A 68806-nucleotide genomic window follows, 5' to 3' on the forward strand; every position below is an offset into this window, starting at 1 on the left:
CCTGATTCTATTGCACAAGAGACGGGTCAGGGCGCTTTTAGAAAACCCAACCCACCGGGATCTGGTTGAAGAATGGATTAGTAACGGTGTCTTATATGCAACTCCACTAGGCTCCAATGATGACTGGTATGAAATTTAGCTTCTCTTACGTTACATACCATTAGTTTGAAAAAACAAACAATATTTGGTTACCACACTCATCTTTTGCTGTTTTTTTTTTACCTTTCCAGGTATTGGCTGTATGCTGCTGCTAAGCTCAAGTGTTTGCTTGTTACAAATGATGAGATGAGAGACCACATTTTTGAACTGTTAGGGGGCAGTTTTTTCCAAAAGTGGAAAGAAAGGCATCAGGTACAGTTCTTAACTTATACTATGTAAATATGAAACTTTTATAGTAAAAGTATCATAATGAGAAATCTACAATTAGCTTTTGGTTTTATGGTTTTGGTACAGGTCCGGTATACTTTTGTGAAAGGTAATCTGAATCTTGAAATGCCGTCGCCTTTTTCCGTTGTGATGCAGGTTTGTTTACCATCTCAGTCCCTTTTGTTTCCTTGGTTTTACGAAATGGATAGTTTCTAACTTATTTCCTCCACAAAATCAGGAATCAGAGAAAGGGTCATGGCATGTCCCGGTTTCATGCGAAAACAATGAAGAGTCTTCAAGAACTTGGATGTGTATCAGCAGACAGAGTGTTTTAGATTCACCTAAGATTAATGGAAAGCTAGCAACTTCTTGAAATGGGAAGATTCTTAGTAGCTGCAACATCTTATCGAGTTATCCTGTTGCAGCTAATGATGATAATGGAGATTTTGGGATCCGACAATGGAGCGGACCGGACCGTCCAAAACAGGATCTATTGTTGTTGTTGTGAGTTTTATGTTTAGTCCTTTAAAGATTAACACAAAAACATCATCATTGGTTCTATACTTCTATGATAAAGGACTACTGAAATTTTGCTAGTTAGAAAGAATGAAAAAACGGTTGAATCAATCTGATTCATCAAACCCGGACCGGACCGAACCGAACCGGACCGGGTTGGTTGAATCTAATTGACACACGAGGGTTTTCCTATTCCCATCACGGCTTCTCACACTCTACTTTATTTTTGTCCACGTCAGTATCATTTCACGACTGCATCATCCACCGTACGATGCTTAAACCCAAAACGATCAGGACCGTTGATGAACGTCTCTTATCTCCTTTTCTCCCGTCGTAGTCGCAGGGGCTCGCAGCCGGTAAAGCGCATGAAGGATCTTCACACTTTTTCACCTTCTCTCTCCATTTCTATCTCTCTCTAACGAACCCTCTCTGGTAAGCTCTTCGCCATTTCTAACTCTCCTTCTTCTTCGTTTCTCTTCTGTTTACTTTTTGGTTATTCTTTGTGTGTTTTGGAGATCCCTATCAGTATATATATACTTGTGTTTAAGCCGATTTGGTTCAGTACAATTGAATTTTAGTTTCTGGGATTGGTAACGGATACGTGGATTTGTTGTGGTGATTAGCTCTGATCTAGGGGTTTTTTTAGCTGTGTGTTCAATTTTGTTTTTGTTTTTGTATTTTGGGGGTTGTTGGATTATGAGTAAGAGCTTATTTTGATTTGGTTTAGTTGCAATGATTTTGTGATTTGTGATTTATGAATTAATGGGATCTTTTTTGTTTGTTTTAGTTGTAGCGGTGGTGATCTAGAAAATGGGAGATGGGACTGAGTTTGTGGTTAGGTCAGATAAGGAAGAGAATATAATAAAGATTGGTGAGGATGAGCAAGTAGTGAAGAATGACTTGGTGGGATCTGATAAAACTAGGGATGATAACGAAGATGAGGTTTTTATGGAAGCTATTGGTTCAGAAGATGATGATGAGCAGGAGGAGGGTACAAAACGTGAATCGTTTGAAGCCGATCAATTGCAAAAGGATTCACCTTTGAAGGATGAGAATGAAGTGGAGGATTTTGAAGAGGCAGTGGGTGATGATCTGGATGAAACAAGTAGCACCGAAGGGGGAGTGAAAGATTTGAAGGTTGTTGGAGAGAGGCATGAAGAAGCTGAATTTGATTCTTTGATTCCTGAAATGAATGGTGATAACGGGGAAGCAGGTGCAGAAAATAGTTATGGTCAAATTGAATCAAGCTTGGATGTTGTTGAGAACACTGAGATTGTTCATTCCAATGGTTCCAGTTTAACGTCTGAGGGTGTGACTATTGAAAACGGAAAGACTCGTTCTTTTTCGGAAAATGGAGTAAACTCTCCTAAGAATAAAGATCTAGCGGCTGAAGTTATCTCAGAAGCTGTTGGGCCTGAGGAACCATGGGATGATGGCATTGAAGTCGAAAGTTGGGAGGAAAGAGTTGATGGCATACGTACAGAAGAAGAGGTTAAGGGAAATGAAGGAGCAAATACGAATAGTGTTGAGAAGGGTTCAGTATGTATTGACAATGAGTCTGAGGCAAAAACAATTGGTGAGACCGGTGTCGACTACACTAGTAAAATTGTTGAAAATGCTTCAGGTGATAAATCTGAGAACAATAGTATTGGAGTGGCAAGTACTGAGACTTCATCTCCATTGGATAATTCTAGTTCCAGGGATAAGGGAGGGGACAATACTTGTTTGAAACCAGAGCAACAGTTGCCTTCTTCACCGAACTCAAATCTTGAGTCTATTGAACTTCACAGCAATAGTAGCTCCCCTGGGGTAACTTGTAGAGAAAACGGGGCAGTTCAAAATCCTAATGGAGGACATGATGTTCAGCAGAGTCCTCAACCTAAAACGGAAGTTGAGAAGCAGCAAAGCAGCAGAGTAAATTTAGATCCAGAGATTAAGGAAAACTCACATGTGGGTAGAGAATCTGAGGTAGTAAGTTCTGTTTCACCAGCAGAGTCGAGAAGCAATCCTGCAGCATTACCACCTGCTCGTCCAGCAGGTCTTGGTCGTGCTTCTCCTCTTTTGGAACCTGCACCACGTGCTCCTCAACAGTCTCGTGTCAATGGAAATGTGTCTCACAATCAGTCTCAGCAAACTGAGGACTCTACCAATGCGGAGACTGATGAGCATGATGAGACCCGTGAGAAGCTTCAGTTGATCAGGGTAAAATTTTTGAGGCTTGCACATAGACTAGGGCAAACCCCGCATAATGTTGTAGTTGCTCAGGTTTTATACAGGCTTGGATTGGCTGAGCAGTTGAGGGGGAGAAATGGAAGCCGTGTTGGTGCTTTTAGTTTTGATCGTGCCAGTGCCATGGCAGAACAGCTCGAGGCAGCTGGACAGGATCCACTTGATTTTTCTTGTACGATTATGGTGCTCGGTAAAAGTGGGGTTGGTAAAAGTGCAACAATCAATTCTATATTCGATGAAGTGAAATTTTGTACCGATGCATTCCAGATGGGGACAAAGAGGGTTCAAGATGTTGAGGGTTTTGTTCAGGGAATTAAGGTACGGGTGATTGACACTCCTGGTCTCTTACCTTCCTGGTCTGATCAAGCCAAGAATGAGAAGATCCTGAATTCTGTTAAGGCTTTCATCAAGAAGAGTCCACCTGACATTGTACTATATCTTGATAGGTTGGATATGCAAAGCAGAGATTCTGGTGACATGCCTCTCCTGCGCACCATCAGTGATGTTTTTGGTCCATCGATATGGTTTAATGCCATTGTGGGTTTGACTAATGCCGCTTCTGTTCCACCAGATGGCCCAAATGGCACTGCTTCTAGCTATGACATGTTTGTAACACAACGTTCTCATGTCATCCAGCAGGCCATTCGCCAAGCAGCTGGAGATATGAGGCTCATGAACCCTGTTTCTTTAGTTGAGAATCACTCTGCTTGCAGGACTAATCGGGCAGGCCAGAGAGTATTACCGAATGGCCAAGTGTGGAAGCCTCATTTGCTGTTACTCTCATTTGCATCCAAGATTCTAGCAGAAGCAAATGCTCTTCTGAAATTACAAGACAATATTCCCGGGAGACCATTTGTAGCTCGGTCCAAGGCTCCGCCATTACCATTTCTCCTTTCATCACTTCTGCAATCAAGACCACAGCCGAAGCTTCCTGAACAACAGTATGGTGATGAAGAAGATGAAGATGATTTAGACGGATCATCAGATTCGGATGAAGAATCAGAGTATGACCAGCTTCCTCCCTTTAAGAGCCTGACTAAAGCTCAAATGGCTACGCTTAGTAGATCTCAGAAGAAGCAGTATCTAGATGAAATGGAGTACCGGGAGAAACTATTAATGAAGAAGCAAATGAAAGAGGAAAGAAAGAGACGTAAGATGTTTAAGAAATTTGCTGCAGAGATTAAAGATTTGCCTGATGGGTATAATGAAAATGTGGAAGAGGAGAGTGGTGGACCTGCATCAGTTCCAGTTCCCATGCCAGATTTATCTCTACCTGCGTCTTTTGACTCTGATAACCCGACTCACCGCTACCGCTACCTTGATTCCTCCAATCAGTGGCTTGTTAGGCCAGTCCTGGAAACTCATGGGTGGGATCATGATATTGGTTATGAAGGTGTGAATGCAGAACGCCTCTTCGTTGTAAAAGAAAAAATACCAATATCTGTCTCAGGCCAAGTCACAAAAGACAAAAAGGATGCAAATGTGCAGTTGGAAATGGCAAGCTCAGTTAAGCATGGAGAGGGTAAATCAACTTCCCTAGGTTTTGACATGCAAACTGTTGGAAAGGAATTGGCTTACACTCTTCGAAGTGAAACAAGATTCAACAATTTCAGGAGAAACAAAGCTGCAGCTGGTCTCTCTGTAACTCTCTTGGGTGATTCGGTTTCGGCGGGGCTGAAAGTCGAAGATAAGTTAATTGCTAGTAAATGGTTCAGAATGGTTATGTCTGGTGGAGCAATGACTAGTCGGGGAGATGTGGCTTATGGTGGTAGTTTAGAAGCTCAGTTGAGGGATAAAGATTATCCGCTTGGTCGGTTTTTGACTACTCTTGGACTTTCTGTTATGGATTGGCACGGTGATCTTGCTATAGGAGGGAACATACAGTCTCAGGTTCCCATTGGACGTTCCTCTAATTTAATTGCTCGTGCTAATCTGAATAATAGAGGAGCAGGGCAAGTGAGTGTCCGTGTAAACAGCTCAGAGCAGCTCCAACTTGCTATGGTTGCAATTGTTCCTCTCTTCAAAAAGCTACTTAGTTATTATTCCCCACAAACGCAATATGGACAATGATGAAGAATATATAGGCTGATTTCACTTCCGTCCCTTTGTAATGGAGCATTAGGAAATGATTAGTCACAAGAACACGTTAGAGTGAGTTGAAAAGGTACAAAACCTGATATCTATGGATCTATATCTTGCTTTGTTTGCTGATTTTGGTCTTTTTGGTTTTTCTTAATGGAGTTTGCATTTTTGCTGATGTTGGTGTGGTTTGGTTTTGAGCAGGAGTTGTTTGCTAGCAAAGAGACCAATCGTTGGAGGAAATCTTGTGTCTTGAAATAGCCAGAACATAACACGTTCCCTGCCTGATATATACTAGCTCAGTGGTTGTTGTTTTCCTTCTATTTCTAAAACTTTGTGATCTCTATTATGAATGAAGTATATCTATTTTTGTTCATGTTTCTCTCTGGTTTAGTCCTTTCTTCAGTCAATGGCGCATCAGATAATCATATTCATATTTGTGCCGGATGTTAAATTTGACTTTAAATACACCATACACTTTAACACCTTTTTAAGGCTTTGCTGTAATAAATACTAATTTTATGCTTAAGATGTAAACAAGTACAAATAGGGGACTATAATAATAATAGTCCATAAATTCTCCAATGAATCAAGTATAGACTTTTATAGTATTACAAAAGGTGCCCATGAACAATGGAAAAAAGAAGATAGTGTAGAGTATGTAAGCAAAAAAAACACACCCAATCAATTGCAGACTGTGAATCTGCAGGTCCCGGAATTAGCCTTGATGAAACGAATAGCAGTCATGAGAACATCGTGCTGCGAATTCCCGAGGAGAGCCAAATTGGTATGTGTGATCACAGAGATGGAATTGTAAGGAAAGCCAAGAGAGTTGTATGAATTGAGTAATGCAGTTGTTGCCTCTCTTAGGAGTGTCTTATAGGCTTCTCCTCGACCGTCAAGCGCTTCCCTTATCGTCATATCAGTACCGTATCTCCTCCCAGCCACTAGCCCGAATGCAACAGCGACCTTTGTGTCGGGGCCTATAGCTCTCCAGTAGCATCTGTACTCAGGTTTCATCCACAACCTATGTATATATCACAAAGCCAAAATGTTATGAAATTATATGAAACAGAGGTCCAGGCATGATGTGAATGGATTAGAGAGAAAGCTCACTGGTGAGAACAAGCTGATGCCTCTACAAATGGCATTGGAGGGAGTGGAGGCAAAGGTGGAAGCTTAAACTGAGGAGGTGATGTAACTGGAGGAGGACTTATGACCGGGACCTGAGGAGGAGGCAATGTAGCTGGAGGAGGACTTATGGCCGGGACCTGAGGAGGAGGCAATGTAGCTGGAGGAGGACTTATGACCGGGGCCTGAGGAGGTGGCTTGACCTGTGGCACCTGCGGAGGAGGCTTGACCGGCACCTGAGGAGGTGGCATGACCGGGACTTGAGGAGGAGGCATGACCGGAGCTGTTGGTGGTTTAGGACAAAAAGACCTGGGCTGAAGTGGCTGAGCAAGAAGCGCATCGGTAGCAAACGTTTCAACCCCAAAAAAGCTGAACATTAGTTTAAGTTTCTGAGCAGGACCTGAAGCAATGCTGCAACTATTTGGGTCTTGTTGAGCTCCATTGTCTGAAACCTGAGCATAACAGTTACTCAGATCCGGTGTCCCATCAAATCTCATCACATAACCTCCAAGCCAATTAGTAGTCTCTTCTCTCGACATATAGACCTGTCCATTTCCATCAGAACATGTGACACTAACCTTGACCCCTGCAGCATATTAACAAACACATCTTAAGGAACACAAGCAGAGCTAGACAACAATGTAAAAATGTTATTAACTATTATTACCGGAGACAGGAAAATCGAACAAAGATCTTTCTCCATCCTTGCATTGGTCACAAAACACTGAGCCTGTGACCGTGGCGTATCCGGCTACTTCATTAGCGGCTAAACAAAGAATGAGAAAGGATACAAAGAGGAAATTATTATGATATGGATCCATTGATGCTCAGAAGCTATTAGCAATAAAGAATAAGAAGAGAGATGTGTAGTTATGGTGTAGTCTTTAAAAGGCAGACGATAAAAAAGAGTAAATAAAAAGCTCTTCTCCAACCATCAACTGCTAAATATTAATTGAGGTTGTTGACAAAGACATTTTTTTTATAAAAAAAACAGTGTTTATGTGTATGAACATGAGAGCATCCGTACGAGTCAAGAATATTAATATATGTTCCAGCCTCCAAATTTCGTAATGGACTCTTAATGATCTCCCTAACCTTATGTGCTGAGCAATAAATTTTGCTGTTCTTTATATAGTATATATATTTTAGTGGTTTTGGAAGGTGTTGTGTTGGCTCTAACGCAATCAATACAATCAAGACTTTGTATGAATATGGTGGTTGTGTCAAAGCCTTTTACGAGATAATGGTTGTGTCAAGCTGTTAACTACTGTGTGAACACAGTTCCACACAGAACATGTGAAGTGTGAATAAAAAAGAGAAGAAATAAATTTTACACGACCCTACCCGCACGTATTTTTACAAGTTTTTTAACATATTGTAGTAGTTGTACACTGTTCTTGCAATTTTTCTTGGAGATATTTGGCTGTTTTCTTGATATAAGAAGAAAGATCATATAGTGTAGGAATGTCATGCAATTTGTATCTGTTATGCTAAATCAAAAGATGTTTATTTTGTTGTTAAATTATTTCACATCAAGTCTTATGTTCTTCCATGATGGTAAACAAGTTTATTGGTTTCATAAGTTAATCAGGTTGAGAAAATACGAATATACAACACTACTAGTCTGCTATATATGGTGTAAAGCTACGACATCTCATTGCAAATAAGAGTGCTATTTTTTTTTTAGATTTTTGGTTTTTCCGATTTATCGATGATACTTATTATGTTTCACAATGAATGTTATTTTGACATGCTTCACAATTCACACAAATTAAAAGATTTTTAGTCTTAAAAACTGTTAAACAAAATTAAAACCTCAAAACGATATTTTTCTAGAAAACGTAGGATTTTTTCCTGTGTGAAATGAAGAGAATAGTATCTAACGTAAAAACTTATGTATACATATTTTTATATCATTCCAATTTTGGTTTGGGTTTGTATTTTTCTAAAGTATATCCTTAAATCTTTAGAAAAAAATACTCAGTATAGATTGATTTTTTTTTCTTTCCCACGGTTTCAAATTTGTTTATTTTTCTGGATATAGAAAAGATGAATCACTTTAAACCAATATTATGATATGGTTTTTTGGAACGATCAGCTCAATTCGGTTTTGATCAATTTATCCCTGCCATTGAACATCCTAGCATTATATGGTAACGCAAAGAAATGTAATTGGGCCTCAAAAATTTAGTGTACAATATTGTATAAAACTATAAATGGGCCGTCCTTGCTAACTCATATTTTGGGTTCTGGTTTCACTTTCTTCCTCGTGTGCAAAACATGACCACATAGCAAAAAGACTTAAACGAAAAATATCAATAAAGTTGCACCCTTTTCCATGCCCTGACACCTATAAACCAGACCAATCACATCCATTTCATATAAAAACAATATACTTTCTTTTGTCACATAGTCCAAAATTTCAGTACTTTACCATATCCAATAAGAACTAAGTCTACTTCACATAAACATTATTGTATACGAAACTTGACTATTCTAAGATGCATCTAAGCTTTTAGTGCTTTACCATATCCAATTACAACTTAAGTCTACTGCTTATATGAAGCTTCGATTCTTAAGACGATGATGCTTAATAATAGTAGAAGAAGTAATAATAATAAACCTAAGACGAATTATTCTCATTTTTATTCAATGGTAGCCAAACTCATAACGATCACAAGAGCAAAAAGAAAAAAAAACATCGAAATCCAAAAGAACACAAACCAGAAAAAAACATCAAAAGAAACAACACAAAGCTACCATTGTAATACTCATCATCACCACTCTCTCTCTCTCTCTCTCAGAGACAAGACAGATCTAAGAAATCTGACCACAGTCAGCAATGACAACAGGCTTGGAGGTCCTTCCAGCATCAGATCCAACCTTCTCAATATCTCTAACAACATTCAAACCCTCAACAACTTGACCAAACACAACATGTTTCCCATCGAGCCACGAAGTCTTCTCAGTACAGATAAAAAACTGAGATCCGTTCGTGTTCGGACCAGCGTTGGCCATAGACAGTATACCTGGTCCGGTATGTTTCTTGATAAAGTTCTCGTCTTTAAACTTCATGCCGTAGATAGACTCGCCTCCGGTTCCGTTCCCGGCTGTGAAGTCACCTCCTTGGCACATGAATTTGGGGATCACACGGTGAAAGCTCGATCCTTTGTAGTGCAACGGCTTACCGGATTTGCCCACTCCTCTCTCTCCGGTACAGAGTGCTCTGAAATTCTCGGCGGTCTCTGGTGTTGTGTCTGCGTAAAGCTCCATCACGATCCGACCAGCTGGTTGCCCACCGACGGTCATGTCGAAGAAAACTTTAGGGTTGCCCATGATCTGATCGGAGAAGACGACGAAGAAGAAAGGTTTGTGTTTTGTGTTTTGTTGTGAATGTGAATGTGAGAGATTAGGGTTTTGTACTGTTTTATATAGAGGAAGGCTAGTGAAAAGGAAAGAATTTTATGACCGTTGATTTGTACACGTGTAAGGAGATTAAGAGGGTTTGTGTTAACTGTGGTTAGTGTTGAATCTAACTCGGGTTAAAAGTTGCGTGGATCCAAGGCAGAGAATATATTGTGTGTTTGGTTAGATATTTCATATTTGACTGAAGTAACGCTGTCGTTTCACTCGTTTAGTTATGGGCCAAGAATAGTGAAGTCTAATGTGTTAATAGAAAGCCCATTGGTTTTGGAGCTAAGCTTTTGTGAACGCTTTTGTAATTTTTTCTTACAATTTTTGTAATCAGGCCTTCAAAATCTTTTACATGTATATCTCAAATTTGTAATATATATATATATATATGTACATAAATTTGTCACGGAAAGTTTTTTGTACTTTAAATAAGTAGATATGCATTGATAGATCCAATTAATAAATTTTGGGTTAAATTCTTCACTAATCTTTTGCTATTGTTTATACTAGGGTTTCAATTGCTCCTCAGAATCTAACACAGGGACATGTCATATGCTACGTGTTCATGTTTATGAATTTATGGCCATTCTCATGATCAAAGTAAATAGAAATGTTGAAAAATAAAAGAAAAACATATGAAAACATCTAAAACGAAGCAATGTATTCGATCCAGCCACAAAATTAACGAGTAACAAAAATAAAACCAAAAAGCCAAAAAAAAAAAAAAAAAAACTCTCAATAACACTAAAGTAATCAATGCTCCAAATGCTTAGTGATGAGGTCTGAAAATGCGTAACCACCATCTGTTGAGGTGGTAAATAGGTGACGACTTCATCTTCTTCTTGGGAACACTCGGCAAAGTAACATCTTCGGTTGATGGTTGCACCGTTACACTTAGTTTAATCCCAGCTTGACAGAGACCGGTCTTTAAGCTTACAAAATAATGCACTCCTTGTTTTGTGAGCTTAACGAGATCGTGCCCTTTCTTGTACACGGCTACAGTTGAAGTTGGTTTACAGGATTCGAACTCAAGTTCATCGCTGATTTCTCTAACGTCGTTGATGTGCTTGTTGTATTCGAAAAAGAGAGTATCTCCAACACGAAATTGTTTATCGTCACTCCACTTGGTATAGTAGAAACTGTTATATACGCTCCATCCGCTTGAGTCACCGACCTCGTAAATCCTTCCAGCAGAAGGAAGTATCTTGCTCGGTGGTGGTGGAGGAATCGGACGTGATGGGCCATTGATCTTCCTCGGCGGTGATGGTGGTGGAGGACTCGGACGTGACGGGTCATCGACGACAAGAACATCGAGTTTCATTCCCCAGACGCATTGAATATGGTTTGAGGTGATGAAATAGTGATGTCCTGGTTCCGTGAAGGTTACGACATCGTGTCCTGTGTTGTAAACAACTTTAGGAGAAGAATTATCACATGACTCATACTCTAAAGCGTTAGAAACTTGAGTGACGTCGTTGACGTTCTGATCAGATTCGAAGACTAGTGAATCTCCAACATGGAATTCCATATGTTCAGCCCAAGAATCGTCCTTTACCGTCCAGCCATAATTGGAACCTCCAACTTTGTAGATTTAAGCGGAGCTGGAACCCAAGAAAAACATGATCATAAGCACGAAGCCAAAGATATTCTTTCTGGCCATGATTCGAATCGTATGGATAGGAGGAAGATGTAGAAAGATGATGAGATATATGAACTCTGAGAATGTGTTGGTGAAAAAGAACTCACGTATGTGCCCTGTTTATATATATTTACAAGCTCTTATCATAGTCCTTTTAGGATTTTGTTGTTAGTTTAGTTCCTTGATAAACCGTTTTTTTTTTGTTAAAGTTTATCTAGATGAATCGTACGTAAGTTATATTTTTTTTATGTATACATAATATTATAATGTAGTATTCCTTTTTGCAATTACATTCACCTTTTGCAATCCTTTTCTCATTAGGTTTTATTTTTTAGTGTTTCTAATATAGTGCAAAATCTTATTTTATTTTATACAACTAGGTATGGGCTTCTACATAATTTATAGACTTTAATTACAACTAACGTAAGAAGAACTTTGATTCACATTTATTTAAATATTATAATTAATATATATAAATTTAATAAAATTTCAAAATATTACGAATATGTAAAATTAATTTTTTTTAAAATACTATCTAATATGGTTATATTATAAAGAGAACATGTTGGAATTAATAAAATATTGTTAAATTTGTGCTAACACGGGTTAAATCCTCATTTTATTATTTGTCAACCCTATTAATATTAGAATATTTGACATATAAAAGTTAAGTTGATTTAACTAAGATTGTGTAAAATAATTAAATCATTAGAAAAAATGTGACTTAATTATAGTATATAAATGACTTATTATGTATTTAGATCCCTTATTTTTGTTATAATAATTAAAAATCAAAATAGAATCTCAAACGCTAAACAAAACAAACTAAATATAACAAACAATGGTCATGAAGTATATTGCAGGTTAAAAAATTAATATAAACATTTAATCGATCGTCGAGAAATTTAATTATTTATCTATTTGAAAAACATCAAATATTTAACAAACAAATACAATATAAATTATAAATAATGATAAAAACTTTATGCATGCGGTATACCGCGGGTTAAATTCTAGTTTTTGTAATATAAATCCAATTATTTTGTAAGATCAGATGAGGTTACTTGGGTTTGGACTATTATTATTAGGCTCTAAATAGTAAATACATCTCAAAAATTGTATTACTTATTAGATGGACATATACATGACATATTCATAGCTTAACAAACGTTCCGTTAGGCGGAAGCTAATAAGAGATAGACTAAAGAAAGAGATCCAGCTCCTCCTTAGGCGGAAGCTAATGGCACTTGACAACAAGACAACAACTACTACTTCACCGAAGGATAATTTTCTTTACCTTTGGTTTGAAAACTTCCAATCTAGCTAAGCTCTATCTAGTCGATGTTTTGACTTTTATTTGCTCAACCTGATATGAGGCTCAACGTGTTTTTGCAATGTAACCGTACTTGTATTTTTCTTAATATACCGATGCCCCTTTTGAAAAAAAAAAAAAAAAACAAAACAAAAGTTCCGTTGTAACATCATGGTTAAATAATTTAACTTAAATTTTATCTTAAGTCTAAAAAAAATTACGGGTTCAAAGCCCGGGAATGGAATCATTTTTTTTTTAAATAACATACATGTTGTTTGTACTTTTGTAGGAGCGTCTTACAAAAACACCCAAAAATCCCCTAGTCCACCTCAATGTAGTTAAATCTAAATACCCCAATTTATAAATCTCTCTTTCAATCACCCCTAAGAGATGGTAATGGAGTATCAAAAACAAACACCAGAACAAAATCCACACAAAACATCACTTGTGCATATTTTATATCATAGGAAATTTGCAGGAGATTTCAAAATTATGGATCTACTAGGCTCTGGAAAAAACGATTCTAACACTACACCTGTTGATTTTGCGAACTGACCTTGGAACTACTAAAATCGGAGAAACAATTTAAAGGATCAAACTCATTCATATTTCTGTCTCAATTCTTTTTGTACTTCTTAGACATATGTGTAGATTATAGAGTTTCTGGTTTGTCTTAGTCATGGATGATGGATTCGTTCATGTAAGCAAGAAAAACAAGCCCAAGAAGAGTTGGAATCAACAGACAACAATATATGCTTCTTCTGCAAGTCCACCAACTAGAGAAAACAGAGCAATATGGAGTGGAGATCCTCTAAACCACTTTTGACAAAATCTGACCTTCCAGCAGCTTTCGTATAAACAACACCAAAACTCCAAAAAAAGAGGAGTAGGATTATATTCTTATACCTCTTTGCTCTTTTGGCACCTTTGCATTCTGATAACCAGTTTTGCTGGTGACAATGTGTATCGTGTATAACAAGAAAAAAGAAAAAAAAAGTCATACATCTCTTGTGTGTTTGCTTCCCAAGTTCCCGATGTGTACTAAAACTTATTAGGGAGCTTAAATATGATTTGCCAACCAAAAAAGGTAAGCACATCTGAGATGTATGACTTTTTTTTTTTTTTTGACAGCCTTGGGCGGCAAGGCTGTCAAACTCTCTCGGATGTGCTCAAGGTCATATTTTAACTTCATATAAAGCCAAAAAGGTAATCACATCCGAGAGAGTTTGATAGTATCTTGTTGAAGGGCTTGCCAGTTCACTAATTGCTAGCACATTGAAAGAAGAGGTGGTCTCTTGTTTCCGGTTGAGAGTTTTACAGAGGCAGCAAGAGACAAGAACATTCCTTCCCCCAGGAGAGAAGTCTCAGTAGTGAAACTGTTTGATATTGATCCTTCCATACCCCAAGAGTATATATATATTGATCAGATTCTCTTGATGGAGTGGGAGGCAAAGTATTTAACAGAATTGTTCTCAGGGGCCTTATCTCTGCATTTTTTGTTCTAGCTAGGTGAAGCCTTCAACCTTGGTTTCCATTTGCTGCCTTCCTTACAGATGAGCCTATTGTTAGACCTAGCTTCCGAGGACCATCTGAGCCAATCAAGTCAATGGAGTGTGAAGGTTTTACTACTAAGGTTTTTTGGCTTCAATAGCAAGTATTCTCGTTTGTGTCGTGTAGATTATTGCTTCATGCTTTTTTTTGTTTCTTTACTCACAAGCCGTGGTTCAATACTTGAATGATCTTGTGGAAGGAGGAAACAACAAGCCATAGAAAAGTTGATTCAACAATATGTGCTACTCTTGCAAGTCCCACCAACTAGATAAAACAGAGCAACATGGAGGTCCTCTAAACCCTTACTAAATCACCTAAAACATGTTTCACACTCTAAATCTCATCAATTGTAAAACCCACCAAAGGATTTAGAATTCATTTTTCCATTATAAGAAGTTGTGCACTAGAAGTTTATTCAAGTTTTAAAAATTAATTCCTTGATTGGTTCTATATATTATTGTATCTATACTATTAAAGGGAAGCATTTTTAATAAGTAGACATAGAATTTGAGATTATTACAATAAAATGCCACTGAAAACAGAATAAGAATATATATAATTCATGTAGCCAAACAAATTGAAATTAAATTGGAGCCAAACAGATTGATAATAATTATACTAGCCGAACAAATATTAAATGATAATAACACATAATAATCGGAAACAATTAAGACCTACTATAAAATCGAAAACAATTAAGACCTACTGCAAAATCTAAATAAATCAACTCACAAACTTAGCGTAGAATTTAAACAACTAATTAAAACTAATTAGCACTTAATTTGTAAGGAAAGTTCATAATATAATCTTAGCAACTTAATCTAGGAAAATCTCGGAAATTAATACCAAAATCTCGAAAAAATCAATTAAACATAGATAATAAGGAAATCAGAATCAAATATATCCCAATAATTTGTACTTGCCATAACTAATCGACAATTAAAAATCAAAACAGTCACACAGTATACCATTTTAATAACAAACTAATTGATTGTTTCTTAAAATATCTACCATTATAACAAATGTTTTTCCTTTATCGATCATAGTTGTAAATATATTTTTGAAAATTTAGAATTATTATTTTCCTAACCTACTAACTATTCGGAGTAATTTTAGGAACCATAACTATTAAGAAAAATATAATTTTAATTATGAAAGATTTTTCTATAACCCTAAATGACAGCTTATTTGTTTTTGTATAAATACTGCTTCTATTGACAAGCCGATCACTCAGGTTCTATTAAAATATTTTTTTTGGGTTTTCTTTTTTTTTTTGTAGTGTTTTTTTAGTGTTTTTTGTTGTGGTGTTCTTTTGGATTATTTTCTTAAGCCTATGTTTTCTCACATTTTTTTGTGTGGTTTATACAGAGTGACATGTAAAGCCAAAATCATAGGAAAAGCTGTTACAATTTTTTCAATCAAAAAAATTCAGAATACACAAGCTACACCGCACCTTTTGCACAACTCTACAGGTTTTATTTTTTATTATAACTTATATATGTTATAATAGAATATAGCGTTCATGTAGTGGCAACCCTCAAGTTTTCAATAATATATAATAAGGTCTGTTCATTTCAACCCTCAAATTACAAGTGAGCGACTTAAAAGCAATGAATTCGGTAATTAGTGTCGCTAATACTAAACCAGAGACAGATTAAGAAAACGTGAACTTGCATGATTAAACGAACTGGCCCATAGTCTAATCAAAGTTTTGAAATTGCATGATTAAAAGACTTTTAAAAATGATTTACGATTGTAATGTCTGTATTTTCTAAGGTAAAACAGGGAGGAGAAAAATCAAAGCACTTCTTGACGTGTAGTATACTTTACCTGTGATTGATTTTACTGTATTTAGAGTTATATAGATGAAAACAACATATAATTATGTACTAGATTTATGCATCTATCTACAAATAGTATAAGATATATCTATATATGTGTGATATAAAAGATAAATTGTTTTTTTAATATATTACATAAATTGTAACTTCAAATTTTTGTTTTACATTTTAGGGGTAGATTATTTTTGATTGGAAGAGAAAAAAACAAAAAAGTAATTTTGTTTTTTGGTCGTAAAGACCAGCTAATTTTTTTGACCCGTTGGATCCTGGTCATATAAACTTGTGGTTGTGGATCTTTGTTTACAAATTACAAAATATTAATGAAAGTCGTTTTTAAAAGTGTTCATAACTAATCAGATTATTAATATTGGTAATGTATATATGGAAACTTATTTAATTTTGGTAGTATATTATTTGATATTTCTAAAACGACCATCTAATTAAATATCTATATTGAAAAAACATGTAGGGAATGTATTCAATTTGACATTTTAAGTGATTTGTGTGAAATTTACAAATTCTATGTTATTCAATCATAGATTTTAAAAAGTCTATTAAAATCCGCTGTTATTGAACTGATGATTTAAAATTCTACTTTGAAATCCATTAAAATCCACTGTTATTGAACTGATGATTTAAAAATCTACTTTAAAATCCACTGTTATTCAAAACAATTTTGTGGATTAGAATTTTAATAATTTTTAGGATTCTGTAGGATTCTTGAGGATTTGTTTAGTTAAAAATACAGAAATCCAAATCTCATGGTTTTATGTGGGATTTGAAAGAATTTTACTGAAAATCATATGAACTTCCCTAAAATCTATCAAAATTCTAAATTTCCTAAATCCCATCAAATTCTCCAAAATCATGGTTTGAATACACTCCTCGTAATTTGGAGAAAATATATTATCTAAACTATTCTCAATAAAATATGAGGATGAGAATTTTGGGTAACACAGATTCAAGCATGATAGATTCAAACATAACATTTACTTATGTGGATTACATGGGACGAGGGTCAATATAATTTAATCTATTGTAGGGCAGGCATAGCAGACGAGGTTAATCTGCTTGAAAACTATATTAAGGTCATCTGGTTCATGAATTTCTAGCTGATCACTAATCCATATCACAATCGATCCGGGTTCGCTATCATGTCGATTCAAAATTTATGGTGATAACAATATTATGAAAGCAACCCAATAAGTTTATGTTCTAAATGTCATATCAAATAAATATATCTACCAATAAAACTTCGTACATATATGCAGTTCCGAATCTCTTACATATTTTCTTATTTGTTGAACTAGAATATAAGATCTCAAATATTTAAATTATTATTAAAACCTTAGTTATGAGATAGAATATAAGATCTCAAATAGTTAAATTATTATTAAAACTTTAGTATGCGATGGAAAAATCTTAACATATACATGAAGAGACGCATTTTCTGTCCCAAAATAAACATACCGTTTTTTCTTACTATTTTTTTTAATGTATTGTCTTTATTGATAACAAAAACAAATCTGATCATTCTTTTTGTCTAAACCAAATGTAGAGTTTAGATTTTGAATATTAATAACATTTCTAAAAAATTGTTTACAAATATGTTATTAAACTTTGTTTTTGAAATCAACCCCGCACGTATGTGCGGGTCCGAATCTAGTAAAACATAAAAGGGTCTCGAGTATACAAACTGATATATCAAATTTACTAATAGTATTCTAACTATATGACCCAAATTTCTCGTATCTTATTATATAAACCTTGATGACAAAATTACTCATTAACAAGATCGTGACACATGTCAATTATATCATTCAGATATTGACACATATCAATTCATTATTAAAATTTAAAAAAAAATAAAAAATGTAAAAATTCTAAACCTAATCTAAAAATGTTTTATATAAAAGTAAATAGATAAAATAAAATCTAATTTTATTTAAAATCTAATTATAAGATAAATATATATATATATATACCATAAAATTCAAAATTATAATATTTTTTACTTACTTTAATTTTAGTTGCTATATTACAAGAAAAAGATTACTTTTTATATAAGATAAAAAATGATTGTGAAAATTATATAGTTAGTTACTGTTTCTAAAAAAACGTAAATACTCACCTTTACACAAAGAAAAAGATTCTTAAAGTAAAAAAAAAATAGATCGTCTCATATTTTTTCACCAATCAAATAATTTATTCAAAAGACGGCTATTGTAATATATATGATAGGTGTATGTAAGATTAACGTATGCGCTTTTATAACTATAAAAATGTTAAAGTGAAGAGACATATAAGAGGTTATTTAATGTGTTCATCAAGACAATTTGTTGGTAGTAGTTAAGACTAAATAGTATATTTTAACAGTAAAATATATTTGTGTGTACAAATAAACTTTTAGTAGTAATATAGACAGTAGATTTGTAAATGGATATACATTAGTGTATTATAGCAAAAAAAAAACTATTTTCTATAACTAAAAGCTTATCTCTTTACTTTTATACATTATTTTTATTTACGAAAAGAATTAAATATATATTCTTTGTTAAATTAAATTAAATTTTAATATTTATGAACTCATCTACAACTATTTTCTTTAACTAAAAGTGTATCTAATTTTTTTTTCAACCAAACAATAAAGTAAAGGAATTTCCTCGATTAGTTTCTCAAGGCAGAGGAAAGGGGTTTACAAAAAAAACTTCAGAGATAAGAGAATGCGAAGCACGAGCAAGACAATCTGCCTTCAAATTTGTCGCATGCGGGATCCAAGAGATGGAGAATAGTGAAAAAACTCCAGTGAATTAAACTCATCGAGCAAGTTGAAGAAGGATGGCCAATATTCAGGGGAATGCACCATAGTGAGTAACTCAGCAATTATCCGCTCGGTGGCCCACAACAACGTTTCTAAGTCTGAATGCAGGGGGAGGGGCTCCGTCCTAAACACTTGGCCCCCAACAAGGTTCGCTCCTCACCAACGCAACACCACTAGCCCAATCATGAATGCTCATTGGTTGCTTTCCAAGAACCATCAATTTGACAACAAGGTGAAGAAACCTGGACATTCGAGGACGGAGATGGAGCTGATATGACCGCTGTAAAATATAGCGCCTCTTCCCAGGCTAATTTAACGCCCAAAGTGTAACAACCCGTCCCGTGGACCCTAGCCCTCCGCTAGCCCCCCAATAGACCATCCGTGGAACCCGCTAGCCCCCCGCTAGCCGCCCCAACGGACCCCAAGCTGGCCCTGTAGGGCATCGATCCTAACCCTTCACTGTGGATATCCATATCCACCAGTAGGTTATTGGTGCGCCAGGCGTTCCTTGAACCCTGGTCCCCACCCTTTAAAGATCAATTGATGACAGCTTGTCCTGTGGGAAGGTTGTTAAAGGGTGGGGACCAGGGTTCGAGGAACGCCTGGTGCACCAATAACCTACTGGTAGATTTGGATGAATAGTTCCTATCCACAGTGAGGGGTTAGGATCGATGCCCTGTAAGGCCAGCTTGGGGTCCGTTTGGGCGGCTAGCGGGGGGCTAGTGGGGTCCGCGGGACGGGTTGTCACACAAAGCCTGAGCAATTATATCATTCGTCTTGATCTCTAAAACTTATTTTTTTATGGCCTTCCAGATTGTCCATAAAAATCATGGTAATTGAAGAAGTTGATCAGAATCACCCTGTTGAGAGACATCCCTCCAGAAAACAAAATCCAAATTTGAGTACACCGACTCATATGAAAAACCCTCTGATGAAACTGGAGTTAGAGATAAATCCTAAACTTCCCACGAGTGAGGTCATTCAAAGAAAAATGTGATTAATAGTTTTTACCGCAGAATCACACCTTTTAAACAAGATATTTACATTGGACACCTCCATATATCTATTTACTTTTATAGATAGTTTTTACTTACTAAAAATATTTATTTTATATTCTTTGTTAAATTTTATTTTATTTTAAAAACTTTAAACCCGCACATCGGACGGGTCATAATCTAGTATTACAGGTAATATATATAAGCGTTAATTAATCAAATAGAAAAGGGTAAAGTGAAAAACCAAAAATAGAAAGAAAAGGAGTAAAGTGTTGGGTTTTGTTTACAAATGCAAAACTCTTCTCGTTCAAACACTAAACCAACAGTCACTGTGTGACTTCTTTGCTTTAGTTGTCTCTCTCTCTATCTCTCTTAACACACACACACAGGGAAACCCGAGGCGTCACACTTAAAAACTCTTTTGAGATTTTGACCTCTCTCAATATCTCTTTGTCATTCCCAAAACCAAATAGTAATATTTTCACGTTTTAGGAAAAAAAGAAAAAGTTCTAAATTCTCATATATTTTCATCGATCAGAATCTGAAAATTCGGCGTGATCGATCACTGGTTTTATTTTCTTCTCTCGTATCTACATAATCTAAAACTTTATGTTGAATACATTTTATAACGAGGATCAAAGCACATATGTACGAGAATCTGAAAAATATCATTTATGGCAGTTCTTTTTTTTTTTTTTTAATTATTATTACTTTTTATAAAGAACACTAGCAATTCTTGAGCAGCTTGAAGATAGTATGCACTGTCATATATGACTCTAGCTAGTTTTTTTTTTTTTTTGAATTTAATGTTAAATTATACTAAAAAAAAATAACGTTTTTACCAACTTGTGCAACGGATGATAGATCAATTGAAACAAAAAAACATAATGCTTAGACATCCTAAATCAGCATAGCACGTTTATGGTGAAAACCAAAAGAGTAGGTGGTTAGGCTCTTGTTTGGAGCCAAAGCTGAAGAAGTCCTTGTTCATATCGTCTATCCCCCAGCCTTTGAATTGCGAGAAGCTGGTCCCTAACTTGTCGGTCAATCCGTTTTACTAGTTGTCTCGCTGACTTTGACGTTTCACCATGTCTCCTGCCATTTCTTTCCCCCCAAATTGTGTGCAATGCAGTTTGAAAAACATACCTACAAGAGATTTACAATATATATAGTACATGTACAATGGTAATTAGGTCAAGATGAATGACTCTCCTATCCTTTCCATATATATCTCCTATACGCCCCATCAAGATGGAGGGGCTTTTGCGACTCCAATCTTGGAGACTAACTCTTGAAAGCGTGGCCGCGGAAGAGCTTTCGTCAAAGGATCAGCAAGTTGGTCATGCGTCGAGACGTGCGTAATACGCAAGGTCCCAGCTTGAACATTATCCCGGATGAAATGATAATCCAACGCAAGGTGCTTCATCCAGGAGTGGAAGATAGGATTAGCAGCAAGATGCGTTGCTCCAATATTATCACAGTTTATCACCGGGACCACAGGTAGGTGAACACCCAGTTCGGTTAGAAGTGAGGAGATCCACCGTATCTCCTCGGCCGTGTTGGCAACGGCACGGTACTCTGCTTCCGTGGTAGATCGTGCAACACCAGTCTGCTTCAGGGAGGACCATGAGATAGGAATACTGCCAAGATAAATGACATATGCGTTGGTGGAGAGGAACATATCAGCATCGCCCGCCCAATCTGCATCGGAATAACCATTAAGTGTGAACCCGTGAAGAGAGAATGAAGTGTTAACACGAAGGTAGATGCCATGAGATTGCGTCCCAGCCAAGTAACGCAACACACGTTTCACTGCACACCAATGAACATCCGTGGGTTGATGTAGAAATTGAGACAAACGATACACCGCAAAGGCAATGTCCGGTCGCGTAAAAGACAGATATTGTAAACTGCCATTGACGGCACGGTATTCACGAGGATCATCAAGAAGAGTGACACTGCGGAGACTTAACTTTGGATGAGGTGACATCGGTGTAGAAACTAGTTTGGCATTCAACATTCTTGTCCCTTGGAGCAGATCAACAATATACTTCTTCTGCATAAGATGAAGTCCCGCAGGTGTTCTTGTCGCTTTAATCCCTAAAAAATATTTAAGCTCACCAAGATTTTTGAGAGGAAAACGATCACTAATCATACGAACATTAGCAAGCATGACAGGGCTGCTGCCGGTGATCAGCATATCATCGACATACACCAAGATGTAGACAATATCACGACCCGAACGTTTGATAAACAAAGAGGTGTCAGCCACTGAATTACTAAAACCAAGGTGAAGGAGATAACTGCGCAATTCTTGATACCACGCCCGGAGTGCCTGTTTGAGACCGTAGATTGCTTTCTTAAAACGACATATGTAGTGTGGTCGATCAGGATCAACAAAACCCAGTGGTTGTGTGACATAAACCTCATCAAGTAAGCGAACTTGAAGGAAAGCATTGTTGACGTCGACTTGTCGAATGTGCCACCCTTTGTTGACCGCAACCTGAAGAACCGAACGAACCGTCGTGGACTTGATGAAATCCACGAGCAACAAGCCAAACTTTATACCTGTCAATAGAGCCATCAGGTAAATATTTAATAGTAAATATCCACTTACAACCAACGACATTTTTGGCTTGAGCAGGAGACACGAGTTCATGTGTACCATGACGGATTTGTCCATTTATCTCCTCACACATTGCATTACGCCACTTAGGATCACGCAACGCCTCAGCCACCATCTTCGGGATTGTCGGTTTTGGAGTGGTAAAGTGAGCGTATTTTGGGTTTGGTTTTACTATATTGTTTTTGGACCTTGTACGCATTGCGTGTGGTTGTGGAGGAGGTGGTGATGGACTTGGTGAAGGAGAGGAGTGAGGTAGTGGTTATGGAGTTAGTGTCGTGATGGAGGGAGATGATGAAGTTTCCGAGTTTGGTGGGCTTGGTAATGGAGTTGGGCCTGGTGATGGAGATGGGCTTTGTATAGGAGTTGGACTCGATGGGTTACAGAGTGTGGTTGAATCTTGGTGTGAGGGTGGACTGTTATTAGGAGGTGGAGACGTGTTTGGGGAGTGTGGAGACGATGGCGGTGGCATTGCCATTGGTGAGTGGTGAACAAGTGGTGATATCGGAGATAGCGATGATGACGTTGATGACGATGACGTTGGCGAAGGATCACGGGGGTGCCGGAACGTGAGTATGTACGAGTGAGCGTGGTGGAACAAACGTTGCTTGTGGTTGAGGGACAACTAGCGGTGAAGATGGCGGAGTAGACACCGGTGTGGAGACACGACACACAATCAAAGCAGCAAACGGAAACGTAGACTCCACAAACTGGACATGACGTGAGGTGTAGACTCTACCCGAAACCGTATCCAAGCACAAGTATGCACTTTGAGTTAGAGAATACCCCAAGAAAACACACGGCAAGGAACAAGCATCCAGCTTATGAGAGGTGTACGGACGTAGCCACGAAAAGCAAAGACAGCCATACACACGAAGCTTATTATAGTTGGGTGGCTCACCAAACAACTTTTGAAACGGCGACGTGTGATCCAACACCGGAGTAAGCATGCGGTTGATGAGATATACCGCGGTGGAGAATGCATAGCTCCAATAAATTTTCGGCATTGAAGACATGCTAAGAAGTGCAAGACCCGTTTCAACTATATGGCGGTGCTTCCGTTCGGATATGCCGTTATGCTCCGGTGTGTGTGGCGCTGTAGTGAGGTGAGTGATCCCTCGAGTGGCTAAGAATGATCGCAACGCAATAAACTCCCCTCCATTGTCAGAGTATAGCGTACCAATCTTATGCTTAAACCGATTCTCCACTAATGGCACAAACGTCATAAATATCTCTTTGACCTGCGACTTGAGTTTCATTGAATAGAACCAAGTATAACGCGTAAAATGATCGACCAAGACCAGATAATACTTGAAACCATCAATAGACACAAGTGGTGATGATGAAGAGGATGATGAGACACAATGGTATTGATATGAAATGGAATTTTATGACTCTTATTGATGAAGCAATCAGAACATGACAATGAAGATTACGAGGAACCATAAACAGGCAATGAAAACTTTGAAACTAAAGCTTGTAAAATCGGAAACGCCGGGTGACCGAGTCTTGCATGCCACGACTGAATATCAGATTTGCTTGACGGAGAAGCAAACAACGAAACAGGAGGTGAAATATTGACAGGCTACTCGTACAACTCATTCCTAGTCCTGCCTTGGAGCAAGCGGACCCCCATTTTGAGATCCTTCACCTGAAAGTGTGCAGGAGAGAATTTGACAGATACTTGATTAGCATTGCACAACCGGTATACCGAGATTAAGTTCTTTTTAATATCAGGAACATAAAGAACATTTTGAAAGCCAATATCACGAGAGGATGTAGGAAGAGAAGCAAAACCAGTTTGCGTAATAGGAAGAGTGGAACCATCAGCAATGGTGATATCTTCCCCACCATTGTACGGTTGATGCAGCGCAAGGTTATTCTGGTCAGATGTCACATGATGTGTGGCACCACTGTCAAGAATCCAAGGATTGACCTCATAACCAGAACCAGTGACAAGATTCGCCCGTGGTTTCCATGGTGCATAGGATCGGGGTTGATCGGACAAACCACCTTGTTGAAATTGGGAGCAGGTACGAGCACTGTGGCCATGAATACCACAGATCTGTCACTTGCCTTGGTAGCCACGCGACATACCATTATGTGGACGAGACGAGCCTTGCTGTTGTTGCGGTGAGAAGTTGGACCGGTAGTTTTGCTTATGACGCGGCTGAGAACGGTTACCATAACCACTAGACGAGCCACGAAATTTAACTGCATTTGCAGTGATCGAGAAAGACGGAGGCGAAACAGCAACCGAAAATTGGAGCTTGACCTCATGATGAAGTAGTTTCTCATAAACTTCAGGGAGAGTTGGTGTTTTCTCACGACCTTCGAGTTGATCGACAACAGACTTGTAGTCATCAGTCAAGCCTTTGAGTACTGCATCAACCTGATCCTCATGAGCCATGGCAGCACCTAACACAGCAAGTTTATCAAACCTTATTGTGAGACCAAGAAAGTACTCATCAATCGGCTTCGCGGCTTTCTTCCAGGCTTGAATCTGGTGACGGATCTGTTGAATGTGGCTTCGGCTTGGTGTAACATAAGTGTTGGTAAGTGTAGTCCAGATCTCGGCAGCAGTGGTAGCGCATGACAGGAGTGGCTGGACCGTGGGAATTATCGTGCCGAGGAGGGAGCTATAGATCAGGCGATCCTGACGCTTCCACAACGTGTAGTCAGGATTAGGAGTCGTGACACCAGCGGTAGTGATGGTGGGAGAGGGCACGACACCAGAGCCATCAATGTAGCTGGCGAGATCATAGCCATCAAGGAGAGAGCGAACTTGGCGGCTCCACATGATGAAATTGGAAGCAATAAGCTTCGTTACATTAGACATATTGATGCTAAGGAGTTGAGGGGTATTGACAATGGCAATAGTCTCACTCGTGGCTGACATGTTTGAGAACAAAGAGCGGCGGAATTTTTTTTTTTTGTGTTGTGTATTAGGTATAGATCGTAAGCTCTAAGACCATGTAAGCTTGGAGGCTGAATAATTCATTAGAAAAGAGATTTACAATATATATAGTACATGTACAATGGTAATTAGGTCAAGATGAATGACTCTCCTATCCTTTCCATATATATATATCTCCTATAGAAACTCTCTATGCGATCACGCCGAGAAGCTGACACACAGAGGAGAAGTTGATGCCAGTCGATTGTATATCTTGTCTTAAGTACACCTTTTGCTATCCCCGCCCAGATTTCGAAAGAGTAGCCGTAGGAAAAGAATAGGTGGTCTCGTGTTTCAATACAATGGTGACACAGTGGACAGGTCCCCGAGGCGCCTCTAGTCCATCTGGCCATTCGCTCCCCAGTTGCTAATCGATCATGGGCTGCTAGCCATGTGCAACTGGGAATGAGGGAATGCGGCACCGTGTGTTAAATCGAGGAATGTGGAACATTGTTGGAATGAGAATTATGATTTTTAAACAAAAGAAAAAACCATTATGAAAAAATGCAAAAGTAAATTGTTACATTGTAAGCAACATCTATAGCTAAATTCTTTTATAAAATCTATATGGTTTACCTTAAGTTTGGACTATTATAATGCTCTAAATGTATGTCATAAATGCATCGCTTGGGCTAAATTTAAATTTTGTTAAATTTTTATTTCTTAACAATTACTAATTTACAATATTATATATCAAAAATGTTGAATAGATTAAAAGCACTAATTATACTAATGTGTAATATTATTGTATTAGTAAAAAGTTTTACTAAAAGTAAAATTAGATGAAACAGCAAGTAATGTGATATTTAAGGAAATGCAAGAAAAATGACTATCTACTCTGATAGGATCAAATACAACAGTTTGATGGAATGCATTGGGAAAACAGATTGTTTGAAATGATGCTTGTTAACATACAACATTTTGATTGATTGTGTCGAAAAGATTAACATCATAGAAGATTTTACAAAACCTCAAAACACTATGTACGCTTGTTTAGGGCAAAGATAAAACAATAAGAAATTGGTTCCATTACTGACACGATACTTAAAGAGTTCAAATATGACTTCCACAATGAATCATGGATCAGAACTTCAAGTAAACTCTTTTTAACCGTCATTTGACTTTGCCCTGTAAGCAATAAAACTGGTTAATGAGTGATGTAGTATAAGCTATAAATGTAAAACATTTTTTCCCATAAATTTTTTTTTTTTCTTTTTCTTTTAACCAATTTCTTATGAACTATGACCCTGTTAGTTTTATATTATAAGGGAAAAAGGATAGTATTAAACAAATCCAAATTAACTACCACTAAATTTTGAAAGTCTTTTTCCTGTTTAATGTACAAAACCAATAAAATATTTCATAGAGATGAAGTTTTAGATCTTACCATTATGGAGAAGAGAATGGAAAATAAACAAATCCTCCAAATTAAGTTATTGATCTTATGATCGTAATCTCTGCTAAAAATATATAAAATTTACAAATTGTATTCTAATTGTAAAATTTAAATTATATAAATGTATGTGTACATACATACCCCCAAATTACTCTTAAATTCTAGAAGAGATTGAGAGAGATGGCTTCATAGAGCATAATGATAGTCCTACTGAAACAACTTTTAGATTCTAAACCTTGTGCTATACGATACAAAACTATAGGATCTTGAGTATCCAAATACAAAATGTATGTTTTCTAGTTTTCTTTACTATGTTTATGAAATTCGGAAATTGGAATTGTAATTTTCTTTTCCTTTTTTTTGGTAGAAATTGGAATTGTAATTTTCTTCGAAAAAGAAATTAATTCTGACAAAATTACTAAAGAAACATAATTAAGAAAACTGTTTCCTTGAAATAGCTATCGCTAAAGAAAAAAAAGAGAAAACAGTTAAGTTTTTGTGAAGTTACACAAGGAAGGAGGATCTCTCTACCAACAACTGCACCGTTAGTATTGTTCGTGTGTGTTTTGGTTTCTTAATATAACGTGTTGAGATTTGCTCTTAACCTACTTCTTCTTCTTTGACTTACTCGAAGATTGAGTGTACGAAGTACCCTGCAGTACGCGATAAATTGAGAGCAAAGTATCAATACCAAAATGGTCACTCATTATGGAAAAGATATTAAGTCTTGTGTGACGAATACCTCAAGCCATTCATCATGCGAAGCATCTTTAGCTGCTGTTCCAACTTCAACTTTTGGTGCTCTCTTTGTTTTCTGCGCGAGGAATTCACAGTAACCAACCATTCTCAGAGTTAGAACAAAGGTTTGGAAATATGTTTTTCCCTTAAGAGAAAATGACAGATGGAGTGAAAGTGCAATAAGATACGATGTACCTTGGTCATATGCTTTAAACAATTTTGGATATAGAGGGCAAGAAGAACGATAACAAAAATTAAAAGGCCACTAAGGAAGAATGACTCCATCCTGAAGAGAGGACCGTCTTCAACAACTTCAATAGTTCCATTGTAAAAGGTGCTTTGGTATGGCTTACCATCTATCTCATAGATGATGGTGCCAACTAAATCAAAAGCACCCGCCTGCACAAACAAAATGGTTAGCTCGGATTCTTTTATTTATTTTGTAGTCATCTTGGAGACTAGAAGAATTATATGTTAGCCAAACACACCTGCAGGAACTTGCTGACAGCAAAGACATATGGGAAGGTAGCTTGAGCGGAAGTTGACACAGATGCATTGCTGAAACTCTACAAATAGAAGATACAAAAAAATTTCCAAATAAGAAGTTGAAAACTTAATGACAGAACAGGAAAAGAGGAGAAATCTCTGAATTCAACAAAGCTATGACCTAGAGAGATAACCAAAGAAAAAGTAGCCAGATGAAACAAAAGCACAAAACTGGATTCCAATTGTAAATGTTTTAGGTGCAGAGTGTGGGAGAGACATGAGATGAGACTAAAACAGCCAATATAAAAACCTAAGACAAGAACAAACTAAGACTGATTTGTTAAGGAAACAAATTAACACATGACATTTATCAGAGGCAACAAATGTGACGAACCGAGGTCAAACATACATGATCAAGATTATAAGCTAGAGAGCGACAGTGAACCAACAAGAGCACAAGTTAGTTATAAAACTATGATAGACCTAATAAATACAATCATGAAAGATCCAGACCCATAAGTTGTAATACAATGAGATTCAAAATGGTGCTTAGAAAGCGAAAACACACCACAGGATGGAAAAGGCAAATGTTGGATTATGGTGTAGAGTGACATGAGATGAGACAAAAAAAAAACAGACAACAAAAAAGAACTGATTGATTTGGAGAGACACAAAATTGACACATGAGAACACAAGCAATAAATGTAAGAGGAAAGCAAAGATCATTAAATTACCAAAGCAGTGAGATTCTGAACCGCATTTTGATCAAAAGGAAGATGTAAACTCCCTTTAACCGCAACAATATCTACATTGGATTGACCTATTCATATGAGCCAAACACAAAAATTAGAAACTTTATAGCCAACTTTCAAGTAATCAATCATTAGTTGAAAAAAAAAAATCATTTCCTTACCATCATTTTTCATTCCAACAAGCAGCTCAGTCTCAACTCCAGCTTTTATTACTAAAATAAAATCAGGCAAAATAGGATTAGCAGAACACACACAAACAAAACTGAGACTACTTTAAGAAACTAGATCTTAAAAAGAAAAAAACAGGGGAAAAATCTAAACTTTTTGCAGTGTTTTTGGGGAAAACGCAAAGGGTTTCAACTCCAGGAGCTGAACTAAGTTCCAAACCAAACACTTCCTCTGTATCACTCTCTTCTTCACCAACATCAGAAACTTCAAAGCCAGAATCTTCCGAATCCGATTGGCACAAAGCAACTAAAATGAATTCAAGAAAGATCATGTGAGCAACCTTAAACAATACTTGGGCAGGGTCGGATCGGTAACAAGAAACAGAGTAGGCTAAGTAAATGGATCAACAACATGATTTATAGCTATGGAGAAGCAGAGAAAGGTTTTTTTACCTTTGAGGAAAGGTGAGGCAAGAAGAAGGAAAGCGAGGAAGAGAAGTCTAATACTTGTCGTCATGATGGTTTTTGAGATTGGTCTCGAATTGATCGTCGTGAGTTGAATGAAGTAAGGGCGAAGAAAGCAAGAAGACAAAGGTGTTGATATGTCTTTTTTGACGTGTTTTTTCTTTTTCTTTAAGGCTATCTGAATCTGATGATCGGATTTGCAAACAATGTAATAAACCGGCGGTGGATCCATTATAAAAATTGGCGGTGGAGTGGTATCATATTACGTTATCGAATATTTATGTGCTTTCATATATAATATTTTTTGTTAGTGTATCATACGATAATTTGATTTTTTTTTTCTTTTTTTTTTTAAGAATTCCTACTAGAGAGTAACGCAACTTAATTGAATCGAGAACTTAGTGGAATCAGTCACATAAGTGGTGCGGTAACTATTTGGTTAAAAACATATCCTATTTTATTATAATTTTTACTTTGAAAAATTTGAAAATATTTTATATATCTATAAATTAATTTGATCTTAACTTTTTACTTAGCATAATGATAAAAATATTTAGTTTTAAAATTTTAAATACTTTATTATAAAATAATTTGATTTTAATTTTTACTTTTTTTAAGTATAAAAATATTTAAGTGAGAGCAAAAAAAAAGAACATGTGTCAAATACTTTGATGCCATGGTAGCAAGTATTTAGGAAAAGTGTACTTTATCATATAAGATTTTTGATTATAACTTTTCAAAAATATGAAAATAGTGTATATCTTTAAATTAATTTGATCTTAAGTTTTACTTGGCATAATGATAAAAGTATATATCTTTTCCTTTTAATTACTCTATCCTAAAATAATTTAATTTGATTTTTACTTTAAAAATATGCAAACATTCTATATATCTTTAAACTTATTTGATAAGTTCTATTTAGAGTAATGATAAAAAAGGAAAAATATATAAATTTTAATAAATTTTAAATGGGAAGAAATATTAAAAAAAGATATATGTCTAATTCTTTGACATCATATATATGTCAGTTTGGGATAACATGTGATTAGGAAAACTTTACCTTATTATGTAAGATTTTTATACACATGTCAACTTATGATTGAACTTTATAAAATAAAGGATACACTTACCATCACCATCACACAGGTGAGTTGTGCTTTTATATCAAGGAGAACTTATATATTGTGTTGGGTGTTGAAACTGAAAGTAAAACTCAACAAATTCTAAGGTCTTAAGGATGCTGCCAGTGTCGTTGTCTCGTCAAAGTCCACCGCCGTCTCCGAAAATGGCGTCACCATCTTCTATGTCTCCTGCCACCGTCTCACGTAGAGGGTTTGTTACTCTCAAAGGCTCAAAGAAAGTTATAGTATTCAATTGTATTGGATTTTGACAAGTTCGATAGTGTTTTTTTTTCTCTTAATTTTTTTTTTTGACCTTATCAGGGAATATTGAATCGAATCTGAAATGAATCTAGTGTAACGTTTTAATGACATTAGTAGATTTTGTTGAATACGAAATTGAATCGAATCTGAAATGAATATAGTGTAAGATTTTTGTGTGTGCTTATTTTATTGAAACTGATGATTAATTGTTTTGTAGATCGAGATCTCCGAGCAAAAAGGCCCTGATGAATCCGAGTTTTGCTGACCTTCCATCAGACATCTTACGTATGATACTGTCTCCTCTTATCTTAGAAGACAACATCCGTGCATCTGCGGCTTGTAAGTCATGGTGTGAAGCTGGTGTATCTGTCCGTATAGTAGAAAAGCATCCTTGGCTTATGTGCTTTCGTAAAGGTGGTGACTTGGTTGAACTCCGCGATCCGTTACAGTGGAATTTGTACACTTTGAGTCTGCCAGAGTTAGCTGAATCCACTGTGTGTTACTCTAGAGACGGCTGGTTACTTATGGATAAAACTGGATCGAAAGACGTGTTCTTCTTCAATCCGTTTTCTCGGGAGCTCATAACCTTGCCAGAGTGTGAGCTGGAGTTTGATACGATTGCCTTCTCTTGTTCTCCTACATCAGATAACTGTGTGGTGGTAGCGATAAGGTTTACTTATTATGCCGCCACGATCAGCACTTGCCATCCTGGAGATGATAAGTGGGTTACTGCTACATTCGCTAGTCATGGAATAGGGGTTCATAAGCGGAGCAACCTTGTCTACCTGAATGATCGATTCTATTGCATCAACGCAGCAGGATTTTTGTCTAACTTTCACCCATCTTCCGGTACGTGGACTCCTTACGGTGTACATAGACTCCGATGCCCGTATATGTACGATAGAAAGCAATATGGAAGGAAGGCGAAAGCAGTTGCCTTGGCAGAGAAAGAAGGAGAGCTCTTTGTAATGTATGCATGCATGAACGAGAAGCCAATGGTTTATAAGTTAGTCTCTAAGAAGTGGGAGGAGGTGAGCAAGACAACACTTGATAGCTTGACCATCTTTTTCAGTTTTCATAACTCCGAGTTGAGAACTAATCTCCCATGGATGAGGAGCAAAGTCTATTTCTCAAGGTTCGGAGATCGCAAACGTTGTTTATCCTACTCATTCGATAAAAGCATGTGCAATCGCAAACGTCGGGCATCCTACTCATGCGATGAAAGCATGTGCCGTCCGGGCGAGGAATCGAGGAGTTGGATAGAACTGTGTCGTCGTCAAATCCTATGGATCGATCCGCCTCCCAAGAACTTGTTGGACCTCATGTTAAGCTCTTCGCATAACAACTGAGAAGGTTTTTTTTGTTTTGTTTTTTATTATGTTAATGTGTAACTGGGGATTTAGGAGTTTCACTGTTGTGTTTGTGTGTCAGTGTGTACCAGAACCGTTTCGACTGTTGGCTTTAAATTTGTGTGTGTGTTGTTATTAATTACTATTAGTAACTGTGTTTAATTTTTGTGTGTTTGTTATTTAATTTTGATTTTTTAAAACTGATTACGAATAGGTTTGGTATTGAGGTCATTGGCTTAGTTTACTAATTTTGTATAAAATGTGATTTGTGTTTCAAGTTAGATCGTAGTATTTATCATGTACGTACGATACGGTGAGATATGTGTTTTAGGTGAGATCATAGACGTTGGTATTCAACTATTCAAGATATCGTTGCCCATAGTACCCACATAATATATACAAAGTCGTTTACTTTACTTCATTGGTGGATGTTTAGTTCTCATATCTTGACTCCACCGAAGCAGGATAAGCAAGAACATTCATGTACCAATTTAGCATTGGTGGTATAGTCTTCCAGAAATTAAAGAAGAAAACCTTATTTTATTATATAAGATATTTATATACAGATGTCAACTTATGACTGGACTTAAGATAAATGATACACTTACTATCACCATCACAGAGGTGAGTTGTGCTTTTATATAAAGGAGAACTTATTGTGTTGAGTGTTGAAACAAAGTAAAACTCAACAAACTTGAAGGTCTTGAGGATGCTGCCAGTGTCGTCGTCTCGTCAAAGTCCACCGCCGTCTCTGAAAATGGCGTCACCTTCTTTGCTGTCTCCTGCCACCGTCTCACGTAGGGGGTTTGTTACTCTTTCAACATTTTATTACAAATTATAATATTCAATAATATATTGGATTTGATAAGTTCGATAGTGTTTTTCTCTTATTGGGAAAAAATAAACTGATTCGAATCTAAAGTGAATCTAATGTAAAGAGGTTTCTATGATATTCATAGATTTTGTTTTTGTTTTTGTTTTTGTTTATTATTGTGTTAGTTTGATCATTTCAGGGTTCTTTCACATTGAGATCCGAATTTAAAAGTCACGACCGGCCTGATTTAAATTTGATTATAATTGCTTTGTAGATCCAAAACTCCTAGCGAGAAGGCCCTGAATCCGAGTTTCGCTGACCGTCCATCAGACGTCCTACCTATAATAATGTCTCATCTTGTCTTAAAAGATAACATCCATGCATCCTTGGCTTATGTCCTTTCCTAAATATGGCAGCTTGTTTGAACTCCGTGATCCATTAAAACGGAAGGTGTACACTTTGAATCTGCCAGAGTTATCTAGATCCACTGTGTGGTACGCAAAAGATGGCTGGTTACTTATGGATCAACGAGGATTGGGAAAGATGTTCTTCTTCAATCCGTATTCTCGGGAGCTCATAACATTGCCGGATTGTCAGAAGGCTTTTGATGAGATTGCGTTCTCTTGTCCTCCTACATCAGATAATTGTGTGGTTTTAGGGATAAGGTTCATAGACGAGTTTGTTCTGATCAGCACTTGCCACCCTGGAGCAACTGACTGGACCAATGAAGATATCCCTTTTCGCATAAGACCGTTTTATAATCAGACTAACATTGTCTATTGCAAAGATCGATTCTATTGCTTCAACGCACGAGGAACTTTGTTTAGCTTTCACCCATCTTCCCGTACATGGAGTTATATGTGTGCAGATAAACTGGAATGCCCGTATCAATACGATAGAGAGAAATATGGATGGAGTGAGAAAGGAGTTTCCTTGATAGAGAAGGAAGGAGAACTCTTCGTCATGTTTACAAGCAGCAACGAGAGGCCACTACTGTACAAGCTAGTCTCTGTGAGGTGGGAGGAGATGAATACGACTGCACATGATGGCTTGAACATCTTTGTCAGTTATTATAACAGTGAGCTGAGAACTAATTTCCCAAGGATGAAAAACAATATATATTTCTCAAGGTTCAGTCAGAAGCGCAAACGTTGTGTATTGTATTCCTTTGATGGAAGCAGGTTTAGTCGGCCCAAGGAATGGCAGAGGTGGAGAGAACTATGTCCTCGTCAAATCCCATGGATCAATGCGCCTCCTAAGAATGTGTTAGACCTTTTGAGTGAAATAGATAAGTAGTCATGTTTGATTCGGAATTCTCATTGTTGTGTTGTTGTTTGCCAGAACAGTTTCGGCCTTTGTAAATGTCTTCTTTTTTTAAAGTTGACATTGAACCATTTATGATTCTCCCTTGCCTTCGTTGACAAATGTTTACATTCTCGGCACAACCTTCAAAGTAACATTGCAAACAATATAGAGACTTGTATCAGCTTTGTGGGTTAGCCCTAATTAGTTGTCCCAAAAATGGACTTTATTTCATGTTTGGATTCACCTCGTTAGTTTAAATGGGTCGTGTCCTTCCACGTGTAGTCTTCACATGGTTGTTAACTATAAAAGCATGACCATGTCCCTAACTTAGATAGATTAAGCAGTGGCAAGATTACATGTGAAGACAGAAAAAAAGTAATGGGAAAGCTTTTCTTCTCGTTTTGGGTGTAAGAGTAGGATCATCTCACTTATCTTAGGACTTAACCCTCTGCTTATAATTGAAGCTTAATTTCTGTTTCATTCTACTCTTTGAAATTTTTATTTTTTATTTTGATTAAAGAGTTTTTTTCGAGTTCACATACCATTTGATAAAGAGATTTTTTTTTATAAGATTGCACAAGGATGAGCTTTCTTTTCAAGAGATTGCATTCAGTTGTCCTCTTACATTTGAATCATTGTGTATTGGTAGAGTATAAAATTTACATGGAAGATCTAATCACTTAAATACTAGGATTAAATCCTGCGGATAATATTTTATAAATTATATATACATACAAGGTAAAGGCCCGCCCGACGGGCGGGTTTTTTTTTTTTTTGTTTTTGTTTGATTATTTTAATTGTTTAGTTATTTAGTTGTTTAATCGTGTTTTTAATAAATCTGAATTTACGTAAAATTATTTGTTTTGTTATATTTTCAATTTATGAACTTCTTTATCTTATTACATAAAGTTGTTATTTTATTAACTAATTTATAATATGTCTAAACTATAGCCTTATAACAAACTATTAAATACACCTATAAAAAACTAACTATTAGACATATACATTGTTTTATATGAGAGAGCACTTTTTGATTGTTAGTAGGAGAGACCATTTTTTATTATATACAAATTTGCTTTAATATATGAAATGAACATATGAAGTTTTTGTAAGATCTCACAACCACATTCGTAGAACTATTGTTTATTGAGACATATTCTCTTATCATAACACTCTTGTACACATGTCATGACTATTGTTTTACTTTCAGATTTTTGAAAATGGAGATTCAAAATTTTTCTTCGCTTTCATGCAACATTCTTTGAATATAAGTGCTTAGACAATTAAAATAATTTAAAATTTTCACCATCATCGTAAAAAAATCAATATGTTCATTTTTATTCTTGGTTTCCTCTTCATCTTTATCAAAAGGTGCATATGTAGAAGACAAAAGATTACCTCAATATAGAGAAAAATATACAGGAATATTTCTATGTTCAACAGGTAATTAAAACACAAGTCAGAAATTATGTCATTAAATATAAATTTAATAATATTAATATATATTATTCATTAAAATTGAAAAAATTGCACATGAATAAATTTTGGGAATCATTAGGGAGCTTCTAAGAGCATAAAACAATATAATCAAATATACAAAAATAAAATAGTAGGTTATGAAGATAACTAAAGATAAGAAACAGAAAATTTATTAGTTTCTTATAAAATATGATAAAATTAAAATATATGTTTTATGAGGGATTTGATTTATGATGGTCTTTAGTGAGGTGTTTGCTATTTATAGAGAAATTTTTAATAACAAATGTGTAGGTCATCGTTAGTAGGTTAAATGAGTTAATTGTACAATGAAGATTATTAAAATTAGAAAGATTATTATATATATATATATATATATTGATCAAAATTAAAAACTTGTTTCTAATGCACCAATAAAGTGAGAGACGAAACTCAACATAGGAGAACTATACAGTTACTAAAATGACATTGCAAAATAGTTTAATAATATAATGTCGTGTTACATATTTAGAGGTGTTTGCTTGTTGATAACAAAATACATACAGTATATGTTATTTATGTAGGTAATTCACATGTAGGTGTATAAATTTGACATTGTAACATTGGTGTTATGCTATGTGGTATCAAGATATCTATTATATATGATTTTCTAGTCATGCTAAAAGAAAGCATTTGTGTTATGTTATGTGGTATAAAAGATATCTGTTATTTTAAGAGGTTGTAAATTCCGATTCACAATCATCACCTTAACCAACTTTGACAACATACCGGAGCAAAGTTCAGAATCTCGTAAAATTAGAGATCGATTGTAAGAAATAATTTATTTTATTATAACACATGTCAAAAATTAGAGATCGATGATAATTAAACTATAGATGTAATAGGAAAGAGCGAGAAAGTTTTTTTAGAAAACACAAGGTTGGCTTATTCTTCTTCTTCTTCATTTTGGTTTTTAAGGTTTCAATATTTGAAATGCATGGGCCAGTGCCATCATTATATTTTTTAGAATAGATTGATCTTGAGAACATTTGTTTTAGGGACAATAGGGACAATAGATAATATTTTTTTATCTTAGCTTTATATTAAAGTGTGAGTTAAATTTATATGATTAAATGGATTTTATTTGTGGTTTAATAGGAAATATTTTTTCAGTTTTATATTAAAGTGTGAGTTAAATTTATATGATTGAGTGTGTTTTAGTTGTGATTTAATTATTTTTTGTCAGTTTATATTAAATTCTGAGTTAAATGTATATGACAAAATGTGTTTTATTTATTGTTCAATTGGAAATATATTTTTTTTATTAAAAAAAACTGAAAAATGAATATGAACAAATATGAAGTCAACATATTAATGCATGACAATAATTTTGAAATGTTTTGTTTGTTAACCTTAAATACAATTTAAAATTTGTTAAAAAGTAATATTTGATATATATTTGTAACCTATACACAAAATTTAATGCAAATTATTGGAGATTGAATATATAATTTTAAATTATTAATTTTTGTTTAATGAAATTGGATTATATTTAAAATTGTAAAAATAATGATGAGTGGACACATGTCAATTATGTAGAATGCCAAATGTCACATTCTCATGTAAAGTTTTAGGAAAACGTTACTTTATTATATAAGATATATGTAAATTTATCTTATAATCATATTGATGTAAAATCTAACTGCTCCATCACATGGCCTATAATATTATGAAATTATGTAAACTCTAACCCGTTCAAATTTTAAATGGGAATCATAGTTTTATAGTTTAACGGATGTAGTGTTAAAATATTTTATTTATAAATGCAACTATACAATCACTTAAATCTTAATATATATAATTTGTTCCAGGTTTATGATTTCTACTGATGTTAAGTAATTAAGATTTAGTATGTTAAATTTGAATTCTTCATATCCCTAAAGTCTCTAATAGAACTCAAAATAAAATCCGAAATTATTGCAGCATATAGTACGTAGCATTTTTTTTTTTTTTTGAAAATATATAGTACGTAGCATTACATTTAGCTTTGTGGATTACAACATTAAATACTGACTATTATTTGGATTATTTAGCTTTGTGAAAGTGATAAGATTTGACAATATATTATAGTTACCATATACTAACTAACTCGTAATCACACGTTTAGACAGTTGGGTTCAACTATTTAACCCATTTACCCAAATAAAACACGCGGATCATATACTATTTGAATCAAATTAAATTAAATTTCTTATTTATTCCCTAATTGTCCTTTTTAATTTTAATTATTGTTTTCTAAATGCATAAATTGAATGGCAATTGCTATAAATAAAACCATAATTTTGGACATTCTTAATTTTGTACTCCTCTTTTAATAGTATTAAGATACAATGCTGAATTTTTTTAATACTATTTATTTTTTAAGTTTGTTTATTTATGTCATAATTGACGTAATAATAAACCCAAAATATTTATATTTAAAACCTACTAATCACTTAAACAGCCCAAATCCAAAACGACATTGTTGAGTGTTGAAACTGAGAGACATCAAACCCTAATTTGAGGATGCTGCCAGTGTCGTTGTCCCGTCAAAGTCCACCGCCGTCTCCGAAAATGGCGTCACCTTCTTCGCTGTCTCTTGCCACCGTCTCACGTAGAGGGTTTGCTACTCTCAAAGGCTCAAATCAAATTATAATATTCAATTGTATTGGATTTTGACAAGTTCGATAGTGTTTTTTTTTTTCCCTCTTATTGGCGAATATTGAATCGAATCTGAAATGAATCTAGTGTAACCTTTTAATGACATTAGTAGATTTTGTTGAATATGAAATTGAATCGAATCTGAAATGAATCTAAAGTAAGATTTTTGTGTGGTTAATGTTTATTTTATTGAATCTGAATACGCAGCAGGATGTCTAACTTTCACCCATCTTCCGGTACGTGGACTCCTTACTGTGTACATAGACTCTGATGCCCGTATATGTACGATAGAAAGTAATATGGAAGGAAGGCGAAAGCAGTTGCCTTGGCAGAGAAAGAAGGAGAGCTCTTTGTAATGTATGCATGCATGAACGAGAAGCCAATGGTTTATAAGTTAGTCTCTAAGAAGTGGGAGGAGGTGAGCAAGACAACACTTGATAGCTTGACCATCTTTTTCAGTTTTCATAACTCTGAGTTGAGAACTAATCTCCCATGGATGAGGAGCAAAGTCTATTTCTCAAGGTTGGGACACAATCGCAAACGTTGTTTATCCTACTCATTCGATAAAAGCATGTGCAATCGCAAACGTCGTGCATCCTACTCATGCGATGAAAGCATGTGCCGTCCGGGCGAGGAATCGCGGATTTGGATAGAACTGTGTCGTAGTCAAATCCTATGGATCGATCCGCCTCCCAAGAACTTGTTGGACCTCATGTTAAGCTCTTCGCATAACAACTAATTAAGAAGGGTTTTTGTTGTTATGTTTTTTATTGTGTTCATGTGTAACTGGGGATTTGGGAGTTTCACTCTTGTGTTTGTGTGTACCAGAACCGTTTCGACTGTTGGGTTTGAGTTTGTGTGTGTGTTGTTATTAATTATTACTAAATGTGTTTAATTTTTGTGTGTTTGTTATTAAATTTTGCTTTTTTAAAAACTGATTATGAATTGTTTTGTTATATGAGATCATAGACGTATACGGAGTTTACTAATCTACGTATAGTTCAAGTTAGTTCGTTGTATTCATAATGTACGTACGGTGAGATATGTGTTTTAGGTGAGATCAGAGACGTTAGCGTTAGAGAATCGCAACCTCAATCCTCACTTGACCTCTCGATCGATTCACGCAACAAGAACAACACAACAACTTTGGTAACCCAGTTCACGACCGCAGTCGCTACGTCTGGGGAGAGACAGTGCTTTCAACCTCCACTAATGAATCGGAAAACAACTCCGATGTGGTTTACATGAAGATTAGCTCTCACACCTCATTACACCATGAGATTACATGAAGAAGATGAGAAGAAGAGAAGAGAGTTTCAGAGGAATCCTAGAACCCCGAGAACACATCTAACACCCGTACTCTCTCTAGGTCTCTCACTCTCTAAACCCTTAGCATAGCCGAAGAAGAAATGGACTGAACCGAAAAAAACCCAATGGCGTGGCTGCTCTTGTTTTATACTCTCACCGTGAAACAGACATGAAGCTCCGTGTAATGACCTAAAGCACACCTCACGTGTGACTGCACGTGACACTGAGCTAACACAATAGATGTAACCCTCTGATTCTTTGAGAAGCTTTCCAATACTTGAACAATGCCACCTTTGGTTCTTGTTTGCTTCTGCAATTTCTTCTTCTCTTGCTTGTCTTTAAGATTCAGTCTTAGCTTCCTAATGGAGAGCAGAATAATAATAGAAGATATCTCTATAGCACATGTCAATATTTTTTCTAAAAATTATAATATAATAAATTTTTTATTATTCTTTTAAAAATTATAATGTTTGAGATAATATTTATTTTTAATATTGCAATTCTTCTGTAAATCTATATCTATCCTGAAGTATTTTTAATACTAATTATTTAGAATATTATAGTATTTATTTGATGTATATTATATTTTTATATTATTTATTTATTTGTATTTGCATCATTATTTTGAAGTGGTAATTACAATATTATAGTTGTGAGCAAATAAAATTTATTAATTTATCAACTTCATAAATTTAGTTTTACCAACCCGTCAATTTGTTAAATAAAAACACACATTTTTTCTTCATAGATTGAGTAATATATCTTCGTTTTTACAAGTTCAAAATACATTTTTTGCAGAATTTCTTTTTACTTATTTATTAATCATAAGTATTATATGATAATTCAAAACAGTTTATAAATAAAATAAAAGAAATATGACAGGAGAATCATAATTTAAAATTTGTACAAAATCTTCGAAATCTAGTTATCAAAAATAATCATATTGTATAATTGGATATAAAATCTTAGTTTTTGAAATTCTGATTGGTTTATATTTTTTAAAAATTATATAGTATTTTTTTCAATAATTAATTAAAGAGAAAAAACAATTAAAAAAAAACTAATAATTATTTAAATCTAATGGCACAACATTGTAATTTTTTAAGTTCTATAAGATTAGTTTCATATTTGTACTTCCCAATTAATATAGTACTAGGTTTTAACCTGCGGTATACCGCAGAATATTTTTGATATTATTTAATATATATTAACTAAATTATGCTAAAGTTATTCGTATATAGATTACATAAGTTTTTAAATATATATTTTTTTAAGTTGTAAGTACCAAATTTTTTAAAAATGTTTATTTCGGAAATGTGTAGTAATATATTTTTTTAATAATATCAAGTTATAGTTGTTTTTATGTAGTTTTAAAATAAAGTGTAAGTAAAAGTGGCTTTCTAATATATATGACTTAGTAGTGTGAATGGTAAAATTTTATCTTTTGAATATTTTTATTATTAGTAATAAAGATTGGCTTATTTATTTATTTAGTAATGAAGTTGTGTGTACATGGTGTTTTGACGGGCTTTAGACGGTGATACAACCCTGAAGTAGATATTTGGTTGTTTTTTTTCAGGAACCTTAAGCTGAACTCCATTTGCTAATGATTATATTCCTTTTTCTTTGAAAATAAATTATCTGCCAAATAGAAAAGTTTTTGGTTTTATATTTTTAATATGATTGTAACTAAATAAAATACGTGCGGGGGTTTTTAATTTTTTTTCTTTATTTATTTATATCTATAATCTGAAATAAATTAAAATTTCATTTACTTTGTATTATTATGAGCATAAAGATAATGTATTGTAATATTAGTATAGATGAAACATAAACAATGAATTAATGGGCCATAATTTTGGAAGTGTTGATTAGTAGAATAGATGGGGTTTTATTGTGAATCCGAAATTGGCCCATTAACACTCTTATCTTTGAATTTTGTTATCGGGAGAAAGAAAAAAAATCAAGAAAAGTCGAAACGATTTACAGAGAAAGTTTTCTTGATCCAGAAAAAATCGATTCAAAAACATTGATCGGATAATCTCTGAGGCAATGTTATTTTCAGTTCGGAATCCCAGTAAAAGCTCCATCAGCAGATTTATCCGATAATCTGTCTTTTTTTTTAATTCTCCGATTACACAAAGCTGATCGGATTTATCCGATAATCTGTCTTTTTGTAATTCTTAGATTTTGACATCAATAGTAATAGATTGATCTTTTAATTCAATTTTCTCCTTCTTCGTCATAGATTCGATGTAGATTCCTCAATTACTAAATCTATTATGTATGGATGGATTAGGTGTGGATTCCAAACGAATTAGATCGAATATGGCCACTAATTTATTCTCCTTGTAAGTTATTGAAGATTTAATTCGACACTATTTTTGTTTATGCTAGTTTTGTTTCAAATAATTTATTTGGCCACTAATTTTAAGTATTTTTGGCTGAGAAGGAGTTAGTAAACCTCTGGATTTTGTTTGACAGAAATAAACAGAACATGAAAGTTTTATTTTTGATGAAATTAAGCGAGAAAGCAAGTAAAAAACTTAGGAATTTCTCCATAAGTGTGATTTCTTACAAACTGATCTACCTGGTTGAGTTTTAGATAGGCCATGAACATAAAATCTACATTAGCCTTCCTTTCTAAAACTTGTTCTTAAAATCCACAATCTCATGGTAGTCTGGATTGATGATAAGTTGTGAAGTATTTGAAAGAGTTTGCAATGCTTCGAACATCTGCAAAGTTGGGATACATATATGATTTCTCAATATTTTAGTTGAAATATTATTAGTTGCTAATAGAGAATCAAATCATGTTACCTTTGTATGTCTTGATTTTTGCAAATTTTATCAAACAGATCACCATCTCACCATCTGCATTTGCACAAGCCTCAAGAAACTGCTCTGCAAAGGATCCCCAAAGAGTACAAGGTAGTCTGTCATCCCTATGACGATATTAAAAGGTATGTGATGTTAGTAACAGATATTCGGATCAATAACACACACAGTTTGTTTGGAAAATAATTTAGAAGTTTGTAGTTTACAGCTCATTTCTTAGTTGGAAATCAATCTTCTTGGTTGGCTTACTATTGACATCAATGGTCTCCATTTCACCCACATTGAAAATTTGTCCAACAATGTCTACAATTTAAAAAATAGAATCATAATCCAGTTTTAATAATAAGACTTAACATGAGAATGAATGTATATATTACCGATTAAAATGTTTGCATTTAGACCACAGTCTCCACATCTTTGTAAGTAGTCAGAGACAGATAGTGGTCATCAGACAGTGGATCAATCCTTGTGACAATGGTTTGAGTCAGGAAATTCATTTTGTAATGGTGGCTTGTTGGTCTAAACTGACCTGCTGCATAAACCAAACCAAAGTGTTGAATGTTTTCCATTCACCTGACACCATATACTTTTCAAAACGATTCATACAATCCTTTTTAACAGAAACATGAATCTTTGTTCCCTGAATTAATGTTTAGTTATGAGGTGACATTCACTGAATTTGATATTTGACAGCTTGATGAGGAAAATATTGAAGATTAACTTACATGTAAATCTGCGAGGACCATGTCAAATGTCTCCCCAAAAGCGGTGGTGTAAGTTTTCCAAGCATGAAGGAATCAGACTTTCACTTTCCAGGATGTCTTGTAGGGCTTGACATCGTTGAGGTAAGCAATTCCTTGCGCCATTAAAAAGTACAAATATGACTTTGAGTTTTGCTATTGAGTGTACGAAATTGATTGATGTGATGAGAGTAGAATGACTATTGCATAGACCTATTTATACATAAATACCTAACATAGGGCTTCATAGAGTTTGAGTTATGCTAATCTTGAAGATCATGGAAAGGACGAAATCTTTTTACTCTCATTTGTTTTGATTCTTGGAAATATAATTAGGTATGTATGATGTTTAATTGCGTTTTTGTAGTTATTAGGCTATTATGAAATTTGTTAATTGAGAAGCTGATTATAAGTTGATTGGAGAATTAATATGTTTGATGTTTAATTGCGTGTTTTTAGTAATTATGCTATTATGAAATTTGTTAATTGAGAAGCTGATTGTAAGTTGATTGGAGAATTAATTTCTCACATTTCAATGATTTGCGTTAATTGATATGAATCGATTTTCACATTTAAGAAGATATATTGGTCGACGTATTAGAATAGGAAACTGGAGTTTTTGTCATACTTTAAAAAATATAAGCAATGCCCAATATGGATACAATTTTTTCAAAACAAAATGAAGCCCAATATCAAAATCATTACCCAAGTCGCTGGACAGGAAGAGATTGTCGGGTTCGGATAAAGAGATCCTACAGATATAATCGATTTCTGATTTATTTATAAGTCAATTTTGTCTTCTTAATTTCAATAAAGTGTCTCCTTTATTAATAATTGAGTGGCAATTTGAGTAAATAGATTAGATTTTGGACATTCTCCAATTTGTACTTCTCTTTTTATTATAAGAAGATGAAACCAGAGAATTTAATTAGCTTTTACCAAAAAATAACAAAAAAAATCATACAGTTATACTTATGATGACGTGACTTCAGAAAAACTGAGAAAAAAATGCTAAAACAAATATAGAGGCTGTAGAAAGTAGAAAATTTAATTATCCTACCCTTCCAAGTTCCAATATGAGAGATGTTTTAGATTCTAAGTCATCATGTTTCAAAAACATATTCGTCTTTTATGATTTCGTCAGTGACTTTGAATACCTTGACTTAGAAGAAACGTGTTATCTCCATATTTTTGCAGCAGAAGCATAAGAAATCGAGTTACCTAAAAGAATTTGATAACCAAGAGAGGATGTTTGTGAGTTTTACATATAATGTCGTACATGATTACTATATCTTTTTGTATTTTTTGCTTTACAAATTTTAACTAATTGTGATACACGTGCCACATGTCACCATAAGGCCATTGGGCCAACATCTTGGGTGTTCTAAGTCTTTTTAAAATCAAAAATATAGAGAATAGTGGGTAAGAATATGTTGTTGGATCTTGATGTAGAACTGATTTTGGGCCAGTTCTTGGGTGACGTGGCAACTTGTGAATGAACACAATTTTTTGCAACGGAGAAAACATTTATTTGTTTGGAGGAAGTTTTGTTTGTTTCATAAAATTTGGTATTGTATTTTGAATTTTAATATAAGATTTTTAAGTTTGCAATTTAAATGTTATTTTTGAAAGTTTTTAAAATTGTAATCTGTTTGTTTGTTTTTTTTATTTATATCTTTAATGTTTTTTTTGTTTCTTAAAAAAATTGGTATTGTATCTTGAATTTTAGTATAAATTTTTTAAGTTTGCAATTTAAATGTTATTTTTTAAAGTTTTTAAAATTGTAATATGTTTTAGATTATTATAATATTAAATCTTATGATCTTAAACATGTTCTCCCAATAACCAACTCCTTAAACAAAAGATCGAAACTAATGATCTTACATTATGTTACTAATATTTTTACTAAAAGAACACCCAAATCAGTTATCCCAATACAAATACCTTAAAGATTGCACGAGTAGTTTGAACTGCATAAGATAAAGGATGCACTTGCCATATATGTCAGCATATGATTGTACAAGTGAGTTTGTGCTTTTATAAGACTAAAAATTGAAAGAATTAATCACTTAAATGAAAAGGCCCCAAATACTGAAACACAACAAACCCTAAGGTCTTAAGGTGTCGTTGACTCGTCGTCTCGTCAAAGTCTACCGCCGTCTTCCAATATGGTGTCACCTTCTTCCCTTTCTCTAGCCACCGCATCGCGTAGAGGGTTTGTTACTCTCAAAACATTTTATTACAAATTGGGGAAAACTGAATTGAATAAGAAATAAATCTAGTGTATGATGGATACTAATAGATTTTGTAGAATCCAAAACAATTCCCAAGTTAAGAGATTTGTTTTTTGTTTTTTTGGTTTAGTTGTTGATGTTTTATTCATTGTGTTGGTTGTATCAGTTCTTGTCTTCTCGAACTAAAAGAAGTTTCACTTTGAGAATAATTTAAAAGTCACGACCGTGCCTAATTTTAAGCTAATAGATTGCTTTGTAGGACACAATCTTCAAGAAAGAAGGCCCTAATCTCAAACCCGAGTTTCGTTGACCTTCCTTTAGACGTCCTTGGGATAATAATGTCACATCATGACTTAGAAGATAACATCCGTGCATCGGCTGCTTGCAAGTCATGGTGTGAAGCTGCTGTATATGTCCGTGTAATGGAAACGCATCCTTGGCTTATGTGCTTTCCTAAACGTGGAAACTTGGTTGAACTCCGCGATCCATTACAGTGGAAGTTGTAAACTTTGAGTTTGCCAGAGTTAGCTGACTCCACAGAGAGCTATCGTTCTATTATCATTTTTACAACGACTTCACATGTGATGGAGCGTCTTGGGATTTTCACGAGCTTCTTCAAGATCCCATTGACATTTGCGCGATCATTCTGACGTAGAGTCAGTTTCTTGAGGATTACAGAATTCTCTAGGAAGTATATCCCGAGATGCTGGTTTTGAGCTCAAAAGACTTGAGCGAAGATAGCAAACACTCGGGAACAAATGGAAAACTCATTTAATTCATTTCTTCGGAATGCAACTGCTGTGCTTCGTAAAAATCCCATACCTGAGGTTAAAAAACAGAGGAGAAAGAAAAGGCAATGAGAAGAGAAGATAGGCAAAACACATTCATAAAGATAACATAGCATTTAGGAGATCATTACCAAGATGAGGGATTTCAGGTTTGAGCAGCTCCCAAGAAGAGTTAGTAACCATTTCAAATCAGGTACATATATATAAGCATACAGGCGAGACACATGTCAAAGATGCTCAACAGAGGAGCATAAACACAACACCATATTTCTCATCTATACAACAATCGAGGAGAAATATGGTCTTGTGATTGATGCTCCTATGCTGAGCTCTTTGACTATTGATGATGACCAAGCTGAAAGTTATATTATATAACTCCAGCCATTTTTTGTAGATTATAAATGTGTATGAAGTATGTTGCTGTATGCTATACTGATAATCGAAGAGCCATCCATCCATTTATAGTTGGAGACCTCTATGTATTTAAAATATATCTAGTAGATATTTTACGAATAAATATAGTAAGTTTCTTAGATTTCGTGTAATTTTCTATCATAATTTAGGTAACAGTATAAACGATTTTCTTAAAAATTTGTTAAATTTGGAATATTTCCTTACTTTGTGTCCCTATATATTTAATATGATATGTTTTTCGTTACAAGTAATTCCTTTACTGGTTTTGCAATATATATGATCATCTTTTAGAAAGAGTTTAATTTGCGTGATTATAGAGACATTAATATTATTGATTTTTGATTGATATCTTCATAATAGTTTAGGGAGGTAATGATCATTATACAATAATTAATATTTTTGAGTTGGCAATGATGGAAAAAAACAAATAGAGAAAGAGATTACACTAAAAACGAAAATGTGAACGTCCAGCTGTATTCGAAATCCATACTTCTCACATTACTCTTATGTATATTTAACTACCTGACCATTAGTTTGTTTTGAAAAGTAGGCGGAACTAAATTTTCTTAAAGGGTTCGTTATTGATTAAAATGCATCCTTACTGAGCTTTGGTTGTCACCGTGTCATCTTGCATTGACACTGGTTGGTTTCTTTGGTAAGACTTCCTGGTAAAAGAGTCTCTCCCCGCAGAGCAGCCACATATCTTGTATATGTTTAACAATCAGCCTAAGGTTAAAGTTCACCTGAATCGACATTCTGAAGCAGAGAAAGAAGTCAAAATACAGAAAATTCCTAGTTAACAGAGAACAACAGGTAGAAACAGAACCTGGAAATGCTCAACTCAACAATCCACCACAACAACAACTCTTAAAGACTCAATCTCGTTAGGAGCTTTGCAAAGTAACAGATAACGATGAATATTTACTGTATGAACATAAAAAATTTGGTTACAACACATAAATCAAAGTTAAAACATCAACAACCAAAATCAATGCAGACAAGAATCGTTAAATCAAAGTTCTTACAAACTGATTCAATTCTGTGACAACCCGTCCCGTTGACCCCACTAGGGCACCGCTAGCTTGCCCCCATAGGTCCGAAGCTGGCCCTGCAGGGCATCGATCCTAACCCCTCACCGTGAAATGGAACTATTCATCCAAATCCACCAGTAGGTTATTGGTGCGCCAGGCGTTCCTCGAACCCTGGTCCCCACCCTTTAACAACTTTCCCACATGCCCACCCTTTAACAACCTTCCCACAGGACAAGCTGTCACCAATTGACCTGCAGATCAATTGGTGACAACTTGTCCTGTGGGAAGGTTGTTAAAGGGTGGGGACAAGGGTTCGAGGAAAGCCTGACGCACCAATAACCTATTGTGGATTTGGATGAGTAGTTCCATTTGCCACGGTGAGGGGTTAGGATCGATGCCCTGCAGGGCCAGCTTCGGGCCTATGGGAGCAAGCTAGCAGTGGGCTAGTGGGGTCAACGGGACGGGTTGTCACAATTTCAAAGGACACAAAATTAAAAGTCCATGAAAAGGAAAAAATACACAAATATAGATCAAGATCGATCGATTCATGAACCGAAACTGATTCATGATACAAAAGACACAAAACAGATTCGTGACAAAAAAAAATACACAAAACAGATTCATGAATGAGAAGATCAGTCTTCAAGAACAAATTCCAGATTAGTTGCAATTCACAAAAATCAATTCAACAATCAATAAATTGTAGGCAATCGTGACTAGAACCATGTATAGAGCAACAGAAAGAGTTCTTGCAAATGTATTTCAACAGTTTTCATTTCATCTTTATTAACTCCAAAGGAAACATAAACAAAAGCCTAACACTTGCTTTCATATGTGGCAGAGAACTATCGTTCTATTATCATTTTTACAACGAATTCACATGTGATGGAGCGGCTTGGGATTTTCACGAGCTTCTTCAAGATGCCATTGACATTTACGCGATCATTCAGACGTAGAGTCAGTTTCTTGAGGATTACAGAATTATCTAGGAAGTATATCCCGAGATGCTGGTTTTGATCTCAACAGACTTAAGCGAAGATAGCAAACACTCGGGAACAAATGGAAAACTCATTTGATTCATTTCTTCGGAATGCAACTGTTGTGCTTCGTAAAAACCCCATACTTGAGGTTAAAAACAGAGGAGAAAGAAAAGGCAATGAGAAGTGAAGATATGCAGAACACATTCATAAAGATAACATATCGTTTAGTAGATCATTACCAAGATGAGGGATTTCATGTTTGGGCAGCTCCCAAGAAGAGTTAGTAACCATTTCAAATCAGGTACATATATATAAGCATACAGGCGAGACACATGTCAAAGCTGCTCAACAGAGGAGCATAAACACAACACCATATTTCTCATCTATACAACAATCAAGGAGAAATACGGTCTTGTGATTGATGCTCCTATGTTGAGCTCTTTGACTATTGATGATGACCAAGCTGAAAGTTATATTATATAACTCCAGCCATTTTTTGTAGATTATAAATGTGTATGAAGTATATTGATATATGCTATACTGATAATCGAAGAGCCATCCATCCGTTTATAGTTGGAGACCTCTTTCTATTTAGAATATACATAGCAGATATTTTACGAATAAATATAGTAAGTTTCTTAGATTTTGTGTATTTTGCTATCGTATTTTAGGTAACACTATAAACGATTTTCTTAAAAATTTGCTAAATTTGAAATATTTCCTTAGTTTGTGTCCCTATATATTTAATATAATATGTTTTTCGTTACACGTAATTCCTTTACTGGTTTTGCAATATATATGATCATCTTTCAGAAAGAGTTAATTTGCGTGATTATAGGGACATTAATATTATTATTTTTTCTACTGATATCTTCATAATAGTTTTAGGGAGGTAATGATTGTTATACAGTAATTAATATTTTTGAGTTGGCAATGATGGAAAAAAACAAATATAGAAAGAGATTACACTACCAACGAAAATATGAACGTCCAGCTGTATTCGAACTCCATACCTCTCACATTACTCTTATGTATATTTAACTACCTCACCATTAGTTTGTTTTGAAAAGTAGACGGAACTAAATTTTCTTAAAGGGTTCTTTTTTGATTAAAATGCATCCTTACTGAGCTTTGGTTGTCACCGTGTCATCTTGCTTTGGCATTGGTTGGTTTCTTTGGTAAGACTTCCTGGTAAAAGAGTCTCTCCCCGCAGAGCAGCCACATATCTTGTATATGGTTAACAATCAGCCTAAGGTTAAAGTTCACCTGAATCGACATTCTGAAGCAGAGAAAGAAGTCAAAATACAGAAAATTCCTAGTTAACAGAGAACAACAGGTAGAAACAGAACCTGCAAATGCTCAACTCAACAATCCACCACAACAACAACTCTTAAAGACTCAATCCCGTTAGGAGCTTTGCAAAGTAGCAGATAACGATGAATTTTTAGTGTATGAACATAAAAAATTTGGTTACAGCACATAAATCAAAGTTAAAACATCAACAACCAAAATCAATGCAGACAAGAATCGTTAAATCAAAGTTCTTACAAACTGATTCATTTCAAAGGACACAAAACTAAAAGTCCATGAAAAGGAAAAAAAACACAAATACAGATCAAGATCGATCGATTCATGAACAGAAACTGATTCATGATACAAAAGACACAAAACAGATTCGTGACAAAAAAAAAGACACAAAACAAATTCATGAATGAGAAGATCAGTCTTCAAGAACAAATTCCAGATTAGTTGCAGTTCATAAAAATCAATTCAACAATCAATAAATTGTAGGCAATCGTGACTAGAACCATGGATAGAGAAACATAAAGAGTTCTTGCAAATGTATTTCAACAGTTTTCATTTCATCTTTATTAACTCCAAAGGAAACATAAACAAAAAGCCTAACACTTGCTTTCATGTGTGGCAGAGAGCTATCGTTCTATTATCATTTTTACAACGACTTCACATGTGATGGAGCGGCTTGGGATTTTCACGAGCTTCTTTAAGATGCCATTGACATTTACGCGATCATTCAGACGTAGAGTCAGTTTCTTGAGGATTACAGAATTCTCTAGGAAGTATATCCCGAGATGCTGGTTTTGATCTCAATAGACTTGAGCGAAGATAGCAAACACTCGGGAATAAATGGAAAACTCATTTGATTCATTTCTTCGGAATGCAACTGCTGTGCTTCATAAAAACCCCATACCTGAGGTTAAAAACAGAGGAGAAAGAAAAGGCAATGAGAAGTGAAGATATGCAGAACACATTCATAAAGATAACATAGCGTTTAGGAGATCATAACCAAGATGAGGGATTTCGTGTTTGGGCAGCTCCCAAGAAGAGTTAGTAACCATTTCAAATCAGGTACATATATATAAGCATACAGGCGAGACACATGTCAAAGATGCTCAGGAGATGAGCATAAACACAACACCATATTTCTCATCTTTACAACAATCGAGGAGAAATACGGTCTTGTGATTGATGCTCCTATGCTGAGCTTTTTGACTATTGATGATGACTAAGCTGAAAGTTATATTATATAACTCCACCCATTTTTTGTAGATTATAAATGTGTATGAAGTATATTGATGTATGCTATACTGATAATCGAAGAGCCATCCATCCGTTTATAGTTGGAGACCTCTATCTATTTAGAATATACATAGCAAATATTTTACGAATACATATAGTAAGTTTCTTAGATTTTGTGTAATTTTCTATCGTAATTTAGGTATCAGTATAAACGATTTTCTTAAAAATTTGTTAAATTTGGAATATTTCCTTAGTTTGTGTCCCTATATATTTAATATAATATGTTTTTCGTTACACATAATTCCTTTACTGGTTTTGCAATATATATGATCATCTTTCAGAAAGAGTTAATTTGCGTGATTATAGGGACATTAATATTATTGATTTTTGATTGATATCTTCATAATAGTTTTAGGGAGGTAATAATCGTTATACAGTAATTAATATTTTGAGTTGGCAATGATGGAAACAAACAAATAGAGAAAGAGATTACACTAAAAACGAAAATGTGAACGTCCAACTGTATTCGAACTCCATACCTCTCACATTACTCTTATGTATATTTAACTACCTGACCATTAGTTTGTTTTGAAAAGTAGGCAGAACTAAATTTTCTTAAAGAGTTCTTTTTTGATTAAAATGCATCCTTACTGAGCCTTGGTTGTCACCGTGACATCTAGCATTGGCACTGGTTGGATTCTTTGGTAAGACTTCCTGGTAAAAGAGTCTTGAAACATAATCTTTTTGGTGGAAGATGGAAGAGGTTTCAATTCTCTTATGCAGTTGTAGTATAAGAGATGTCAATCCATAAAGTGTGTGATGTGTATGCAATCAGAATGTGAACAATAATCCAAGTTAAGCCAAGTATGAAAGTGATTTGGTAAAACAGTAAGATGAAAATAATGAAAGTGCAGAAAGTAAAATGCTTGAAATTAAATGCAAGTAAACAAAGTAAGAAATGCTGAAATATAACTAAAAGAAATAAAAGCAATAGATAAAACAGTAAAGATGCAGAAAGGAAAATGAACAGAAAATAAAAGAACAACCCGAAGGTGCTCGATCAAGCACTCGACCGTGTGACTGGTCGAGTGACTAGGTCGAGTGGGTTTGACGAAAAAGAAATGCAATATTGAGAAACTTAAACTGAGACAAATGCGATGAAACAGAAAGATATGCGATAAGAAAACAATCAAATGACAAAGAAGACTTCCAGAGATGGATTCATGGGATGGTGTTCAGGCTGTGGCTATCTAAGCTGGTCAACAAATCTCATCTAACATGAGCTATCTCTAGAAAATGATCTTAATGACTCACTTATCCACTCTCATGACAGAAGTGATCAAGTTACAGTAACATCCTAACCCAACTCTCATTGGTGAAATCATACTGAACAAGCTTTAAGCACCAGACCATTACTTGTCAAAAACCACCTTGTGCAACCAATCTCTTGGGACAAGCATGACAATCTCCAGTATTGGCTTTATCTAACAACCTAGACATTGCTGTGATGCTAGGAAGCTTAAGACCTGCTCTTACCCTCTTAGATATAAGAACAACTTAGAGCACACCCAACCCAGAAGAGATATTTAAACAACTATCTTAACCATTCCTGATTACCACAACCCTAAACCAGCCTAATCCATCTCCAGAATCCTAACTCACTACTCAAATGAACTAGACATGATGATGATAAACACAAACTATATTTGTTCTAAAAAACATACATGGCAAGCTTACAACATAAGAAATAAATAAAACTAAAATGATAAGATAGATGAAATGATGAATAACAACTTAATATAAAGAAGCAAACTCAGATTCTCAATACACTGAAAGTTATGGAACTTACAAAGTATGGAAATCTGAGAGAAAACAGTAAATAAAAGGGAAAAAGCAGTAAATAAATCCTAAAAATCCTTAAGGGGTAAAAACTAGGTTTTTTGGTGGCTACAAAGACTATCTTGCATAAAAGAGGACTGTTTGCGGCCATGGGGTACAAAGAGTATATATATAGAGAGAGGGAAGCCCTAATTTGGCTACCAGACAAAATAAGAAGTCAGCTCGATGTACTCGACCACAAGCGGTCGAGTGGGCTTGGTCGAGTGGGTTTCCTTCTGCTTCCCACCAGCCGAGTCTTGTGTTCCACACGGTCGTGTGCTTCCATCCTAAGGATTGAGTGCTTCAGAGTCAGGTGGTCGAGTGCTTCATGTTTTGTTGGTTTTCTTCTTGATTCATCTCCTATTCACTCCAATGATTGCACTCTCTCCATCCCAGATGCTATTCCCATGCTTCTTGAGTCCAATTCACCTATTTAAACATGGAACAATGCAAATGCAATGCAAATCCTACTCTAATGCACAAACAATCTATAAACTATATGAATGTGACAAGATAAGCTAATAAAACATGTAAAAGATGTAAATAAACAATGGTTAAATAGGGTAAAATATACATATATCAACTCCCCTAAACTTAGTCTTTGCTTGGCCTCAAGCAAACAAGTCATAAGAAGGAAGAGAGGTTTAAAAGTGGGATCTCAGAACCTTAAACATGCAAATAGACCAGCTAGAATCAATGTCCAAGTTACTAGTACTATGATGCAAGGTGAATGAGCTATACTTAAAGATTTTAGACAAGCCTTTCTCAACCTCAACTGATTCTAGCCTTAGACTTCCACATGCATTCAAATCAGTCATTTCCTTTAACATTCATTAAGCAAGAACATGAATCAGATTATGCAATGTTTAAACTCATTTGGCTTGGTGAGAAGGGTTAGAGACAAAAATGGTCTCTGTTTTGAGTGGGGCTTATCAAACATAAGGGTTCTTTCAAAAATTAGATTGAGCTTTAGGAGAATGATAAAGGTAAGATCACTTAGACACATACAATAACAGAACCTTGTCTACCCAAAAGTACCCAAAGTGTTTGTTCCTAAGCATTCGAGTCCCATGATGTCCTAACTCTACCCTTTAGCTTCATCTTTTCTCTTTTGCCCCTTTTTTTCTCTTTTGTTTTTCAGTCCTAGGAGAGGTTTCATACTGATTGCTCTAGTGGAATGGGAGTTTCTTTCTTAAATGCTAAGGTTCTCTTTCTTACTTGTATCCCAAGTCATTAAGCTTTTTACTAGACTCTTCTTTTCTTTCTTTCTTTTCTTTGACCAGAACCTTATTTGAAATTTTTACTACTCCCCATTCTTTCACTTAGAGTTTGAATTTACTTTTAAAGACTTCTCTCCTAAGGACTTTACCCTTTTCTTTCTCTTTCCACTCTTTTCTTTTCTTTTTGAACACACCAAGTCCCAAACCCAGAAATTAAACCCCCTAGTCCTATCTAGTTTGAAAAATGCAAACTAGAACTACACAAGGTTTTATTCTTGTCAATTCAAACCTAACACTTTCTACCAAGCTCAATCCCAAAATAGGCCTCACACACTCAAGAATAAACATGGCTTAAAAGAAAGGTTGGTTATGGGTGGGGAAACTGATTCAATGATGAAATCAGCTACTTGGATCAACAAGAGTGGTAAAAATGGGAAAGATGATCCAAATATGTATATAGTATCCATAAGTTTAAAAGCATTGCACAAACTGATATTTAAAAGTCAAAATTAGGTTCTTATAAATAGGAAATGACTTCAAATCACAACATCTTTCAGTTCAGACAGAATGCAGTATAGGAATTCTAGACTTGGTTCAATCTTATGTTTCTAACCACTCAACTAGCATCAAAGTACTATTAACTTGGGCATTGATCCTAGTTTAGTGAATTCAGACAGTGTTAACAAGGCTAAACTCATCATTGATCCCTAATGCAAATGTGAAGCAATCCTATATGAAATATGGCAACAAGATCCTAATATGCAATGCAAACTATATGAACACTCTGTTTTTTAAAGGTTTTTGTGAAATTTTTTTTTTTTTTTTTTGTTTTTCTATGCCTTAGATGCAGTGCAAGTATTAATGAAAAATAAGAAAACAGCAAACTATGTTAAATGATGTCTTAAACTCTCCCCCAAACTTAAATTACACAGTCCTCTGTGTAATAAAAATTTGTAAGAGAATTTAAGAACTAAAACAAAGAAAATATGCAACTAAATGGTATAAACAGTGGGTAAGGTGATATTGGTACCTCAATGGTTGTTGAAGAAGCTGTCCAAATCTTCAGCCATGCTGTCATATGTGTAGCTTGAGCCTTGGGCTTGATTCTGACTAGTTGAAGGGGATGGAGGCAACTCGACTATGGCGCCGGACATGCACTCGATCGAGTGCTCGGTCGAGTGACTCAGTTGAGTGCTTGGCTGAGTTGGGAAGAATTGTCTCTGCTGCTCGAAATATTGCTGCATCATAGCCGGATCCATGAAGTACTGCGGTGGGAAGGGAGGGTAAACTGGGCCATAGGGGTAAGGTGGATAACCCTGAGGAGCTGGGAAGCTGTATTGAGGCCTAGAGGGGTGCTCAGCCGAGTGCATTTGAGGCACTCGGTCGTGTGATTGTTCGAGTGCACTGGTCGAGTGCCTCGAACTTGGCTGTTCTGTGAGGATTATGCCTCTTCCCCTCTGTAGTGGCTCAAATGACGAGGCTCTGGAAGTCTCCAAAGTGTTTCCAGCCCTAGATGGTACCCTGGTTGAGCTACTTCTTCTCAATTGCTCAGATGGTGCTGGGGATGTGTTCCCACTCTTCAATTCAGCAATTTCTCTTTTCATACCCTTGATGGACTTAGACATTTTAGCTAATTTATTCTTCAGCTTCTTTGTTGTCTTACCATGCCATTTGCTCCATTTTTGGAGTAGTGTCACCCTTTTGGCTGTCTCCCTTACTCCTCTACTATCTCCTGGTTGAGGCTCATAGTCTTCAAAGTAGAACTGTTCTTCCCCATCAGCCATATTAACATCTCCAGCTTGTTCTTCAACATGAGGGGCTGACCCATCAAATAGTATCTCAGCTGCTGGCCAAAAATCTATGTTAAGCCCTTGACATATTGTTGTAGCTCCTGGGTTTGGCAGCACAAATTGAGCCTTGCCTACTTTTGGGTGATCAAAATTGAACAAGTACTTCCCATGATGCTTTTCTTTGGCAAGAATGAGAGTGGATGTGAGATATGGGATGTCAATCCATCTTGACTGGGTCTTCTCACCTCTAAGTGGGACATTGGCAGCTTTAAGTATTGGAGTGATGATGCCTCCAATGGTTATGACTCCAGTTGAGCCTCTCTTGTGTAGCTTGTTGACCCAACTTCTGTAGTAGGTTATTTGATCAATGAGGACCACAGCTAGGTCAATTGAGACCCTACTCCCACAGATTGTGATTCCATCTCTTGTTTTATCCATAACACCATAGGGCCATATCTATCATCTTAAGCTTACTTTCATTCAAGTTCCCAGTTTCTTTCCTAGCAAACATTGTGTTAGCTAGAGCTTTGTGAAAATACCTCAGAATTGGGCTTCTAATTTTGGAGCTTTTGGTTGAGGCTGAATAGTATGGTTTATCATCACCAATAGTGTTCCAAACAGAGTACATCTCTTCCTTTGGCATCACCATGTTGCAGTCAGTTCCAGTTTCAAACCCATAGATAGTGGCTACCTCCAAGAGTGACATCTCATATTGTTTTCCTCTGATAGTGAAAGTGATGAACCCAACTCCTTTCTCTTGATAAACACAATCAGTGAAGTAATGCATTTGGACAGTGGATATGAACTCACAGCTTTCCCTTTGATATCCCTCCATGGTTATTTCCAATGCCAAGCTCCTCCATAGTCTTCTTGTGAGGGAACCTGGTCCCTTGAAACTTCATTGTCATCAGAGCCTTAAAGAGCTGATTTGATGTCAAGATGCCAGACTCTTCTTCATCTCCACTTTCTTCTTGTTGAAATTCACCTTCTGGCCTCCTCTCACTTGTCCTATCTCTTCTATAATCCTCATTTTCAACCTCCATTACTTCTTCACTTTCTGTTTCTTTCTCACTCTCAGTTTCTTCTGAGTCCTCTTCAATGGGCTGCTTTCTCTTCTCTGTCAGGGCACTCGACCCCCTGCTCGATTCGGCACACGACCGTTTGCCCCCTCGAGTGCGTGGTCGAGTTCTTCCGCTTGCTTCTCTCCTTGATATTAACAGTGCATCACGACGATCCATGAATTCTTCAGCAGATTTCTTGGGCGGAATCCAGCTTGTTATGGTGTTTCCCATTCTTGTGAAGACATTGTGAAAGAGAATCTTGAAAGGGAATAGACTCAAAGCTTAATATTAGTAGGTTAGTACCCAGAAAACAAAGGAACTTAAGCTTTAAGGAAGAGTAAAGAGAGATTTTAAACCAAATGAAAGTTTTTTCTGTAAGTGAGAGAGTGTGAGGGTTGTAGGATCGATTTAGGTCCTTATATAGAAGTAGAAGGGGACAGGAAATCAAGGTGGAGCGTGTATACCATTCAAAATTTGAAATTGGAATCTTTGACTCAATTTTGCACATGCTCGAGCCACCACTCGACCCCACATGGTCGAGTGCCTCACCAAATTTGAATTTCAAAATACTTTCTCCCTCCATTCATCCGATCGAGTGAATTGGCTGGGCTTGGGCTCGAATAAGCACTCGATCGTGTGCTCCTTAGTGGGCTGGTCGAGTGGCCTTGAACTTCCTTTCCTATGAGTCCAAACTCAGTTAAGTCCATGCACTAGCCTCATGTAAAAGCCTACCCAAAACAAACATAAAAGAAAAACATCAAAAACACAAAGGAAATTAAACTTATATACAAAGATACCTTAGGGACTTCCTCCCCAATGAGCTTGTTTAAAGTCACTGAGCTTGACTTTTTGTTCCTCCTTAAACTTAGTTAGGAGACCAGAGAGGTGATGAGTTCCCCCTGGTTCAAATTGGTCACCATGGTCCTTGTTGTTGGTCAAAACAGTCACCACACCTGCAGCTTGTTTACTTTTGATCTTGAGTCTTGGTCTCACCTTTTTCAAAGACCTCTTCTTGAGCTGAACTTGCAAATCCTTCACTAGACCAGTTAACACTTGAACTGAATCCCTGAGCTCGTCAACAGATTCCTCATGAGGAGAGGGCTTAGCGTTTGCAGTTTCCACTTCTGTTGAGATCTCATAGTCAACTCTGTCCTTAACAGCAAAAGGTTGATCATGAATGGAGGGCAAGTTGGTTGGGTTATAGATATCAAATTTCATGGTTAAACCCTCAGCTATGTTCAAGGTCACCAGCTCTTCCTTAACATCAATGACAGCTCCAGCAGTGTCTAGGAATTGTCTCCCTAAGATGATAGGATCTTCTCACTCCTTATCCATCTCTATAACCACAAAATCAATAGGGATTCTGGCCTTGCCTATCTTGACTGGTAAGCTTTCCAATTTTCCAACCACTTCCCTGTCTGATCCATCAGCCATACTTATGTGGAGGTTACTAGGCTTGAATTCAGTGTGACCAAGCTTTTGTGCTACATAATAGGGCGTTACACTAATAGATGCTTCTAGATCACACATGCACTTGTTGAAGTGTAGGTAGCTAAGGGAGCAAGGCAAATTGAACGGACCTCGATCTTCAAGTTTGGCTGGGATGACTATTCCTTTAGTCTCCTCAAGGTCCTTCTTGTCTTGATTCTGAGCCCTCTTCTTGGAGATCTCTAGTAACATATTATGGTAAAGAGGATATGGAGCATATTGTTCCAAAGCAGGACCTCTCTCTTCTTCTTGGTATGCAATGATAACTTCTTCTTTCAAGGCCAACACCTTCTCTTTTTCAATTATCTCCATGAGTTCCTTCAGCTTTTGTGCCTTGAAACGTCCTGGGAATGGCAGAGGTGGTTTATAAGTTGGGGGAATGTACTTGGCAGGTGTAACAGACTCGGTGGAGTGTACTCGATCAGTCACTCGATCGTGTACTGAGTCGAGTGTACTGTCGAGTTTCTTCTCTTCCTGATATCCTGCTCCATTCTGAGCTGAAACTTGTTGAATACCCTCCCCATCTTTAACCTCACTGTCCTCAGTGACAATATCCTTTGTAACATAGATAGCCTTGGCAGTGAACTCCCTTGGGTTTTAGATTGCCTTTCCAGGCAGTTGATTAGGTTTTGGAGCTGAAGTAGAAGCCATAGTGCTCTCCAAGAACTTAACCTTGGAATTAAGGCTTTCAAACTTGATGTTCAGGTCATTATAAGTAGAATCTTTTCTCTGGTTGATTTCAGCAAACTTCTTGGAGGTTTCCATCTGACCAGTGGCTTGGTTAAGCAACAGCTGCTGCATCAATGTCCTTAAGTCAGGTTCCTGGGCTTGGGTAGTCTGAAACCCTGGTGGGGGACACACTTGACCCTGGTAACCTTGGTTCTGTTGTTTAGGCACATAATTGTGTTGCTGTTGTGCTTGTTGTGGTGGATAGACCTGGTCTTGTGGATTGGCCACATTTTGACTCATGTAAGACAGATTGTTGTTCTTGAATTGGTTAGAGGGCTTGAATCCTCCTTGGTTCTGGATGTAACATAGCTCAGCTACATCATTCTCCCCATCTTGAACTGTTGTTTCTTCCTCAGCAAGAAAATGAATGTTTTTCTGTTGACTGAGCAGAATCTTGTCCAGCTTATCATTCATAATCTTCAGATCTTTCTTGTATTTCTCATATGGGGCTGAATCCACAAATTTTACAGTTCTATCATAATCTTCATTATAGTTTCCATCTGACTGGGCCAAATTCTCTACTAGTTCCCATCCTTCATCAACATGTTTGTTGAGAAAATTACCATTAGATGCAGTGTCCAGCAACATTCTGATCTTTGGTAGAACTCCTCTGTATAATGTGCTAAGCAGGGACTCATTGCTGAACCCATGGTGTGGACACTGAGTTTGATAACCCTTGAACCTTTCCCAAGCTTCACAGAAGGTTTCATTGTTCTTCTGAGCAAAACCAGATATCTCATTCTTCAACCTTGCTGTCCTTGCATTGGAGACGAACTTAGCTAAGAAGGCTTTCTTGCATCCATCCCATGTGGTGATGGCTCCTATTGGTAAAGTCTTCTCCCACAGATGAGCTTTGTCTCCAAGTGAGAATGGGAAAAGTCTGAGTTTGAAGCTGTCTTCACTGACTCCATTAATCTTGGTTAGGCCACAGAGCCTATCAAACTCATCAAGATGGTCTAAAGGATCCTCCATAGGCAGACTATGAAACTTGTTTGACTGAATCATTGTGATGAGTCCACTTTTGATCTCAAAGTTATTGTTTGCTATTGCAGGTGGAACTATTCCTGTCCTTTGTGTGTGGGTGTTTGGAGCATCTCCTGCTCCAATCTGTCTTGGTCTCTGCATGGGTGGATCCATCAGTGCTTGCTGCTCTTATTCTTGAAGTATTCTGGCTTTATGCTGTCGCAAATCCCTTGGTAGGCGATTGATGTGATCTAAATACTTCTGCAAGTTCTGATTACCCTGGGATCTTGTCTGCATCAACTGACTCGACCAACTGCTCGAATGGGCACCTGATCTTGTGCTTGCTCGAGTGGAGTGGTCGTGTGGCTAGCTGACTGACTTGTACCCGATCACTGAGTCGAAGGTCACTCGATCGAGTGTAAGCTCGAGTGGTGTACCTGAAACTCAAAATAACCAACCCAAACAGTGAGACTGGTGAACAAATAGTGACAGAACTTAATCTTGGATCTATGTAAATTCTAAATGAAACAAATCAACACACTAATAGCAACGACACCAATTGAAACATTATCTTTTTATGGGTATGTAGATGTGATAGTGTATGGAAGATGGAAGAGGTTTCAATTCTCTTATGCAGTTGTAGTATAAGAGATGTCAATCCATAAAGTGTGTGATGTGTATGCAATCAGAATATGAACAGTAAACCAAGTTAAGCCAAATATGAAAGTGATTTGGTAAAACAGTAAGATGAAAATAAAGAAAGTGCAGAAAGTAAAATGCTTGAAATTAAATGCAAGTAAACAAAGTAAGAAATGCTGAAGTATAACTAAAAGAAATAAAAGCAGTAGATAAAACAGTAAAGATGCTGAAAGGAAAATGAACAGAAAATAAAAGAACAACCTGAAGGTGCTCGATCAAGCACTCGACCGTGTGACTAGGTCGAGTGGGTTTGACGAAAAAGAAATGCAATATTGAGAAACTTAAACTGGGACAAATGCGATGAAACATAAAGATATTGTAATGATCCTCACCAAGGGGTAAATTTTAAAATAAAAACCCCTGGCCAAAGGACGTGCAAAGGACACAAATGGAAGGTAACGGAGGAAGGTAGAGGAATTACGAAAGTAATGTCTGAGAAATTCTGGACGGATCAAGAGATGGCCGATGGTACCATGTACCATGTACCGTACTGGACGTAAGTGCACGGACGGGCGTACCGTTCGAATTGTCCGAATTACGAGTGATGCCAGCCAACGAAAATAAGAAGGAGAAATCTTGTTTTATCAAGAATCGACTAAGTCAAGATGGAGTAGTGGGAGATTAATTTATTCAAGAAAGAATTAGTGGAGTTAGTGGGCGATTAAAATAATTAAGAAGAAGTTAGTGGAGTTAGTGGGCGATTAAACTAATCAAGGAGGGTTAGTGGCGTTAGTGGGCAATTAAACAATTCAAGAAGATGTTAGTGGTGTTAGTGGGCGATTAAACAAGTGAAGGTGAGTTAGTGGGAGTTTAGTGGCCAAGTGTTAAGGTTAAAATCGCACAAGTGTTAAGCGACATGCACTAAGGAGAAGCTTCTAAGATCGCCATTTGTTCGCCATGCGGTGAGAGAGCCGCATGTCCAGCCACTTGTCTCAGCCAAAACTCACACCAAACCACTATAAATAGGAGGCCTTAGTGTGTGTTGAGGGAGTTTTTCGTTTCTCTTACTAAGTTAGAGTAAAAGCGAGAATAAGAGAAGCTAGAGAGAGTAAAAGAAGTTAGAGCGAGAGCGAGAGAGAGAGTTCTTCCCTTAGAAGTTCTCTTCCGCGAGTTGTTAGCCAAAGTGCCGCTGTAGGAGCTATTCGCATTCAGTCCTTGCTAGAAGTCCGATTAGATTTTGTTCTTCTCAGCCAAGCCAGGTGAGTTTCGATGCATGTGATATGGCACATGATAGGTTGGGTTTTGGGGTGTTTTTCTTTAAAGTCTTTGTGGGATAGACTTAAGCGTTTATGAGAGGTGAGTTGCTTAGGATTTTAAGTGATAAATCTAGGCGCTTTCGTGGGTTGTTGGGTAGACTCGTTTCTTTCTTTCTAGATTGAGTTCTAGGAAGTTAAGTCTCGTTTATTGCTTGTTTGTATGTTGGTGTGAGGTTGTGTTTAGCACTTAGTCTCTAGATTTATTTCTAGTCTCTTTGTTGCTTGTTTTTGGTTGCATGTGGCTTGTGTGCCTTGCATGTTGCTTGTTTGTGGCCGCATGTTTGCTTGTGTGCATTGCATGTAGTTGTTGTAGCTTGCATGTAGCTTGTGTGCTTTGCAGGTTTGTTTGGTTGTGTGTGAGGTTGTGCAGGAGAAGACTTCCCCAAGGCCGTAATCGGTGCGGATTACGAAGACTCGGAGAGACGGGATTGCATCCTAGGGCCGAGTATACACGACGGTGTATTCGAGTGCGCCTGTTGAGAGGGACTCGCATGTGATGTTCTATGCTCGCGTGCCTTTGTGGCTGTGAGTATAGGTGTTCACGGGTATGGGGGAAGTAACGAAGCGATGAAGTGATGAAATGGTGGAGTGAAGGAGTGAAGGGCCTTGAACAAACGAAGAAGAGTTGTTAGCTTCCGCATGCGTATACTTTGATAGTATATTTGTTGCATTTGAGTGTTGCATGTAGTTATAGCTTGCATTTTGTGTGTTGCTGACTGGGGTTGGGGTTGGGTTTGGTTTCTTGTTAGGTTTCCGAACTCACTGAGTGTTTAGCACTCAAGACTCCATAATTTGTTTTGCAGGTAACCTTAGTGGGGAAAAAGCCTTAGAGGGGAGCGCAAGACGTTAGGCCAGCCGGTGTAGTTTGTATTGCCTTTGCAAGGTGTTTTGTTGTTGTAATCTAAGTTATCGCTTTTTGGCTCTAGGCCTGGTACCAAAAAAGTTATGAATGTTTTGTGAACTTATTTCGTTAAGTAATGGAAGTATTGAAGTTGTTTTATTTATTTTGTGTGAGTTCGACTGGTACTAGCCTTGTCCGGGCCAACACAACGCGCCAGGCTGCGAGGGTTGCAAAGCCTAAGTAGTCTCGGTTGCGGGTGGAATTGTGCTAGGGAGGACCGGTCGGGAAGTCTGTAGCTTCCGTCCCTCGACTGGACCACCTCGGTGCAGTTCCCATAGTGGCGTTCCGTGGCTGTCCGTGGCCTGCGTGGTCATAGGACGGTTCGGGGGTGTTACAGATATGCGATAAGAAAACAATCAAATGACAAAGAAGGCTTCCAGAGATGGATTCATGGGCTGGTGTTCAGGCTGTGGCTATCTAAGCTGGTCAACAAATCTCATCTAACATGAGCTATCTCTAGACAATGATCTTAATGACTCACTAATCCACTCTCATGACAGAAGTGATCAAGTTACAATAATATCCTAACCCAACTCTCATTGGTGAAATCATACTGAATAGGCTTTAAGCACCAGACCATTACTTGTCAAAAACCACCTTGTGCAACCAATCTCTTGGGACAAGCATGATAATCTCCAGTATTGGCTTTATCTAACAACCTAGACATTGGTGTGATGCTAGGAAGCTTAAGATCTGCTCTTACCCTCTCAGATATAAGAACAACTTAGAGCACACCCAACCCAGAAGAGATATTTAAACAACTATCTTAACCATTCCTGATTACCACAGCCCTAAACCAGCATAATCCATCTCCAGAATCCTAACTCACTACTCAGATGAACTAGACATGATGATGATAAACATAAACCCAGAAATAAATAAAACTAACATGATAAGATAGATGAAATGATGAATAACAATTTAATATAAAGAAGCAAACTCAGATTCTCAATACACTGAAAGTTATGGAACTTACAAAGTATGGAAATCTGAGAGGAAACAGTAAATAAAAGGGAAAATGCAGTAAATGAATCCTAAAAACCCGTAAGGGGTAAAAACTAGGTTTTTTGGTGGCTATAGAGACTATCTTGCATAAAAGAGGACTGTTTGCGGCCATGGGGTACAAAGAGTATATATAGAGAGAGGGAAGCCCTAATTTGGCTACCAGACAAAATAGGAAGTCGGCTCGATGTACTCGACCACAAGCGGTCGAGTGGGCTTGGTCGAGTGGGTTTCCTTCTGCTTCCCACCAGCCGAGTCTTGTGTTCCACACGGTAGTGTGCTTCCATCCCAACGGTCGAGTGCTTCATATTTTGTTGGTTTTCTTCTTGATTCATCTCCTATTCACTCCAATGATTGCACTCTCTCCATCCCAGATGCTATTCCCATGCTTCTTGAGTCCATTTCACCTGTTTAAACAAGGAACAATGCAAATGCAATGCAAATCCTACTCTAATGCACAAACAGTTTAAAACTATATGAATGTGACAAGATAAGCTAATAAAACATGTAAAGATGTAAATAAACAGTGGTTAAATAGGGTAAAATATACATATATCAAGTCTCTCCCCTCAGAGCAGCCACATATCTAGCATATGTTTAACAATCAGCCTAAGGTTAAACTTCAACTGAACCGACATTCTGAAGCAGAGAAAGAAGTCAAAATACATAAATTTCCTAGTTAACACAGAACAGCGGGTAGGAACAGAACCTGCAAATGCTCAACTCAACAATCCACCACAACAACAACACATAAATCAAAGTTAAAACATCAACAACCAAAATCAATGCAGACAAGAATCGTTAAATCAAAGTTCTTACAAACTGATTCATTTCAAAGGACACAAAACTAAAAGTCCATGAAAAGGAAAAAAAAACACAAATACAGATCAAGATGGATCGATTCATGAACAGAAACTGATTCATGATACAAAAGACACAAAACAGATTCGTGACAAAAAAAAAAGACACAAAACAGATTCATGAATGAGAAGATCAGTCTCCAAGAACAAATTCCAGATTAGTTGCAGTTCATAAAAATCAATTCAACAATCAATAAATTGTAGGCAATCGTGACTAGAACCATGGATAGAGAAACAAAACGAGTTCTTGCAAATGTATTTCAACAGTTTTCATTTCATCTTTATTAACTCCAAAGGAAACATAAACAAAAAGCCTAACACTTGCTTTCATGTGTGGCAGAGAGATATCGTTCTATTATCATTTTTACAACGACTTCACATGTGATGGAGCGGCTTGGGATTTTCACGAGCTTCTTCAAGATGCCATTGACATTTACGCGATCATTCAGACGTAGAGTCAGTTTCTTGAGGATTACAGAATTCTCTAGGAAGTATATCCCGAGATGCTGGTTTTGATCTCAATAGACTTGAGCGAAGATAGCAAACACTCGGGAACAAATGGAAAACTCATTTGATTCATTTCTTCGGAATGCAACTGCTGTGCTTCGTAAAAACCCCATACGTGATGTTAAAAACAGAGGAGAAAGAAAAGGCAATGACAAGTGAAGATATGCAGAACACATTCATAAAGATAACATAGCGTTTAGTAGCTCATTACCAAGATGAGGGATTTCAGGTTTGGGCAGCTCCCAAGAAGAGTTAGTAACCATTTCAAATCAGGTACATATATAGGCGAGACATGTCAAAGATGCTCATCACAGGAGCATAAACACAACACCATATTTCTCATTTATATAACAATCGAGGAGAAATACGGTCTTGTGATTGATGCTCCTATGCTGAGCTCTTTGACTATTCATGATGGCCAAGCTGAAAGTTATATTATATAACTCCAGCCATTTTTTGTAGATCATAAATGTGTATGAAGTATATTGCTGTATGCTATACTGATAATCAAAGAGCCATCCATCCATTTATAGTTGGAGACCTCTATGTATTTAGAATATACCTAGCAGATATGTTGCGAGAGTGTGAGCTGGATTTTGATACGATTGCGTTCTCTTGTCCTCCTTTATCAGATAATTGTGTGGTTGTAGCAATAAGGTATTTTCACATTTGAGTTCTGTCACTGTCAGCACTTGCTATCCTGGAGAAAGTAAGTGGATTACTCAGAACTTCCCTAATTTTATAAGACCTTTTTATTAGCAGAGCAACCTTGTCTACCGCCAAGATCAATTCTATTCCTTCAACGCACAAGGAACTTTGTCTTCATTGAATCCATTTTCCTGTACGTGGAGCTATATTTGTGCACTTAAACTCAAATGCCTGTATATCTACGATAGAGGGCAATATGCATGGAAGGATAATGCAGTTGCCTTGGCAGAGAAGGAAGGAGAGCTCTTTGTAATATTTACGTGCATCAACGAGAGGCCATTGGTGTATAAATTACTAGTCTCTTTAAAGTGGGAGGAGATGAGTAGGTCTACATTTGATGGCTTGACGATATTTATCGGTTTTTGTAACTAGGAGTTGAGGACTAATCTCCCATGGATGAGGAATGATATCTATTTCTCAAGGTTTGGTTACAATCGTAAACATTGATGTATAATGATGTCCCCGCTATAACACATCTTCAATTTGCGGACGATTCCCTGTTTTTCTGCCAAGCAAATGTGAGGAACTGCCAAGCACTGCAAGATGTTTTTGATGTCTATGAATATTATTCTGGGTAACAAATTAATATGACAACGTCGATGATCACTTTTGGGTCAAGGGTGTATGGGACTACTCAAGATCGTTTGAAGGCCATTTTAGCCATACCCGAGGTGGAGGAAAGTACTTAGGCCTACCTGAACAATTTGGACAAAAGAAAACAGAAATGTTTAAAAACATTTTTGAAAGAGTTCAAAAACGTACTTCTAATTGGAGTGCAAAGCGGCTCACACCAGCAGGGAAATAAATAATGTTAAAATCAGTGGCCCTGGCTATGCCGATATATGCAATGTCCTGTTTCAAATTTCCTATGGGTGTGATTCATGAGATAGATTCACTGTTGATGAGATTTTGGTGGGAAAAAGGTGATAAAAAGAAAGGAATACCATGGATTGCTTGGAAACGACTACAATATGCAAAGAATGAAGGTGGTTTAGGATTCAGGGATTTAGCGAAATTTAATGATGCCTTATTGGCCAAACAAGCGAGTCATCCATTATTGATACAATACCCAGAAAGCAAGGTACTTTAAAGATGAATCAATAATGGATGCGAAATCAAGGAAAAACTAATCATACGACTGGTCCTCGATGCTAGTTGGTATCAAAATTTTAAAGAAAGGATCTTGTTTCCTGGTGGGAGAAGGAAAAATTAATCTGGAATCAGTCAATGTGGTTGATACTCATCCACCCCGACCATTGCAGGTAATACATCCTGGAACAAACACGAACGTAAAAATGTCGAGTCTTATGGCTTCAAATGGTGAATCTAGATATTGGGATGTGATCAGTATCCAAGAACATATCCAGCCAGTAGATCATGCTTTTATCAAAAATATATATTTACCGATCAATATTGAGAGGGATAAGTTAATTTGGAATTATACAACTACTGGAGATTACATTGTTTGTTCAGGATACTGGTTCCTAACACATGATCCAACGAACTTAATCATTGGACCACCCATTCCTCATAGCTCTGTCGAACTAAAGAATACAATCTGGAAGCTTCCGATACTACCAAAGATAAAACACTTCTTATGGCGCACTTTATCACAATCTTTGGCCACACGAACAAGATTAGCCACTCGAGGAATGCGAATTGATATGATCTGTCCCCGGTGCCGTTTGGAACAAGAAACAATAAACCACACCCTATTTACCTGCCCTTCTGCAACAATAACATGGAATCTTGCGGAAACAGTCTTTCAACAGGGGCATCAGCCCTCGGAAGATTTAGAGGAGAATATAAAGGACATGCTAGACTACTATCACTCACAACCCACAACTCAAGCATCACAGTTATTACCGTTTTGGATACTCTCGAGAATTTGGAAAGCAAGAAACAATTATGTATTTAATAACTTTTGGGAGACCCCGAACAAAATAACCTTAAAAGCTGAAGCAGAAGTCACAGAATGGTTATCTAATCCATTACTAACAAGGAAAAATCGTCGCTTAGTTATCAAAAAAAAAAAAATTGTCGCTTTAGTAGTACAAACACAGTTACTCGAGAGAAATGGAAAGCCCCTATAGAACCACAGGTGAAATGCAACTTCGATGCGAGTTTTAATCATCAAACTTTACAAGCAGCAGCTGGATGGATAATCAGGGATCATAATGGAATTGAAAAGAAATGGGGAGCAACAGAATTATCAAATACAACTACACCTCTAATAGTTTAGACGAAAGCACTATTATATGGAATTCAACAAGCGCTGAGATATGGTTTTCACAAAGTGACTTTTGAAGGCGATTGTGAAGTGTTGATAAAAGTTATCAAGGGCGAGGCTAAACATTCAGAGATAGCAACCATTATCCAAGACATTCAGTT

The 68806-nt window shown here is 36.2% G+C and overlaps 6 protein-coding genes, 1 non-coding gene and 4 pseudogenes across 10 annotated transcripts in view; 5 read left to right on the forward strand and 6 right to left on the reverse strand.

Annotated features, from left to right (window-relative positions):
* Nucleotides 1-962, forward strand: part of LOC104792130 (proteinaceous RNase P 2) — a 2899-nt gene extending 1937 nt beyond the window's left edge. For both annotated transcript variants that reach the window (XR_015562257.1, XM_010518190.3), the window contains exons 4-7: nt 1-126; nt 231-351; nt 454-522; nt 605-962. The exon at nt 1-126 is cut by the window's left edge. Coding sequence is in view for 1 of the 2 variants with exons in the window: in XM_010518190.3 (XP_010516492.1) it covers nt 1-126; nt 231-351; nt 454-522; nt 605-739 (451 nt within the window). In the remaining variant the exon portion in view is untranslated. The remainder of the gene's footprint in view (nt 127-230; nt 352-453; nt 523-604) is intronic.
* A 255-nt stretch (nt 963-1217) lies between these two features.
* On the forward strand, nt 1218-5566 carry LOC104792138 (translocase of chloroplast 132, chloroplastic pseudogene; annotated as a pseudogene). 2 transcript variants are annotated; one of them, XR_015562251.1, is made up of 3 exons: nt 1218-1314; nt 1670-5275; nt 5395-5566. The product of XR_015562251.1 is annotated as a translocase of chloroplast 132, chloroplastic pseudogene, transcript variant X1 (transcript). The 2 variants fall into 2 exon arrangements; XR_015562254.1 differs by having other exon boundaries at nt 1676-5275.
* Nucleotides 5567-5687: 121 nt separating this feature from the next.
* LOC104792154 (uncharacterized) lies at nt 5688-7423 on the reverse strand. The gene is made up of 3 exons (XM_010518222.3): nt 6989-7423; nt 6307-6907; nt 5688-6217 (listed from the first exon to the last, which is right to left on the reverse strand). The coding sequence occupies exons 1-3, from the start codon at nt 7140-7142 to the stop codon at nt 5875-5877; spliced, it is 1098 nt and encodes a 365-aa protein (XP_010516524.2). The 5' UTR covers nt 7143-7423; the 3' UTR covers nt 5688-5874.
* Nucleotides 7424-8945: 1522 nt separating this feature from the next.
* Nucleotides 8946-9914, reverse strand: LOC104792161 (peptidyl-prolyl cis-trans isomerase CYP19-1). The gene has a single exon (XM_010518234.3). The coding sequence runs from the start codon at nt 9655-9657 to the stop codon at nt 9139-9141; it is 519 nt and encodes a 172-aa protein (XP_010516536.1). The 5' UTR covers nt 9658-9914; the 3' UTR covers nt 8946-9138.
* Nucleotides 9915-10504: 590 nt separating this feature from the next.
* Nucleotides 10505-11395, reverse strand: LOC104708588 (blue copper protein-like; annotated as a pseudogene).
* A 15856-nt stretch (nt 11396-27251) lies between these two features.
* On the reverse strand, nt 27252-29723 carry LOC104792169 (translocon-associated protein subunit alpha-like). The gene is made up of 8 exons (XM_010518246.3): nt 29466-29723; nt 29167-29319; nt 29007-29057; nt 28828-28913; nt 28096-28173; nt 27803-28006; nt 27612-27683; nt 27252-27522 (listed from the first exon to the last, which is right to left on the reverse strand). Exons 1-8 carry the CDS (start codon nt 29707-29709, stop codon nt 27475-27477), a joined length of 936 nt encoding a protein of 311 aa, XP_010516548.1. The 5' UTR covers nt 29710-29723; the 3' UTR covers nt 27252-27474.
* Nucleotides 29724-30579: 856 nt separating this feature from the next.
* On the forward strand, nt 30580-32383 carry LOC104708627 (F-box protein At4g00893-like). Its single transcript, XM_010425218.2, has 2 exons — nt 30580-30809; nt 31077-32383. The coding sequence occupies exons 1-2, from the start codon at nt 30715-30717 to the stop codon at nt 32206-32208; spliced, it is 1227 nt and encodes a 408-aa protein (XP_010423520.2). The 5' UTR covers nt 30580-30714; the 3' UTR covers nt 32209-32383.
* A 401-nt stretch (nt 32384-32784) lies between these two features.
* LOC104708633 (F-box protein At4g00893 pseudogene) lies at nt 32785-34318 on the forward strand (annotated as a pseudogene).
* A 5617-nt stretch (nt 34319-39935) lies between these two features.
* On the reverse strand, nt 39936-43494 carry LOC147949938 (uncharacterized; annotated as a pseudogene).
* A 15128-nt stretch (nt 43495-58622) lies between these two features.
* On the reverse strand, nt 58623-60656 carry LOC104708643 (uncharacterized). Its single transcript, XM_010425239.2, has 3 exons — nt 60508-60656; nt 59397-60453; nt 58623-59345 (listed from the first exon to the last, which is right to left on the reverse strand). Exons 1-3 carry the CDS (start codon nt 60654-60656, stop codon nt 58623-58625), a joined length of 1929 nt encoding a protein of 642 aa, XP_010423541.2.
* LOC147949939 (small nucleolar RNA R71) lies at nt 60163-60269 on the forward strand. The gene has a single exon (XR_015565275.1). It is a non-coding gene; the product is annotated as a small nucleolar RNA R71 (small nucleolar RNA).
* Nucleotides 60657-68806: the final 8150 nt, after the last annotated feature.

The sequence above is a fragment of the Camelina sativa genome, chromosome 1 (assembly GCF_030686135.1).
Source record: "Camelina sativa cultivar CO46 ecotype springtype chromosome 1, ASM3068613v1".
Lineage (NCBI taxonomy): Eukaryota > Viridiplantae > Streptophyta > Magnoliopsida > Brassicales > Brassicaceae > Camelina > Camelina sativa.

Bases quoted from the DNA above. Each gene is read 5' to 3' on its own strand.
- LOC104792154 (XM_010518222.3), bottom strand. From the start codon at position 7,142: ATGGATCCATATCATAATAATTTCCTCTTTGTATCCTTTCTCATTCTT. The intron at 6,908-6,988 runs GTAATAATAGTT...AATATGCTGCAG, and splicing joins GTTCGATTTTCCTGTCTCCG to GGGTCAAGGTTAGTGTCACA. The intron at 6,218-6,306 runs GTGAGCTTTCTC...ATATATACATAG, and splicing joins GCATCAGCTTGTTCTCACCA to GTTGTGGATGAAACCTGAGT.
- LOC104792161 (XM_010518234.3), bottom strand. From the start codon at position 9,657: ATGGGCAACCCTAAAGTTTTCTTCGACATGACCGTCGGTGGGCAACCA.
- LOC104792169 (XM_010518246.3), bottom strand. From the start codon at position 29,709: ATGGATCCACCGCCGGTTTATTACATTGTTTGCAAATCCGATCATCAG. The intron at 28,007-28,095 runs GTGTGTTTGGCT...TTGTTTGTGCAG, and splicing joins CTGTCAGCAAGTTCCTGCAG to GCGGGTGCTTTTGATTTAGT. The intron at 27,523-27,611 runs GTATTCGTCACA...CGCGTACTGCAG, and splicing joins CGCATGATGAATGGCTTGAG to GGTACTTCGTACACTCAATC.
- LOC104708627 (XM_010425218.2), top strand. From the start codon at position 30,715: ATGCTGCCAGTGTCGTTGTCTCGTCAAAGTCCACCGCCGTCTCCGAAA. The intron at 30,810-31,076 runs GTTTGTTACTCT...ATTGTTTTGTAG, and splicing joins GCCACCGTCTCACGTAGAGG to ATCGAGATCTCCGAGCAAAA.
- LOC104708643 (XM_010425239.2), bottom strand. From the start codon at position 60,656: ATGGATCCACCCATGCAGAGACCAAGACAGATTGGAGCAGGAGATGCT. The intron at 60,454-60,507 runs GTTTCATAGTCT...TGAGTTTGATAG, and splicing joins ACAATGATTCAGTCAAACAA to GCTCTGTGGCCTAACCAAGA. The intron at 59,346-59,396 runs GCAATCTAAAAC...TATGTTACAAAG, and splicing joins CTAATCAACTGCCTGGAAAG to GATATTGTCACTGAGGACAG.